At 41.8% G+C, this 66,585-nt stretch overlaps 4 protein-coding genes across 6 annotated transcripts in view; 2 read left to right on the forward strand and 2 right to left on the reverse strand.

Annotated features, from left to right (window-relative positions):
• Positions 1-4,505: 4,505 nt before the first annotated feature.
• LOC120867762 (protein FAM136A-like) lies at positions 4,506-5,524 on the forward strand. Its single transcript, XM_040246167.1, has one exon. The coding sequence runs from the start codon at positions 4,821-4,823 to the stop codon at positions 5,283-5,285; it is 465 nt and encodes a 154-aa protein (XP_040102101.1). The 5' UTR covers positions 4,506-4,820; the 3' UTR covers positions 5,286-5,524.
• Positions 5,525-12,840: 7,316 nt separating this feature from the next.
• CUNH3orf86 (chromosome unknown C3orf86 homolog) lies at positions 12,841-16,828 on the forward strand. Its single transcript, XM_040246160.1, has 2 exons — positions 12,841-13,010; positions 16,131-16,828. The coding sequence occupies exons 1-2, from the start codon at positions 12,920-12,922 to the stop codon at positions 16,643-16,645; spliced, it is 606 nt and encodes a 201-aa protein (XP_040102094.1). The 5' UTR covers positions 12,841-12,919; the 3' UTR covers positions 16,646-16,828.
• A 4,799-nt stretch (positions 16,829-21,627) lies between these two features.
• TCAIM (T cell activation inhibitor, mitochondrial) lies at positions 21,628-60,480 on the reverse strand. 3 transcript variants are annotated; one of them, XR_005721981.1, is made up of 11 exons: positions 60,286-60,453; positions 51,160-51,232; positions 45,588-45,723; positions 42,788-42,941; positions 38,836-39,012; positions 34,095-34,217; positions 32,671-32,768; positions 32,316-32,407; positions 28,646-28,878; positions 27,938-28,069; positions 21,628-23,554 (listed from the first exon to the last, which is right to left on the reverse strand). XR_005721981.1 is itself a non-coding variant. In XM_040246128.1 (11 exons), exons 2-11 carry the CDS (start codon positions 51,186-51,188, stop codon positions 23,314-23,316), a joined length of 1,491 nt encoding a protein of 496 aa, XP_040102062.1. In that variant the 5' UTR covers positions 51,189-51,232; positions 60,286-60,480; the 3' UTR covers positions 21,628-23,313. The 3 variants fall into 3 exon arrangements, 2 of the variants coding, with proteins under 2 accessions (XP_040102062.1, XP_040102061.1); XM_040246128.1 differs by having other exon boundaries at positions 38,836-39,088; positions 60,286-60,480; XM_040246127.1 differs by lacking the exon at positions 60,286-60,453 and adding an exon at positions 59,777-60,106 and having other exon boundaries at positions 38,836-39,088.
• Positions 60,481-61,782: 1,302 nt separating this feature from the next.
• TOPAZ1 (testis and ovary specific PAZ domain containing 1) overlaps positions 61,783-66,585 on the reverse strand; it is a 63,884-nt gene continuing 59,081 nt past the window's right edge. The window contains 2 exon segments of the mRNA XM_040246003.1: positions 61,783-62,831; positions 65,830-66,013. Coding sequence (XP_040101937.1) covers positions 62,612-62,831; positions 65,830-66,013 — 404 coding nt within the window. The 3' untranslated portion in view covers positions 61,783-62,611.

The following is a 66,585-nucleotide window of genomic DNA, read 5'->3' on the forward strand; positions in this document are numbered from 1 at the left end:
CTGGTAAGATTGTGTATATTCTGCCACCCAGAATTCTACTCCTGGATAAACCCTAAAGTAACTCCATTTGAAGAAGGAAATGTGTCTATGACTGTTCATTGCAGTACTGTGTAGATACCAAGATTAGGAGAAGCCTAAATTTCCATCAGCAGAAGAACAGGTTGTTTTTGGTAAGTGAATATGAAAGAGCTACAGTTACATCTTTGAACACAGATGAATCAAAAATGATGCAGAGAAAGCTGCAGAAGTTACATACACCATTTATGTAAAGTTAAACAGACTATGTATCTGTGGGCACATTATTTAAACTTACTTGTGTTTCACTTTTTCTGTAAAATGAGATAGTAGTGCCAATCTCACAGGGTGATGGGGGAGGGAGACAGTTAATGAATTAATGCATGTAAACTGCTTAGAATAGTGGCGGGCATGTAAGCATGGTTGGCATAAGGTAACCAGTGTTACTGTCTTACACAATAATATATTTCCTGTGATTCAAGTTATATGAAATGAAGAGTGTAAATCCTGTGTTAGAATGATGTGTGAAAGCCATGCTCTGCCTTCCCAGAACAGGAGTTGCTGATGGAATCAGGGAGGGTACATGGAGGTTTCAGTTGTGTTTTATTTCTTTTAAAATGTTGATGTAGTTGGGTTAGCATGTTGATTTAATGGGATATGTGATGGGTTTTTTTCTGTGTGTTTAAGATATCTCAAAATAAAAGTATTTTTAAGCATGGGCTCTGCCATTTCATGATTTTTTAGAAATCCTGGCTCTGCCATTTATGTGGTGTTTCCTAGAGCAGGCCATTCCTTCTCTCAAGGCTTCAGGTTCCTTGCCTGCAGAAATGGAGAGCAGCACAAATGGCTCTTAGTCAAGGAGTGGTTCAGCAGGTCTGAAACATCTGCAATGGTATACGAGGCAGCAGCTAGAAAGAATGGGGATGTTCTCCATGCATTGACATGTAATCTTCAAGACCTGCAGTTTAAAAGGATATTATAAGCTGTGTCTCCTTTAATTCCTCCTTGCCTAAAAATAACAAGTGATATCAGAAGCTGTAGCCTGGGATCCTGTGGATGGAAGATGGTTCATCACCCATTGCTCTGTTTTAGGGTAGTGAGTAGGTTTACACACCAAACACCCTTCTTTTTAAGTTAATGCTAAGCCAGCTAAGAAGAGCAAAGAGATTTTGTATCAGCCAGGTTCTAGTCAGGAGCCAGAAACCATGTCAGTTACTTTAACAAAAAATTTGCAGAGAATTTTTCGCTTGATGTGTCTAAGTAAAAAGGCAAAAAGAAAGCTAAGGTATCATGGAGGTAGTAACTGTGAGGAGGAGCTACCACCCATGATGGAGGAGCTGAGATAGAATCTGGCCTCACTGTGGATGTTTGTCCACCAACAGATTTCAAGCTCTGCCCACATTTTGCCTCACATCTGGACAAGCTGAAAAGAAATCCCAAGCACATCCTCTCAGCTTTCAAGATGACTTATGCAAACCCTGACCTTTTTAGTTGTACTGGAATCCTCACCCCTAACCACAATAAAACCCAGAGCCACTTACCCCTCCTTTTATCAAGGCAAACCAACTGGCTTTGGTACCTGTCCTGCTGTCCCCACAGACCCTGATTATGTGAATAATAAACTTTTTCATAACCTTTTGATATGTTGTGATGTCATAACATCTGAACCAGTTTGAGATGGTATTGTATTGATTCCACCTCCACAGAGCAAGCTACAAAGCAGAAACCAAGAGGAGTGGTTCGAATTGTTAAAGGATTAGGTAGACATTGCAAGTGAACCCTTGTGGAACTGAATTCAGACCTACGAAAAGGAGAGCACAGCTGGGCCGGACTCTACTGCTACTACCAGAAGGAATTGCTGCAGAAGGAAGAAGCATTGGGAACAGAAAGCAGTGCCCACAAAAAGCAAGAAGGAACAAGTCTCCCCTTCCTCCTATGTTAGGATTCTCCAGAGAATCAGAATCAATAGGATATGTGTGTGTGTATATATATATAAATAGAATAAAATTGGCTCATGTGGTCCAAAATTCGCTGAGTGGGCCAGCAGGTTGGAGATCCAGGAGAGCCCATATTCCAGTTCCACCCAAAGGCTGTTTACAGTAGAACCTGAAAGAGCTGATGTTGCGGGTGAAGTCAGTAGACAGTCTGCTAGAGTATTCTTGGTTGCCTGGGAAGGCCAGTCTTTGTTTTATTCCAGCATTCAACTGATTAGAACAGACCTGTCCACATTATGGAGAGTAATCTGCTTTACTCACACAGCCCACCATTTTAAATGTTAATCACATCCAAAAAAACACCCTTACAGAATAATATCTGACCAAATGTTTGTGGCCCAGACAAGCTGGCACACAAAATTAATCATCACATCCTCCCATATTGAGGCTTCTCTCCCTTACTCATTGATTGCAGAACCTAATGAAACCAGCAGGCAAAGCAGAGATGTGGATCGCGGAATTCCAATCCCATCATCACAAAGCATCTCTAGAAGGGCAGGTTTGAAGCAGGAAGATAAATACGCTAATAAATGATGCAATTTTGCTGAAGTATTTTTTAAATTCCTAGGATATTTGACTTAAATTTTGAGACTGATAATACTTTTGAGGAAATTTTGTGTTAAGTTGTAGACAGTTGGTCACTTAAAGGTGTGAATTATGTCATCGATTGGTTTGACCCATTGACGTTGTAATAGCTGTTCACTGACCTTATCTTGCTGTGATGAACTCAATGAAAGTCTCAGGAAGAGTTTCTCAAAATTAAGAACACAGTTAAGAGTATTCCTCTTCATGAACATTTATTTTGCAAGGTTCAATAAATTAATAAATTTAATAAGGCAAATCTGTGACTTTAACTGGAGAAGGCGATGGCAGCCCACTCCAGTACTCTTGTCTGGAAAATCCCATCGATGGAGGACCCTGGTGGGCTGCAGTCCATGGGGTCGCTAAGAGTTGGACATGACTGAGCGACTTCCCTTTCACTTTTCACTTTCATGCATTGGAGAAGGAAATGGCAACCCACTCCAGTGTTCTTGCCTGGAGAATCCCAGGGACGGGGGAGCCTGGTTGCTGCCATCTATGGGGTCGCACAGAGTTGGACATGACTGAAGCGACTTAGCAGCGGCAGCGGCAGCAGTCACTTTAACAAAACAGCGCAGAATCCAGATTTGCCTCAGATGGAGCAGTGACCTGGATAAGACCCCAAAAGAGCACAGGGGAAACCAGACAGTGGAGTCCTCAGTTCAGTTCAGTTCAGCCGCTCAGTCGTGTCCGACTCTTTGCGACCAAGCATGCCAGGCCTCCCTGTCCATCACCAACTCCCGGAGTTCACTCAGATTTACGTCCATCTGTCCCGTCCGTCTGTCCATCCAGCCATCTCATCCTCTGTTGTCCCCTTCTTCTGCCCCCAATCCCTCCCAGCATCAAAGTCTTTTCCAATGAATCAACACTTCACATGAGGTGGCCAAAGTACTGGAGTTTCAGCTTTAGCATCATTCCTTCCAAAGAAATCCCAGGGCTGATCTTCAGAATGGACTGGTTGGATCTCCTTGCAGTCCAAGGGACTCTCAAGAGTCTTCTCCAACACCACAGTTCAAAAGCATCCATTCTTTGGCGCTCAGCCTTCTTCACAGTCCAACTCTCACATCCATACGTGACCACAGGAAAAACCATAGCCTTGACTAGACGGACCTTAGTCAGCAAAGTAATGTCTCTGCTTTTGAATATGCTATCTGAGTTGGTCATAACTTTTCTTGCAAGGAGTAAGCGCCTTTTAATTTCATGCCTGCAATCACCATCTGCACTGATTTTGGAGCCCCCCAAAATAAAGTCTGACACTGTTTCCACTGTTCCCCCATCTATTTCCCATGAAGTGATGGGACCGGATGCCATGATCTTGGTTTTCTGAATGTTGAGCTTTAAGCCAACTTTTTCACTCTCCTTTCACTTTCATCAAGAGGCTCTTTAGTTCCTCTTCACAGTGGAGTCCTAGAGCCAATTAAAAAGGCAAAAAGGCAAAGATGCCTCCATTTACATTCATGATTATGATTGAGCCATCTTTGTTGCCCAGATGACCTGGGAGCACATCAGTTCATGCCCTTCACTATTAAATCTGTATAAGATAACTAAGGCAAGGAGGACATGTGCATCCAGGTGTACTGGTTAAGATTCATAGGATAGTAATGTGGTTTCAATAGATGGTTCCTGTTGGTGTGAATTAAAGAATCTGGTAAATATATTGAATAGAGGTAGAAAAAATTGGTCTAAGTATGGATGTTTTCCCTCTGCAACTTAAGATTTGAATGAGAGCAGAAAACAGACTGCCCTCAGATACATTATTGTGGCTTATTTAAAATGGCCATGGAAGATTCTCCCTTGGTGAGAGTCAGTCCAAGGTGTCATTATGTATATAGAACAATACTAAATACTGACATCAGCAATCCAAGAGAAATGTGCTTTTAGATTCACACAGACATTTCCACATAATAGTTGGACACATGAATCTTACTCAGACAGAAGTATAAAGTTGTTGGGAAAATCCACAGGTTTTCCTTCTTGGTCCATTTACAATTAATTATATACATTTAAATGTTCTATCATCAGATCCACAGCTGAGAAGCTTATTCTGTCAAGGTGCAGTCTAATGTGAACATAAGCGGGAACTTTTATGTCTTAAGGCTGATTCATGTGAATGTGGTGGGCAAAACCCACCACAATATTGTAATTAGCCTCCAATTAATTAAAAAGTCATATGAGAAAAAAAGAAATAGAAGTTATATATAAGGAGAAAGTCTATAGTCTGTGCAGGAGTCCATGTGGGTGCCGGTGCAGCCAGGAACCGTGCGGGTTGCCGTGGCGGAGCTGCAGCAGCTCCGGGTGCAGGAGGCAGTAGATTCTATGGTGAAGAGTCTGGAGAGGGAAAATATCCGGAAGATGCAGGGCCTCATGTTCCAGTGCAGCGCTGGCTGTTGCGCAGACAGCCAGGCGTCCATGCAGCAAGGGCACCAGTGCATTGAGCACTGCCATGCATCTCTGGCTCAAGCCCAAGCCCTGGCGACCAGCGGGCTGGAGAAGTTCCAGGACCGCCTGGCCCGGTGCACTCTGTACTGCAGTGACAAGGCCAAAGAGTCAATCGATGTGGGGAGTAAGGAGCTTCAGGTGAAGCGGCGGCTGGAGACCTGCATGACCAAGTGTGTGGATGACCACGTGAACCTCATCCCAGCCATGACCAGGAAGTTGAAGGAATCTCTCATCCATTGGGAAATAGCTGTCTGCTAGGGGCCATCAGGGATAAGAGCAGGAATCGATTTAAAAAGAGGAATGGGGGTTTGAGTCTTTTAAGGAAAGTTGATGAAGGAGGAAATTAAGGATGGCAGCAAGTCGAAGGCCTGTGTTTCTTTGCTCTGTACACTGGTTCCTTTGTGTTTCGATCCTAGAAAGTGAAATGGAAAAAAAACGGGGCTGAAATTTGGGTCACAGATAGCTCAGGAGGTTTTTTGTGAGCCTGAATTTCATGTGGCAAGTGCTTCTCTTGGCAATAGGGAGTCTCCCTTGTACCAAACCAGGGCCCAGATTCTCTTACTGTACAGATACCAAGAGGCTGGCAGGTTCATCTAACCTGCTTATGGTCTAGTGGAATATGAGAAGAGGTGTTTCTATTTGTTGCCCACCTGCTGTTTACCAGAAGGATCACTACAACTTTTCCCACAAATTAATAAAACCCATGCAGTCACTAATTTAGAAAGGAACAGGGAGCTTCTAGGGATTTTGTTTTGCTTGTTTTTTTTTTAATAGACAAGGGCATGATGTTAATCTAATATGTAAAGTTAGGAGAGGCAGTTTGGATAAAAACTTTGAAAGGGTCCCTGCAGATACTTATTTCTGACAATCAAGATGTGGCTGTGTATTTCTTAAAATTTTCACACTACATTTTTCAGCTTGGAGACCCTGCAAAAATAGAAGTGGTATCACACTGGTAAGGGAAGCAAGTGTTCCCTTTCGCTAGCAGCCGTGGTGAGCCCTGGGGCTGCCTGCAGCAAAGTCAGCCAAGCGACAAGACAATCTTTCAGTGACACTCACCCTTGAAGGGAAACGGGATTTTGACAGTGTTATATGCTCATATTCAGGAATGAACAGTGAAAGAAGAACTGTTAGCTGCTTAATTAAGAGGGTTGTGAAGTATGGGCTTTGGAAAAATCTGGTTTTCATGAAACAGAATGAGAGCCTAAACCCAGTGTTTCTTACTTTGCCCCCTGAAATAATAGAGCTTTACTGAAACAATCCCCTGGCAACACAAAAGTCAAGGGAGGAAAAGCAAGCAATTTAGGGGTGAGCTTTAGCTCCTTTAGAGTGATAAAGGGACTGCTCTATGTTACCAAATACCACTTTTGCCAGGGCCTTTGCTACATGCGTCATTCTTGTCCCAGTTCTGGCACCTTATCATTTTGATAAGGACCTTGGCTTTTTACCAGCTTATTACTTGATAATATTGTCTGTTTGCTCTTTCAAGACTGTGATATATTTTCCTAGTGGTTTGATTTTTAAAATAAGACTTAATTTTCTTCCAAAAAAAAAAGTCTAGTTGGAGTCCTGAGAGCAAGCTCGGTGGCTGCAGTATCATCAGAAGGAGCGATTTCAGGCAAGTAGAAAGTCTTATTACTATGAGTTTACCTGTATGAGTTGGATTGTAGAAGAATGTTCCAACTGGTAAGCCTTGGTCGCTAGTACTAGAGTAATCCAGTGTCCAGTAACGGTATTTTCCTGTCTTCAAATGTCTTGTTCACACACTATGAAGCTTCGGTCCTAGGATGACTTTTCACTCATCATCGGTCACAGTAGTTGGAGTAATCATTCATTTGTTCGTTCATTCATTCATGGGAACATTTTTTTTTAATTGAGTCAACATCGGTTTATAGCCTAAGATTCATGTGTACAGCACTGTAATTCTGCTTTTGTATACACTACAGCATGCTTACCACCAAAAGTCTAGTTTTGATCCACCATACAATTGATCCCTTTCACCCTTGTCACCCTTACCCTCTGATAACCACCAGCTTGTTCTCTGTATCTGTTTTTATTCTTGTTTTTTATATTCCGTGTATGAATGAAATTGTATGTTGTTTTTCTCCGTCTGACTTATTTCACTTAGTGTAATACCCTTAAAGTCCCTTCTGTCACAGATGGCAAGATTTCATCTTTTTATGACCGAATAATATTTCCATTGTGTATATACACCGCATCTTTATCCACATCTTTATATATATATATACAGAACATCCCTGTGTTGATGGGTACACTTCAGTTGTTTCCACATCTTGGTTATTGTATATGCTGTGGCAATGAACATAGGGTGTATTTTATCTTTTCAAAATTATATTTCCATATTCTTTGGATAAGTCCTCAGAAGCAGAAGAACTGGATCATATGGTAATTCTAATAATATACTGAGGAATTGCCATATTGTTTTCCATAGTGGCTGCACCAACTTACTTTCCCATGAACAATATATGAGATTCTTTCTTTCCTACATTCTCTCCAACACATTGCTTTTTCTTTTTGACTGCACCTCACAGTGTGCAGAACTTCCCTGACCAGAGAGCAAACCTGCACTCCTTGCAGTGGAAGCAAAGAGTCTTAAGCATCTGTTTTTCTGCCAATACCATGCTGTTTTGACTACTTGTAGTAAAATCTGACATCAGTGACTGTGACACCTGCGTCTTTGTTCTTTTTTCTCAGGACTGCTTTGGCTATCTGGATCTTTTGTGGTTTCCTACAGATTTTAGGATTTTTTAATTCTGCCTCTGTGAAAAATATCATTGGGGTTTTGATGGGGATTGCACTGAATCTGTAGATTTCCTTAGGTAATATGGACGTTTTAACAATGTTACTTCTTCCAGTCAATGAGCATGAAATATTTTTCCATTTCTTTGTGTCTTCAATTTCTTCCAACAGTATCTTATAGTTTTCAGTTTTTTACTCCTTGGTTAAATTTATTCCTAGGGATATTTTATTCTTTTTGTTGTGATTGTAAATGAAATTGCTTTCTTAATGTGTCTTTTTGCTGATTCATTGTTACTGTACAAAAATGCAACAGATTTTTATATGTTCATTTGTACCTTGCAACTTTACTGTATCTTTAAAAAAATGCTTTATTTATTTATTTATGGCTGCACTGGGTCTCTGTTGCTGCACATAGGCGTTTTCTAGTTGTGGCGAGTGGGGGTTACTGTCTATTGTGGTACGTGGGCTTTGCATTGTGATGGCTTCCCTTGTTGCAGATCAGGGTCTCTAGAGCTAGCAGGCTTCAGTAGTTGTGGCATACAGACTTAGTTGCCCCTCGGCATGTGAAATCTTGCCAGACCAGGAATTGAACCTGAAAGGTTGTTGTTGAGTCACGACGCCGGGATTCTTGGCCCCCGGAGGAGAAGAATTCAATCTGGGGCCAGAGACGAGGCTTGATTGCTCAGAGCTTTTGTGTAATAAAGTTTTATTAAAGTATAAAGGAGATAGAGAAAGCTTCTGACATAGGCATCAGAAGGGGGCAGAAAGAGTTCCCCCCTGCTAGTCTTCAGCTGGATGTTATATAGTCACAAGCAGCCCGTTAATGAAAGAAAGGAATGTCTCAAAACTCAGAATGGCACCAGGCCCCTCACCCATAAGATGTATTTTGGGATAATCTTGGCACCAAATGGTTTATCTTGGGCCATAAAATGATTAACTTGGATCTTGAAGAAGGGCAGATCACCATACAAATAGTTTCATTTACACAGATTAGAGGAACAATATCGGAGTATAACATACTGGTTTATCAAGTAGTTTCTGAGCCCAGAAGGCGGAACCGACTTGAAGACAGAGTTTGGGGTAAATGCATAGTATATTAGCATAGCTTAAGATAAATATTTCCATAAGAAAAAGGCTTTGGTTAACTTCACAGGTGATACCAGGTGTCACTATGGCAACACAGAATTTTAAGAGAAACCTTTTAAATTTGTATAGAGAAGGAAAAAATATCGCTAGTTTGTTTCCTCCGGCTGCTTAAGAGAGAGAAAAATGTCTGACACTTGCAGGCTATTTCCTCCATTTGGAGACCCCTGGCCTTCCTGCCTGTTACCCTCTCAAACCTGTGTCCCTTGTATTGGCAGGTGGATTCTTAACCACTGAAGTACCAGGGGAGGCCTTGTATTTGTTTATTTTTTTTAGTAGGTTTGTGTGTGTGTGTGTGTGTGTGTGTGTGTGTATGGAGTCTTTGAGGTGAGGTGAAGGTGAAGTCGCTCAGTCATGTCCAACTCTTTGCGACCCCATGGACTGTAACCTACTAGGCTTCTCCGTCCATGGGATTCTCCAGGCAAGAATACTGGAGTGGATTGCCATTTCCTTTTCCAAGGGATCTTTCCGACCCAGGGATCGAACCCAGGTCTCCCTCATTGGAGGCAGACGCTTTAACCTCTGAGCCACCAGGGAAGTCTTTAGTGTTTTCTATATACAAAAATGGTATCAGCAAATAGTGTAAGTTTTACTTGTTTCTTTTCAATTTGAGTGCCTTTTCCTTCTTTTCCTTGCCTAATTGCCCTGGCTAGGACTTCCAATGTCATGAATGAGAATGGTTAGAGTAGGCCCTGGTCTTATTCCTGATCTTAGACAGATAATTCTCAGGTTTTCACCATTGAATATGATATTTGATGTGATTTTAGTTTTCTTAAGTTTACTGAATAACTTTTTGTGTCCTAACACACGGTCTATTCTTGAGAATGTTCCATATGCACTTGAGAAGAATGTATTCTGCAGCTTTTGGATGGAATGTTTTGTATATAGTTTTAGGTCTATTTAGTTCCATGTTTCACTTAAGGCCAATGTTTCCCTGTTGATTTTCTGTCTGAAGTATCTATCCATTGATGTAAGTGAGGTGTATAAGTCCCTTACAATTACTGTGTTGCTGTCAATTTCTCCTTTCCTCCCTTTAAACAATTATATTAATTGCTTCAGATTTTTTGGTGTTTCCAGGTTATGTACCTATATGTTAATACATGTCGTGCCTTTTTGATGAATCATCCCTTTTATCATTATATTTGTCTCTTGTTAACCTTTTATGGTTTGAAGTCTATTTTGTCTCATATGAGTACGGCCACACTTTTCCTTTTGGCTGCCATTTGCTCAGAGTATCCCATCCTTTCCCACTGAGCCTACATTTGTCTCTAGAGCTGAGTTTCTTGGGAGCACCATATAATGGGATCTTGTTTTTTAATCCATCTAGCCACCCTGTCTTTTGGTTGGTGAATTTAATTCACCTAAAATTTAGGATAATTACTGATATATGAAGACTTGTGACTGCCATTTTATCTTTTGTTTTTTGGTTGCTTTATATTTCTGTTGCTTCTTCTCCCTTGTGTTTCTGTCTCCAACTCTCTGAAAGATTCCATATGCAATTGGTGTGGCAGAGACCACTAAATGTTCCCTATGTTTTGGATTCCTTTCATTTTCAATAGTAGAAGGCTTATCTTTTTATAGGACCACTGAAATGAAAGACTGTAGGTCTCAGCCTTTTTTTCAGTGTCTATCGCCATCGTTTTCCTAATAATCATATATATGTTTTGAAACAGGAAACACATAGAAGCACAAAGACTGACACCCTGGATATTATCTTTTTATTTATCTAACATAATTACATGTATATATAATGATAAAAAGAATTGAAGAAAGCCTTCAAAATTAGATTTTGAGAAGTTTTAAAGATCAAACCAGGTCATGATTTGTGTCCGGCTGGAGGCCTCTGAGGACCCTGTGGAGCATCCTGTGAGTAAGCCTAACCACCTGGAAGACGACTTTCTCGGGGCTGAAGGATGTCAGCTTCAGGGACAAATCGTGAAAGTAGGAAAGCCCCTGCGCTGGGACAGTGCCTTGTGGGGAGGGGAACGTAGCGGGCAGTGGCTGAGGGGGTGGTATGGATGGCCTGCAAAGCGGAGGAGGGCCTGTATCTGGCAGCGATGGAGGTCTGTTGAGAGTAACAGGCACCCGGTCAGCACCTGGAGAGTAGCCAGGGCTCTTTGGGCCACTTTTTCTGGGAGAGGCAGCAGCGGGGGTTGCTACTGGACCCCATGTCTGTGTAGGGACCATAGGTGGGCTGGGACAGGGGGGAACCACCTCCCCAGCCCCACATCCAGATGGGGGTTCGCATGTCAGGTTCAGCAGACAAGCAGGAGACAGTGCTGGCAAGTCTGTCTTCCACGTGGGGTAGGTGACTTGTGCTGTGACTTCATTTACCCACATAAATGTGGGTAGAGGCCTGTGCTTTGACCCCACCTGACTTCTAGACATCTACAGGAGGGGAGAGAAAACCTCAGTGAGTTCTCCGTCAGTGGGCAGTGGAGGCATCCGCCCCTCAAACAGCAAGGAACCCCATGGTCCCTGGGCTTCAGTGAACTAACCCCATACCCCATGGGGGTACAGCTTTTCAGAAGCTTTTCCAGGAACAAGAGAGGTCTCCTAAACTGTCCAAAATTCATTTTTAGGTTTGATCAGACCTTCAGTCCAATGTGTCCAAATCCATTCCTGGTCTAAATAACTGACCCCTTGTTTGCCAAAGGCTGTTTCCTATGCATCTGTAAGTTCTATTTCTTTTAGGAGGTATGAAGTGGCCATCCTTCCTGGTGAAATCTGAAAGCCCTTACCTTCTAGGTTGGAGTATGTTTCAAGATCTGAGCAGCTATTCAGCTGTTAGATGCTGGGTGAAAAAGGTGGGTCCGATTGAGGGGCAGTGAGAAGACTTCGGGCCTGGGACTGGAATGCTACGTGGGTTCCAAGGCCATGTTCAGTGGGTCTGAGGGAAGGAGGACTTCCAAGGAAAGGACCAGGAGGAGGAGTGGCTGAAGTCCGGTCATCCCCTCCCTGCCCCACGGCCATCTTCTTTTATTCTCTGGCGCCGGCAGCTGGCCTTTGTGACATCAAGGTCTTCAGTCAATCATAGTGCTTGCCATGTGCTGTCACCATGGACACTCCAGGGCAATTTGTGGAGGAAAGCTCCTTTGCTACCAGTGTAAATATGTACCTCTCTGCTTTTGCTGGTTAATGTGCCTGGGCAAGGGCAATTGTTTTAGTCCTGTGAACTTTAATTTCTGGGAAATTTAATTTTGAGGAGTGGTCTTTATTTTTAAGGGTGAATTTATTTCTGCATTTTGTAAAGATGTCTTTTTGAAAAAAAGATCTATGCAAGGGAATTGCTAACAACAGGATTTAAGTGTGTGCTGAAAGGACTGAGAGCAGAATAGTTTGGTGACAAAAAAAGGAACCTCTACTAATGTAGTCATTTGAAAAGACTATATGAGGGTTGTCCAGCGAAATGGAGGCAACATATGTGTGTACGTGTGTGTGTGTATGTAGAGAGAGAGAGTGTGTGTTATTATAAGGAATTGGCTTACATTATTTTGAAGGCTGAGAAGTCCAGACTCAGGAGAGCTGGTACTGTAGTTCCAGTCTGAGTTGGAGGCCAAAGGCACGAGAAGACTGATATTACAGGCTGAAGACAGTCATGAGAGCTTTTTTTTTTTTCCTTCAGGTCTTCAATGGATTGGATGAAGCCTACTTTCCACTAAGTTATGGCATGGGATAAAATGGATACAGATTTAACTAGTGAAACCAGCATAAGAAATATAGGAAGTTTGAATTGTGAGAAATTTAATTTTGGTCTTAGACAAACCAAAATATTGTGTTAACATGTTTTTAAATGATAAATTAATGAAGACTGAATCATACCAGATTTTCTTTTAAATTGATTTTAAATTATTGATTTTTCTTTTAAATAGATTTTCTTTTAAATTCTTATTATCTCATAATAGTTACAAAGGCTATTAGGTAAATATACTTTTTTCCCCCCCTAGATTACAGGTTTATTATAGAAGATATAACCTAGGAACAGCCAGATGGAAGAGGCTCACAGGGTAGCATCCATGCCCCGTCTGAGTAACAAGTGTGCCAGCATTTCTACGTGTCCACCAGCCCGGAAACTCCCAAGTATACTTTCTAATGTTTATAAATAGAAATACTTCAGTAACATTTCTTTCCTTTTTCTTATTTAGACAATTTTGGCTTCATCCAACCTAAATGTTCATAGAATATATCTATATAACATCCGAAAGCATTTTTTGATGAGTAAATCCTTCACATTCAGGAGAGGGAAAAGAGATAAACTGTGACAGGAAAAAATGAGAGGGAATTGACTTTAGAGAGATAGCTAATTATTCTTCTCTGTAAGGAAAGAGGAAAAGTTTAGACATGCACATATACAAAAAAGAGTGTCTGATTCTGACATAATTTAGTCCTTGAAATTTTTGTTTTTCTCCTTCATAGGGCATGTTGGATCTTTGTTTCTTGACCAGGGATCGAACCCATGCCCCCGATACTGGGAGCTCAGTGTCTTAACCACTGGACTGCCAGGAAGTCCCTGGTCCTTGAAAATTATATTCAGCCAAAAGATATTTAAAGCCAGCACTTATTAATTCCTGATGTATGGAAAGGAAGGAAGCAGTGTATCCTGCTTGAAACAAAATGATGTGTTGCTCTGGCAAACAAGACACCATGGGGAACAGGTCTAGTTCTCAGGGAGCTGAGGCCATGGAGAGAGTTTGGGTCCAAGGGTGAGCCACACCCAGCTGAGTAGGGAGTATATCTGTGAGAAATTTCTAGCCTGGCATCCACTATGCTATGAACTAACTCTGCCAGGGGAGGACATGCCCCTTGTCTATAGGCTTATATCCTTGAGAAAACAGATGCTGCTTTGAGGAGCCATGCAGCAGAGCTGGCACAAGTTGGCAACTATGGGAAAGGGAAGGGCAGGTGTCAGGGACACCTCTAGGTATCCCACCTCTCGGTTGGGATTTCTTTTTTTTAATTTCTTTTTATTTATTTATTTCTTTTTTTTAGGTTGGGATTTCAGGTGGTATGACAGAGGGGACCAGAGGAGGGGTGAGGTGTGTGTATGGCTTTGCTGGACAGACTTGAAGTTACTAGGTAGAATCTGGGCTGGCATAGGGTGGGAAGCACTTTACACAATAATCAGGTTGCTAGGAGCCCCCAGTCTTCCACAGCCCTTTCTCTCTGAAGCTCCCTCCATAGACTCCTCCCTCCAGCACCTTCTGACAGGTGAGCTTCAAATCCTTCCCACCTTTTTAGTCCCCTAGCTCTGGCCAGCCCCTCCCTGTTCAACCCACTGTGTGCCCTTGCTACAAGCAACCCTGATTCTGGGAATCCTGCCCAGTGTGGTGACTTCTCCATGGCCTTGTGGACCACGGCGGAAGGTGGAGAAACCCTCTCTGCCTGAGGACAAATCAGAGCTTCATATAGGATGTAGGTGTCAGAATCTTGAAAGCTCATTGACGTTCTAGGTAGTGTAACTTGATGTTTCTCAGGGGTGGCAGTCCCTGTCCATTCCAACGAAAGTGAAGCAATTATCAATATTGACAGAAGGAAAGTGAGAGGAGTCCCCAGACTGGCCAAGAGGCCCGCACCAAGGCAGGCTTACTCTGAGCTCAGAAAGAATCAGCTGGGAAGCCTCTCTCTTGCAGTGTTCCTGGAAAAGTGTTCCCATGGTGAGTTTGTTGCTGCAGTAACAAATGCCCACAAATGTAGCTGCTTGGAACAAGAGCCATTTACTATCTCACAGAGCCTGAGACGGGCAAGTGTTGCTTGTTCCTCTGCTTAGGGTCTCACAAGACTGCCATCAAGATTTTGTCTATCCTTGGCTCTTACCTGGAGACTCAGAGGAAAATCCACTTCTAGGCTCGTTCATTTTGTTGACAGAGTTGATTTCCTTGTCATGGTCTTCACTTGGTCCCTGCCATCATCAAGCCAGCAATGGCAGCAGAATCCTTCTCATACTTAGTCTGTCTTCTACTTCTTCTGTTCTGTCTCTCTGACCCCAGTGAGAAAAAGTTCTCTATTTTGCAGAGCCCACGTGATTAGGTTGGGGCACCCAGGTGATACAGGATAGTATGCCCTAGAGTTAGGTCCATAATTTTAATTACATCTGCAAAGTTCCCTTGGCCATATAATAAAACATATTCACAGGTTCCGATGGTTAGGGCAAGGACATCTTTAGGGGGCCTTTCCACTGACTACACATGGTCATGTGTTTTTAAAATTTGTAAAAGTGATTTTTTTTTTTTGGTCGTCTTTTGTAGAAGGTCCAGCATTCTCCATTCTCTTGTTAATCTAAGAGCGTTTTGGAAGCTATCATTTAATCATGGTTGCTTCCTTTATAAAATAAGTTTCAGGAATGGCAACGAGCATTTTCTTAAAGATTATGGGGGAACTCTATTGCATAGAAAATATCAGAGACCATGGCACACAACCATTGACATTATGAAACTGTTAGTATTCATTCACACACAAGCACATGCATTCACACAAACATACACACACACAAGTATATCTGAACTAGATAAAGATGTAAAGTATACTTAGGGAAAAAAAAAAAGATTTATTTGTACTTATTTATTTTTGACTGCACTGGGTCTTCCTTGCTGTGGGCTTTCTCTAGTTGTGGTGACGGGGGGCTTCATTGCAGTGCCTGGGCTTCTCATTGCCATGACTTCTCTTGGTACAGAGCACAAGCTCAGTAGTTGTGGCTTGCAGGTTTAGTTGCCCCGCAGCACATGGGATCTTCCAGGATCAAGGATTGAACCTCTGTCCCCTGAATTGGCAGGCGGATTCTTAACCAGTGGACCAGGAAAGCCCCCAAAGTATACTTTTTAGTATACTTCGTTAAAATTTTAAAATTTGAAAAGATAATTAAGAAAAGAACCTAGAAAAGTCCCTGTGGTCCAGTAGTTAGGGCTCTGTGCTTTCATTGCTAGGCAGGAGTTCAATCCTTGGTCTGGGGATTAAGATTCCATAAGACCCACGGGTACTACCAAAAAAAAAAAAAAAAGGTCCTAGAATTCATTGGAGCCGCCAGGTAGGTCCGTTCTTGGTCCTGGAGATTTCTGGAGCATATTGGATGACAGAGGGCTAGCACAGGTGGTTCATAGAAGCCCAGGGGCTGATGGTTCCCTTTGATGCTGTAGGGGGAGCTCTCCGTCCTCAGTGTGGAAGACTGAGGACGCTCCTGTGTTGTCTCCATTTTCTCCTTTGTAGCTATGTCAAAGAGTCAATTTGGACACGGGAAGAAAAGTCCAGATACATTTTTCTGGATAAACGAGGTAACTGGAGAAATCACCTACCCCCAGCAGAAGACAGACGCACCCGCAGCGTCACCAGCTCCTCTCCAGAAGCCAGGAGAGGGACCCAGATCTCAGCGCAGGGCCCTGCAGTGTGCGCCTCCCAGCACCCAAGGCACGGCCGGCACACTTGCACAGAAGGCCGCCCCTCCACCCCCTCCTAAAGCTGCACTGAAAGACGTTGGCTCTCGAAACTCCTTCCCAGCTCCGCCGCCCGATCTCCTGGCCAAAGATGGAGCGCTGAGCCCCTCGCCGTTCTCTTCAGTTCCTGTCACCATCTCGCCGCCAGGAGGCGCTGGGCCACCGTTCAGCCCCCTTGGGCCAGCCCTTCTGCCGCAAGCCTCTGCCTTTCCTCCCAGCCCTCCAGCCCCCTGGGGCTTCACCTGCAAGCTGAAAAACATCCTTACTGGGAATAACCGATTTTCCTTTTGAGCCTGAGCAAATACGCCTGACCACGCCGTCTAAGCACCTTGCTGAGCCATTATCGCCTGGCACCAGTACGCCTTCACGCCATGAAAGACTGGCCTGCCTCCCCTAGAAGCACTAAGGACCCTTGGCAGAGTTCTTATAAGAATATGCCCAGTGCTTTCAAACCCCATATAAATTTAACTTAGATTTTGACACTTTTTTTTTTTTTTTTAAGAACTTCCTTTACCTCTCAAGACATCTTGGTATTTTTAACTCTGGGATTCAAGAATTTGGTTCTACTGTCAGCTGCAGAGTAATATGCCTAGTTCCCAGCCAGAGCCTGAAGGATCACCAGCTTGGCTGAGATAAGAATAAGCCAGGCTGCGTGGGACTCGAAGGCCTGGTGTCTCTGGGCACAATCGAGGGCTACCGGGGCTTCGGGGCCGCATTGAGGACTAGCCTGGGCTCTGATCAGAAAGGGGTTAGAACTGGATCTGGGCGGTGGGGGGCAGCCTGGAGCCAGGGAGACTGGGCAAAGAGCCTCCCCAGTTAGAATAGGGGCTGGGCGATGCTCTGGTGGGAGAGTGGGCAGCCTCTGGGCCCTCGTAGGAGTGGGTGACTCCTGCCTACTGACGTGATCATGCTGGACAGGAGGTGCTAAGTGGAGGCTCTGAAACACCTTCTCCCAGCCTGAGGACCCCAGGAAACCCCAGTTCTCTGGGCTGGAGAAGAAAGGCCTGGGATCCAGCCTCCATCCTCTGGCCAATGACCCTCTGACACTGCCAGGACCCCACGTCTCTTGCCCTCAGTTTCCCTCCCTGCGTGAGGTGGGAGTGAGCCAGCCTGTCTGCAGGTCTGCTCAACTGCACAGTCTGTGACTGTGTCCCCAGAAGCCAGGACTGGCTGAGGCCCCCAGGACACAGAGGGCCTGGCGGTCAGGTCTCAGGTGGGGTCAGCTGGTGCCAAGGGCATGGCCGAGCGTGGCAGAGGGCAGGGGCCACGAGCTCCACAGGGTTGGGGGGAATGACCAGTGTACACTCTCCAGGATCCCTGATGGATGGCCTTGACGAAGATCTCGTTGTCATGGTTAGGGGTGCTGGCCTTTTAGGCAGAGTTGTTGTGGCCAGGCCCCTAGTCCTGACTTTGCAGGAGCTCCTTAGCCTCACTCTATGTAGCCCCCAAGAGTCTCAGCAAGTGTTCCAGGGCTGCCCAGAGAGGTTCAAGCTCAGGCTGGGACAGGGACCAGGGCTCCGTTTATACCAGCGGAGTCCCCAGGGGAACAGTGACTATTGCTCATCCTGTGGACAAACCGCCCAGAGCCCTTGGAGCATAGCATGGCTTGGTCTTTTGCCTCATGACCTGGCGGGGCCTCTTCTCCTGACCGTGTTCATGTGACAAAAGCTTGGCAGAAGTTTCTTGTCTGGGTTGGTCTGACTGTCCATAGCATTATCCCCGCACCTCTTCAAGCAAGGGCCCTGCAGTTAACAAGACCACATAGTTCACACAAGGTCTGCACCATAGGCTAGTACATGTACGTTAGGGGACATGAAATGGGGGGAGGGAAAATAGAGATCTGTGGGTGGAGCCGTTCACTGGGGGTCCAGTGGTTAGGACTCCACACTTCCACAGCAGGGGGTACAGGTGCGATCCCTGGTCAGGGAACTAAGATTCAGCAACATGACCAAAAAAAAAAAAGATCTGTGGGTGGTTTTCAAGTCGGAGTGGAGTGACGATCACACAGCTGTAAAGGCAGGGGCTTCTAGTTTCTGTTTCCTTGTTACAGTCATCTGCATTTCTACTGCTTAATTCCTTCAGTATTTTTATGACCTTTTTTATCTCTGGGCCTCTCGAGATTGGAGAGGTCTCTCTCATCATTTGGTCTTTCAGGGAGATTCTCTCATTCTTTTAATCAGTTTAGTTTTTAGTTTCTTCCTTTTCCTTCTTGTCTCTGTGAATTTAGAAATAACAGTTATCTACTCTGGTCTGGAAGGGCCATTTTTATGTGGGCCCATCCCTGCGTAGCCTGTGTGAGTCTCATATTTTTGGGGTGAGCGCTGTTTTTAGTATGTCTGCCTGTTGCATCTTTCCTCAGCGTGTGCTAGCCATTATCCCCCGGATAGGAGGTGTGGTTGTGGTTGGTGGTACAGTGACCGGAGCCTGCCCTGGATGTGGGGTGGGGCCTCCTTTTTGCTTTGTGGTTGCCACGGCCCTGTCCAGGAGCAGGATCTGCTTCCTACTTGTTAGGACAGAAGCCTCCAGGTCTGGTTCTAAGCTGCGGTGTGAGGGAGGTGGGGCTGGAATGCTCCTGCTGGGAGTGAGTGAGTCAGTCGCTCAGTCGTGTCCGACTCTTTGCGACCCTATCATGGACTGTAGCCCACCAGGCTCCTCCGGCCATGGAATTTCCCAGGCAAGAATACTGCAGTGGGTTGCCATTCCCTTCTCCACGGGTCTATCTTCCTGACCCAGGGATTGAACCTGGTCTCCTGCACTGCAGGCAGACTCTTTAACCGTCTGAGCCTGCTGAGAGAGGAGCTGCTGAATATTCCTCTGCAGGATGTGTCCCCTGGGAAGTGTCTCCACAGTGTTGCCATCATCCGTTGTGCGCGCTCACAAAGTACACTTGTTGGCACTGCCCTCAGCCCGCCTCATTCATGGAACCACCTGTTCTCACTCACGGGAACACTGACAGTTGGCCCAGGAGTTTCTCAGGCACTGTGGTTGCAAAACTGCAGGTGCAGACGTGCTGAGTCTGGCACTGGACCCGCTGTGGGAGCTGTGGAATAAACCCAGACCCTGCTCGCCTCTGGGTGTGCGCCCGCAAAGCCCGCTGCTGCTAGTGTGGGACCCGCCCCAGCCTGGGAGCACCAGGAATGCACTCAGATGTCCCACAGCCGCAACCCCTGGGAACTGGCTCAGATTTCAGCCCCGCCTCCATGTGTGGGCAGCCTGCTGGCTGGAGTGCTCCCAGAGTGGCTGGCAGCAGAGCTGTGTCCACTGAGCACACGGAGCATGAGGCTGATATGGTGGGGACGCGCCCCTCTATTTGCACGTGTGTTGAGTCTGTTCTATGGCGGACTCGGGCTCTGTCCTCTGCACCCCGAATTGTGGCCCAGACCACATTCTAGAGTCAGCAGGCAGCAAACCCCAGTCCTCTCCCCCAGTCTGTCTGCTGAAGCCGGAGTTTCTGCACCTCAGCCCCCAAGTGCAACAGTAGATGCGTGACTTGGGTTGGGGAGTGCAGTGAGGTGGCCAGGACTGCCTGCTGACCGCGCTCTCTGTCCTGCCTGCCACACGCTGGCTGTTCTGCCCTCCTCTAAGCCTCTGAAACTCCTTTGCAGTCCCAACTGATCTCCCTGCCAGTGAAGGGGCTTCCCAGAATGAGGGAACCTTTCCTCTTCCACAGCTTTCTCCTAGGGGTGCAAGTCCTGTCCTTTCTGCCCGCTTCGTCCATCCTACTTGCTCTTGGAGGTGCAGATAAAGTGAGTACCCAGGGCCGCTGTCTACATGAATGGTGTCGTGCCTCTGTCACACCTTCTGACGCCTTCCTGCTGTTCGTCCTGCTCACCCGGAAACCCTGCCTTATGCCTGCTGACACCTGGTCTAGGCCAGTGCCTGAGGTGGTGACAGAAAGAAAAACTGACCTCCTGAAGACTGAGGGTGAAATCCAATGGCTCCTTCCTGCATGGCCACGCCCTGTGCTGAGCCGGTTTCCCCAGCATGAACTGCTGTGGCGGACTTTGGGGCAGAGGTATATAGATGTTGCTTCCAGAACACTTGTAGCCACTGGTGGGACCCAGTCCACGGCCTGGCCCAGCTAGAGCAGGGACAGTGGGGGCTGCCTGAGCAGTCTGGACTGGGGGGCAAGGCCAAGGCCACTGCCAGGTCACTCAGGAGGAGCAGAGGGGCACCACCTCTCCTGGTCCTCACAATGGTCACCCAGGGCCGGGTAAAGTCAGCCGGGACCCCCCGCTGACCTGTGTGCACCACTGTGGCCAGGACTGACACGACTGACCCCAAGGCGCTCCACCCTCGTAGGACCATCGCATTGCTGGATGTGTGGGGGTCCTGCCAACGCCTGGTGCTGACCTGGGGGTGGACGCTCCCAGAGCTGGGGGTGCTCCTGCCCGCGTGGATGCCTCACAGCCCTTGGGGTGCCTGGGTTCTAATCCCATGTCTCCTGCCTGCTGCAGACAGAAGGGCCTGGCGCCAAATCTTCACCCTATAGTTTCCATATGAAACATGTCAGCTTAGAGAAAAAAATCCCTAAAGTGCTCTGTAACAGGGAAGGGTTTGGAGTGACCAGTAGAACCAGGTTGCAGCAGCTGGGATGTAGGAGGGGAAGAGGGTCCCCTGGTGTCAACTCAGGTCTGCTTTGGGCACTGACAGCTCCACTTCCTCCTCCTCTTCTAACTGCTAAGGAGCAAGAGGCACCTGGGCTGGTGGCCAAGGACCATCCAAGGGAGGGCTCTTTTCCAGGGTCAGACTCACTCAGGGTGAGGAGGAGCTCCAAGAACATGCCCTGGGCCTCCTTTCACAGATGGGGAGACTGAGGCCAAGGGTTATCAGTTTCTAAAGGTGAGCTGGCTCCTGAGGCAGCCATGGCTCCTCTTGCCCAACTGTCCACCCCTCAAGGCCCACAGCCCTCTCGTGACTCAGGGAGGCTGCCTGGAGGAGGAGGATTAGAGAGAAAGGAGGCGGGGCCTTGGGAGACCTGTCCTATGGACAGTCATGCCTCTGGACGAACACTTCCCTGATGGGATGGCCTGGGCAGAGGGTGCACCCCTGGATGAGCTCAGGGCTCAGGTTCCTATGGAGAGCTGAGGATTCAAGGTTAGCGGGGTCTGATCCTGTCCTAGCTTTCAGTGGTGGGAGAGAAAGTTTTTCCAGAACATTTTTGTTAGATTGGGAGAGGAAGTCAAATAGGCATAAACAGGCAACGATGTTTTTGTAAATTCCTTTATGTTGAAATAGTCGTAAACCATTAATGAATAGTGAGAAAGTGATGATCTGGTTAACGTATTATTTATTATGTAACAGTTCTGAGACCAAGTGCAATTCAAAACATATTACTGAGGATTCTGTATTAGTTGATCTTAGAAATGGCATAATCCAAACTTATTTTTCCAAATTTTTTTTTTTTTTTTTTGGCCATGCAGTTTGTTAGATCTTAGCTCTCCAACCAGGGATCAAACCTGTGCCCTCAGTGGTAAAAGCACTGAGTCCGAACCACTGTTCCACCACTGAAATCCCTCCAGTAAATCTTCCTGTGTAACCTCTGAAGAATGTTTCACTCCCATTATTTGGTTCTGGAAAACTTTCATAGGCAGCAACATTTTTACATTAGAAAAACAAAATAAGTACAGTTGTTAGGCACAGGTTAAAAGGGGTGGTATGCACAAACTATACTAAATACAAATCAATACTTATTCAAACACACATGTGTACTTTAACTGTTCAAATAATCAATTTTAGATAAATTTAAAACATGCTTCTAGAATTGATTTTAACATCTGCCTTTCTAATACTCTATGGAAATTTACCTTTATTTCTGCAGCAGTAAGAGCCTCAAAAATGGGTGTTACAGACCTGGATTCACCTTGTCCTTTTGAGAAATAAGCGGAAGAGGTTTGGGATCTGGTAAAAAGAAAATATTGTCCTAAGGGAAATATCTGCAGAGGAGCCCTATGTCTACAGACCTTGGGGCTGGGTTATGGGTTCAGTGAAGTCCACACAACTGTGGACAGGAGGTGACTCGGGCATTTCAATCTGTGCTCCAATCACTGGAAGACCAGGGTAGAGAGGGGTGACAGATCCTGAGTGGTCTGAATCATTTCAAACTGGACCCTAATTGGTAGAACTCTTTGAGAAACAAGGATTTTTCTGGGTAGTGTCTGTCCATGAAAACAAATCAATCACCTCATTCAATGATTCAAAAAAAATTCACTTGTCTCTTGGTTATAGGCTGCTGACAATTACAGTATCTTAACGGGTAAGAAAACTATTTTTAAGAAACTTTTTATTTTGTATTGGGGTACAGCCGATTAACAATGTTGTGATAGTTTCAGAGGAACAGAGAAGGGACTCAGTCATACATATACATGTACCTACTGAATACTTTAAATCCCCTGTCATTGGATGTGCTTTAACAAACTGTTGCAGATGGCTTATGATAACGTCAATATCGTATGTTCATTCAGTGATTTTTCCCATCTACTCTGTCTTTAGGCAAAATTCAGTTCATGAATTTGTGCCACCCATGTCACCTGTTTGGACTCAAGACAACACATAATTGGCTACAAAGTATAGGTATGTGTACTGATACCATGTGATCTAACCATAAAGTTGCATCCAAGACTTCAGAGCCATACGGAATGAGATCTGTTCATACTTACCAATGTTACCTTTCCTGGAGGTAGAATCCTCCATTTTCATACCACTACAAATACATTCTTTCTAACATCTTTTCTGCCAATCAGATAAACACTATCTGGGGAGGAATAAGAAACCATTGGCAGGTAAAACCTTTTAAAAACAAGTTTCCTAATAGAAATTAATTTAAAAAGTCTACTTCCAAAGCAGCAATTAGAAACTCTGTTCCTGTACCACGTAAATAATACTGTTATATCAAGTTGTGGATTTTAAATAAGTATAACAGTTTCTTATCTTTTTAAAAAATAATATAGATTTCTGTGTTATTTAATGGCTTCTCCATTCTTCCAATTCCAAGGAATACAAAGGTCTCCATCCTGCATGACAGAGTAGAAATGTGAAACACAAAGGTGCATCCCTTGTAGGTAAGGCAGCGATTGTTCTAGAAGTCTCTTACAGCAATCCACCATTTGTATACTAGAAACGCTGGGCTCCTTGTAAAACTTTTCCAGAGAGAATTTCTTTGTGGAAGCCTGCATCAATTCATCTTCAATGACCTTCAACCTGTTATGTCAAAAACAAAACATAACGACTGCTACAAGCTCTAACCAAATAAAAAAACATAAAATGAACATAAAAAGAACCCATTTTTCGTATATTGGGCTGTTAGTTTTTACTCTCAACACTGAAAATGGTTCTTCCATTTTTGTTTTTTTAAAATATTTACTTCTTTGACTGCACTGGGTCTCAGCTGCGGCATGTGGGATCTTGTTCCCCAACCAGGGATCAAACCTGGGCCCCCTGGATTGAGGGCACACGGTCTCAGCCAGTGGACCACCAGGGAATTCCCATTTCTTAAAAAAAATCTTTGGAGTATACTTGATTTACAACATTGTGTTTGCAGTAGCTATAGGGCAACTAAACAGTTATACATACACTTGTATCTACTCTTTTTTAGATTATTTCCCCATATAGTTTATGACAAGGAGTGTCGAGTATTGTGCTCTACATTAGGTCCATGTTGATTATATAAATTATATATATCTTAATATATATCTTAATCCTAACCACCTAATTTACCCTCTCCCTTCAGTTCAGTTGCTCAGTCGTGTCCGACTCTTTGCAACCCCATGAATCGCAGCCCGCCAGACCTCCCTGTCCATCACCAATTCCCGGAGTTCACTCAGACTCACATCCATCGAGTCGGTGATGCCATCCAGCCATCTCATCCTCTGTCATCCCCTTCTCCTCCTGCCCCCAATCACTCCCAGCATCAGGGTCTTTTCCAATGAGTCAACTCTTCGCATGAGGTGGCCAAAGTATTAGAGTTTCAGCTTTAGCATCATTCCTTCCAAAGAACACCCAGGACTGATCTCCTTCAGAATGGACTGGTTGGATCTCCTTGTAGTCCAAGGGACTCTCAAGAGTCTTCTCCAACACCACAGTTCAAAAGCATCAATTCTTCAGCGCTCAGTTTTCTTCACAGTCCAACTCGCACATCCATACATGACTACTGGAAAAACCATAGCCTTGACTAGACGGATCTTAGTTGGCAAAGTAATGTCTCTGCTTTTCAATAGGCTATCTAGGTCGGTCATAACTTTCCTTCCAAGGAGTAAGTGTCTTAATTTCTTGGCTGTAATCACCATCATCTGCAGTGATTTTGGAGCCCAAAAAATAAAGTCTGCCACTGTTTCCACTGTTTCCCCATCTATCTGCCATGAAGTGATGGGACTGGATGCCATGACCTTAGTTTTCTGAATGTTGAGCTTTAAGCCAACTTTTTCACTCTGCTCTTTCACTTTCATCAAGAGGCTTTTGAGTTCCTCTTCACTTTCTGCCATAAGGGCGGTGTCATCTACATATCTGAGGTTATTGATATTTCTTCCGGCAATCTTGATTCCAGCTTGTGCTTCTTCCAGCCCAGAGTTTCTCATGATGTACTCTGCATAGAAGTTAAATAAGCAAGGTGACAATATACAGCCTTGATGTACTCCCTTCCTTTCCCCTTTTGCTATAACTTTATATTCTAGGTCTATGAGTCTGTTTTGTAAAGTACTTTATGTGTATCAATTTTTAGATTCCACCTGTAAGTGATAGCCTATGATACGTGTCTTTGTCCTCTGACTTACTTCACTTTCTCTGATCCTCTCTAGGTCATCCACGTTGCTGCAGATGGCATTATTTCATTGTCTTTTATGCCCGAGCAGTATTCCATTGCTACATGTAGTACATCTTTATCCATTCCCCTACCGATGGGACATTTTGGTGGCCTCCATGTTTTGGCTATTGTAAACAGTGCTGCAGTGAACCCTGGGGTGCATTCATTCCTTTTCGAAGGATGGTTTTCTCTGGTTGCATAGGTTTCTCCCGGGTGATTCCAGGAGCGGCACTGTTGGATCATATGCTAGCTCTGATTTTACTTTTTAAAGAACCTCCATACTGTTCCCCACAGCGGCTGTTAGCAATTTCCATTCCCACCAATGGTGGGTGGAGGAGGTGTCCTTTTACTCCACATTCTCTCCAGCATTTATGGTTTGTAGATTTTTTTGATGATGGCCATTCTGACAGGTGCAAGGAGATACCTTGTAGTTTTGATTTGCTTTTCTCTAGTATTTTGCGATGTTCAGCATCTTTTGGTGTACTTTTTTCTTAAACACTTTGAGATTGGCTTCTTGAAAGTCTGCCTTGTTTTGACATCTCTTTCAACTACCTACTGCAGGACATTTCTTGAAGGCAGGTGTCATTTACAGCCCTGCAGGCCTTGTGAATATTAAATGTCCATCAGCACTGGTTGGAAGCTGTTGCTATGAGAAGTGGCCACAGAGGCAGCAGCATTTTTTCATGCCCAATTCTGCTTCCTCGGGCAACCAGAGCCCTAGAAGTTGTGTTTCTAGGTTGTAAATTGGAGCGGAAAGTGCCTGAACCAACACGGAAGGGCTTGTGTCCCATCACTTTTTTCCCTTACCTATCACTCTCCCAACAAGCCTTAACCCCAGCAAGTCGCTGATTCTGAGGCTGCTGTCATGTGTAGCTGGAGCGACTCTAAGGAAGGGTTTTGGAAGTGGAAACCCTACCACCAGGCAACATGGAGACAGGGTGACTTTCCAACGCTCTTCCAGCACAGAGCCGTCCAGCATTTGTGGGCAACAGTAGGCTTGGTGTGGGTGGAGGAGGGCCAGCCTGGATCTGAAGATTGAGGTCCCATGCACTAAGGACGAGGCCCTGCAGATCCAGGGGAAGGCTCATTTGCATACCCATCCTCCTACCTCCCTCAGCCAGGAATAGTCCACCCTTGGGACCCATGCCTGCTCAGGCCCATCGGATGTGACACCAGCGTAGCCCATTAGGATAGAGGGGTCGAGGATAGGCATTTGTATTTTTTCTTATCATGGAATTCGTATTTTCTACTGGAGTATAGTTTATTTACAATGTGTTTCTTTTATGTCACACAAGTTGATTCAGTTTTACATACAAAGCCAGGCATCAGCAATACGTGAACTGTGAAATTCCTGATGTTCAAGCTGGTTTTAGAAAAGGCAGAGGAACCAGAGATCAAATTGCCAACATCCGCTGGATCATGGAAAAAGCAAGAGAGTTCCAGAAAAACATCCATTTCTGCTTTATTGACTATGCCAAAGCCCTTGACTGTGTGGATCACAATAAACTGTGGAAAATTCTGAAAGAGATGGGAATACCAGACCACCTGACCTGCCTCTTGAGAAATCTGTATGCAGGTCAGGAAGCAACAGTTAGAACTGGACATGGAACAACAGACTGGTTCCAAATAGGAAAAGGAGTACGTCAAGGCTGCATATTGTCACCCTCCTTATTTAACTTCTATGCAGAGTACATCACGAGAAACGCTGGACTGGAAGAAACACAAGCTGGAATCAAGATTGCTGGGAGAAATATCAATAACCTCAGATATGCAGATGACACCACCCTTATGGCAGAAAGTGAAGAGGAACTAAAAAGCCTCTTGATGAAAGTAAAAGAGGAGAGTGAAAAAGTTGGCTTAAAGCTCAACATTCAGAAAACGAAGATCATGGCATCCGGTCCCATCACTTCATGGGAAATAGATGGGGAAACCGTGGAAACAGTGTCAGACTTTATTTGTTTGGGCTCCAAAATCACTGCAGATGGTGATTGCAGCCATGAAATTAAAAGACGCTTACTCCTTGGAAGAAAAGTTTATGAGCAACCTAGATAGCATATTCAAAAGCAGAGACATTACTTTGCCGACTAAGGTCCGTCTAGTCAAGGCTATGGTTTTTCCAGTAGTCATGTATGGATGTGAGAGTTGGACTGTGAAGAAAGCTGAGCGCTGAAGAATTGATGCTTTTGAACTGTGGTGTTGGAGAAGACTCTTGAGAGTCCCTTGGACTGCAAGGAGATCCAACCAGTCCATTCTGAAGGAGATCAACCCTGGGATTTCTTTGGAAGGAATGATGCTAAAGCTGAAACTCCAGTACTTTGGCCACCTCATGTGAAGAGTTGACTCATTGGAAAAGACTTTGATGCTGGGAGGGATTGGGGGCAGGAGAAGAAGGGGATGCCAGAGGATGAGATGGCTGGATGGCATCACTGACTTGATGGACGCGAGTCCGAGTGAACTCCGGTAGTTGGTGATGGACAGGGAGGCCTGGCGTGCTGCGATTCATGGGGTCGCAAAGAGTCGGACACAACTGAGCAACTGAACTGAACCAAACACCTTATTCTTTTTTGGGTTCTTTTCCCATATATGTTATTACTGAGTGTTGAGTAGAGTTCCCAATGCTGTACGGTAGGTGTGTGTTAATGAGCTATTTTATATGTATACTAATGTATACGTTAACTCCAGCCCCCTAATTTATCCCTCCATCCCACCTTTCTGAATACCTAAATATTTTTAAATATTAGACTAGATTAGAATGGTAAGACAGGAAGAAGGCTAAGAGTACTCACTCTTCTTTCCTCTTCATGTTCTCTCTTGCCTGTTGGGCTTTGGTGAGAATAAACCACTGGAGGTTTGCTGGATCACAAAGGACTGGGATGTTAAAATGCCCGAGTTCATGCAAGCTTGGGGCATATCTGTCACTGTAATAAAGTATACATAAAAGGAAAAATCAGCCATCGCTCCATCCCCTAAGTTCCATCCCTGAAGGAATGGTTTTATTAGTCTGATTAATGGAAAAGGAATTCATTAAGAAAATCTACCTTAAAGGTAGAGCAAAACTGCCTTGAAGTTTTGCTGTCCCCAAAGAGACACATTTTATCAGGATGACCATACCCTTCCTGTGGCCTTCCTCATCTGTAACATGGGGGCAGAAACCCACTCCATGGTGAGGTTCTGAGAGCTAAAGAGAGATAATGCATTTAAGTTCCAAGCACAGTGCCAGAAATGCACACTGCTGATTTCACATTAGTTTAATCCTATAGTTTTCCACAGGACTGACTTGCCCTGTAAGTGGCAATGTATTTACAGAATGTTCAAGAAACTCAGTCTTTGTAATCCTCTCATGTTGACTTTTCTCATGTGTAAAAAGTGTTGCCAATGTAACATTCCTTTCTTTAACTGCTAACAATCACATACGGAAATACAAAACAATTTCATGCAATACATATACAACTGGTGTGAGTAAATGAATCAAAGTAATTGTTTCAGATACTAACCTGTTAAGGATCATTTGTAAACCACGCAGACTTCGAGGGTGAAAAGGTATTCGACTTTTCAAGAGTCTATTATAGAACACGTCAAGAAGAGAGTAATATTCTTCAAGTGTCAACACTGGCTGTAATTCTTCAATATAAACAACTTGGATGCCACCGAGAAGATAGCTTATTTGGTCTTCCAAATGTGTCAGCCTCCTCTGCAGGTCAAAATAACTCGGTAATCTTTCAAAAAGCTACAGTATTTAAAAAAGGAAAAGGAAGGAATATTTAATTTTGTTACTTTAAGAGTCCAAATTTAGGACTCCAATCAATGGTATGAGAAATTCTAACAAGAAAATTTTTTTTCCTATAGGGAAAGTTCAAGTAAGTGATAAGAAAAAGATTATGGAATGCTGTAAATATTAATATTCAAAACAAACCACTGAAAATCTTAGGGACTTTTAGATAGGAACTGAAGGGATTGCAAAAGAAAAGAAATACATTCCAAATAAAAATAAGTCCTAAGTACTAATATGTAAATATTCAGGTAGAAATCTTAGTTTACACAAATTAAATGGTATAATGAAGGTATAATGAAATAAAGTCTATGTATTTCAACTCCAAGTCTATTTCTTCAGAATTTACTTTAGTTCAACTAAATTCACTTATGAAGCATCTGTAAGTGAATTAAAGCACTAAAATGGGCCCTTGGAGTGTAGAGATTAAGAGTTTGTGCCCCTGTTTGTCAGGGGCTCATGGTCAGGGTGCAGGGAAACAAAACAGGAATCAGAATTCAGCGTAACAAATGCCACATCAGGGTGAAGGGACTAGAGAGTCAAGCAAAGGTTCCTAAGACATCTGATGTGACCAATAAAAGATAAAGAGGATTTAGAGAAGGTCGGATGCATTGCTAATTACTGGAGAAATGCAAATCTTAACTATTGCAATGAGGTATCATCTTACACCGGTCAGAGTGCCACCACCAGAAAGTCTACAAATAATAAGTGCTGGAGAGGGTGTGCAGAAAAAGGAGCCCTCCTACACTGTTGGTGGGAATGTAACTTGGTGCAGCCACTACAGAAAACATCATGGAAATTCCTTCGAAAACTATAAAAAAGATACATGTACCCCAATGTTCATAGCAGCACTATTTACGACAGCCAAGATACAGAAACAACCTAAATGTCTCCTGACAGGAGAATGGATAAAGAAGATGTGGTGTATATATACACACAATGGGATATTACTTGCCCACAGTAAAGAAAGAAATAATGCCATTTGCAGCAACAAGGATGGAGCTAGAGATGATTATACTAAGTGAAGTAAGACAAAGACAAATACCATATGGTATCACTTATATATGGGATCAATAATATGATGGAAATAAACTTATTTATGAAGCAGAAACAGACCCTCAGACATAGAAGACAAACTTAAGAGTCTGTCTAAGGAAAAGGAGGTGGGGGAAGATAAATTAGCAGTTTGGGGTTAGTATGATAAACTGCTATATAAAATATCAACAAGGTCCTACTGTTTAGCACAGGGAACTAAATTCAGTAACCTGTAATAAGCCATAATGAGAAAGAATAGGAAAAAGGATACATATATGTATATATGACTGAATCACTTTCCTGTATGCCAGAAATGAACACAATGTTGTAAATCAACTGTATTTCAATTAAAAAAAAAAGGGGAGGGGCAGAGAAGGTCAGTCGCATGTGGGAAAGTTTCAGGAGAAGAAAAAAGCATGAGCAAACTTGGAAGCATCATGAGGATCCCCTCGGCTGCACTTCCATAGCTGCCAACACCTCTGCTCCCCCCACTCCTGACCCCTGGCAACCACTGATCTGTTCTTTAATTTTATTGTTTGAAGAATGTTATATAAATGGAATGTTATATAAATGGAATGCAATCTTGTGAGACTGACTTTTTTCATATCGCACAATGGCCCTGAGATCCACCCAAGATCTTGACTGTATCAGCAGTTCATTCCTTATTGCTGAATGACATTCTGTTGCACGGATGCACTGCAGTTTGTGTTTGCTATCGTAAACATTTATGTATAGTTTTTGTGTGAACACACTTTTTCATTTCTCTAGTATAAATGCCTAAGAGGAAGAGGGCAGCTGCCAAACCACATGGTAAGCATGTGTTTATTAGTATTGTAAGAAACTGCCAGACTCGTTTCCAGAGTGCCCGGGCCATTTCACATCGTCAACAGGAATGGATGAGGGATCCTGTTTCTCTGTATCCTTGCCAGCATATGGTGGTCACTGGTTTTCACTTTGGCCATTCTGACAGGTGTACAGTGGAATCTCACTGTAGTTCCAATCTGCATTTCTATATGGTGTTTTATGAGCTTATTTGTCATCTGTACGTCCTCTTCTGTGACGTGTGCATTCATGTCTTCGGCCCATTTTCTAACTGAATTATTTTTTATTTATTTAATCTATTGAGTTTTGAGAGTTCTTTATATATTTAGACACAAAGGGTTAGGGTTAGGATTAAACTTTGTCAGATAGGTGGTTTGCAAGTGTCTTCTGTCAGATATTTGATATGAACAGATATTTCACAGAAGATATATGGATGGCAGATATGTACATGAAAAGATGCTCACTGCCTTCCATCATTAGAGAAATGTAAAAACCCACAATGAAGTAAGACCACACACCTCTTAGAATGGCTAAAAATAAAAAGATGACCATAGCAGGGACTTCCCCGGTGGTCGAGGGACTGGAACTCCATGCTTCTAATGTAGGGGGCATGGGTTCAATCCCTGGTCAGAGAACTAAGATCCTATGTGCCACGAAGTGAGATTAAAATAAATAAATAAATAGATCACCAAAGGAAGTATTGGCAGTTTCTTGAAAAGTTAAAATACCCTAACATATCTGGCCATTCCACTTCTAGGTATTTACCCAATAGAAAAGGAAATATATGTTAATTTAAACTTTGTAGATAAATATTTATAGCAGCTTTATTTTTAAGTAGCCAAAAGCTGACATAACCTAATAGCCATCAATAAGTGAATGGAAAAACAAACTGGTATATATCCACAGGACAGAATACTTTGGGGAAATAAAAAAAATTAATTCTTGATACATGCAATAGCATGAATGAATCTCAAAATAATTATGGCGACTGAAAGAAATCAGATCCTCCCCAACATACACTGTGATTCTACTCAGATACAAGTCTAGAAATATAAACTAATCTATAGTGACAGAAAGCAGACCAGTGGCTGCTTTGGGAGGGCGTGGTGGGATGGAGGAGAGGGTTTACACAGGGATATGCACATAATTTTGTGGGTAATGGATGTGTTCACTCTCTTGATTATGGTAATAGTTTCACAGGTATTTACATATGTTATCTCTCATCAAATTATACCCACCAAATATGCACAGTCTATTGTGTCAATTATACACAGTAAATCTGTTAAAAAGAAAACCAAAAAACCCAATAGAATGCAGGCCTTTAGGCTGTGCTTTAGAAAAGACTGTAAAATTTTCCAAATAAAAATGGACTTAAAAATCAGTTATCTAAGAATTTAAAGCATCTGCTCTGCACACAGCTGAAACTATGATTCAAAGTTTTTTTTTAGTTTGCTGACATATTAGCAGTTTTCTGAAACAAAAGTATGTTGAAGACAAATCTCTTTTTTCATTTGTTTTGCTCTTAAGCTTTTTCTTACTTTTGTCCAGTGGTGATGGACATCCATTGTTCCTAGCATCACATGGCCCACTGCACTCATCCCGGACCGGTCTGTAAATATTATTGTACATCCTGATGATAAAACACAAACCCTTTGGTCACTGTCGAGAGAGGCTTTATTTTTTTAGCACTGTGCAAATAATTACTTACATTTCATGTATCAATTCAGGAGTAAACTTGGTAGAAGTTACTGTTTCATTCAAAGGAACAGACTTAACAATTCAGCTGAGATCAAGTCACATCTACAAAGACTTTCAACAGTTTTCCTCTAGAATTTACAGATTTGTATAGCTGTTAAGGGATATGGATTTCGGAAGTGAATGGAAATTGTTTACCTTTTGCATTTTTAAGGGTTTCCAAGTTCTGCTGGGCTAAGCGGCCTAAACTGTGTAGCTGGCTGCAGCGGTGGGCGATGCCCCAGCTCCTCTGCCACCTGGTCCAACAGAGCACATAGGCCCGTTATCACCCGTGTCCCCCCAGAGGGAGGCGCATACTCACCCCCACCTGCCTGACTCCTGTGAAAGCTCCAAGTGTAAACACTTTCCTTACAAATCTGAATTATCTTCAACAATTATAATTTAAATAAAGAAGAACATTTAAGTACTGTGTGATTCTGCAAGCACAGGATAAAGGCGCTGTTACTGTATCCAAATAGTCATTTGGTTCAATATAAGAAAACAGTCCTCATAATGAAGGTTGAAAGCAAAACGGTCATAGACGTTTAAGCACCGGGCCAGATGAAAATACCTCAGGGAGTCCCATGGATGAATCACACCACCCACTCCTTAGGGCTGTAGCTGCTAAACCTATTTTATAATAAACTTCAGCACACGATTTCTAAGTTTATGATAACTTTTTAAAAAGTCATATGGTGATTATCGTTAATAACAATACTGTAATGCATTTTGAAAATTGCTTAAAGAGTAGATCTTAAAAGTTCTCATCGCAAGAAAAAACTTTTCCTAGCTATGTATGACGAGAGCTGTCAACTAGACTTATTGTGGTGATCATTTTATAATGAATATGAATAATGAATTATTATATAAAACACTTGGAACTAGTATAATGCTATATATCAACTATATCTCAATTTAAAAAAATTTTTTTAAGTCATGCTATATACACAGAACCAAAGAATACAACGTTTTTTTTCTTTCCTTCTTTTTTTTCATTCCCTTTCTCTTTTTTTTTCAGCTGTTCAGTCAGATGTGTCCAACTCTTTGCGACCCTACAGACTGCAGCCCACCAGGCCCCTCTGTCCGTGGGATTCTCCAGGCAAAAATCCTGGAGTGGGTTGCCACGTCCTTCTCCAGGGGATCTGCCCTCCCCAGGGGCTGAACCTACGCTTCCTGCGTCTCCTACATTGCAGGTGGGTTCCTTACCTGCTGAGCCCTCAGGGAAGTCCTCCTTTTCTCTTTTTAAACTCAAATACCAAACTTATATGATGGAGAAATACTGATTTTTTTAATACATTATATGCATATGGAGAAGTATATTTTTCTTATAAGCCCATTATGTTATTATGCTAAAAAAATTATTATCCTAAAAATGTCAGTATCAAAACCTTACTTCACCTTTTTAAATAAGAAATTCATAATGGTTTTCTTAGATAAACATTTGATTAGTTTCATAAAAAGATAACTGAAAATTTAGTGAATGGAATAATTAAAGATGCAAATATTTAACTGTTAGAAACCTTTACCAATAGGTAACACACGTTTATTTTAATCTATAAATCAGGTTTTCTCTTCTTCATTACCTGATATCTGACAGCTGCAATTGATGAGACAGTTCATCTTTTAAACGATTGAGTTCTTTTCTAAGTGGCAAACTATTTTTCAGCTTTTTAACAGCACTTTTCCCATTGTTATCTAACCAGGATCTAGAAAGAAAAAAAAAAGAGAGAGAGATGTACACTTTGCAATACTAACTCTAATGCAAACATTTCTACTATTGAAAGATGTGTTCATTACCTTAAAGCAGCCCCAATGTTAAAGCGAGTTTCCCATCAAACCTTTACCAATTTATAAGCACTCCTGCCAAGCCTACTTTTAGAGTAAACTCCTACTTCTAAAACAGGCTTCTTGGAGAACCGCCAGCACCTGTTAATCTTGTTTTAGTTATGACAACTTCCCTAACCTATCAAAAAAACTAAACTTTCATTACACCAAAGCTTGTTACTAGATTTCCAGAGATGGGATGATTTTTTAAAAAATCTAAGATGCTTTGAGGACTTCTCTGGTGGTCCAGGGGTTAAGACTCCATGCTTCCAGAGCAGGGGGTGCAGGTTTGATCCCTTGTTGGGGAACCAAGATCCTGCATGTCCCAGCCTTCTTGCCCCCAAAAGGCTGAATATTTAGGAATTCCCTGGTGATCCAGTGGTTAGGACTCTGTGCTTCTGCTGCAGGGGGCATGGGTTTGATCCTGGGTTTAAGGATTAAGATACTGCATGCCCTGCAGTGTGGCCAAAAAATAAAGAAAAATAATAATTTAAAAAAGCATTAAAAATAAATAAGTTAAAAAAATTAAACCTCCATTATGTTTACTGCACTTTTCAGAAGGCCCTACTAGACCTTCACTTATATCGGTCATCTCCACGCGAGGGCAGGGCTACCCTTTCTCCAACTAGAGCAAATGATGTGGTTGTGCAACCAGATGGTGAAAAAGTCAGCTCAGAAGACGTACAGAATGGTACTGGTGTATTTAAAAGGCACTACTTCCTGATGAAGGAACTTGCGAAGGTAACTCTATGGATTCTAACTGGGTAGATCCAGCTTCTTCCTTGGTTTTCATCTTGTCCATTAGCACCCTGAGTTCTCTCCGCTCACTGCAAACCCTGCCCCTCCCGCCGCCCACCTCTCTGTCCAAAGGCTCCCACTGCTCAGACCTTACCAGTCAGTGCCCACCTCCTCCTCCCAAGTGGGTCTGCTGGCCCCTTAGTTTCTTTCTACCCAACTAAGTGGCCAGCTCTAGTTTCACATCTCCCCTCCTTGATCTTTCTCCTATAACTACATCATGGGCTCAGCAGAAAGATGTTCTCTTAAATCTGCATTTCTGAGAACGTTTACCTCAGTGAAGTCTTAAAGTCTGCCTAGGGATTAGAGGGGGACAGCTTTCAGAACAGAGCTAAAGGCAGCTGAGGTGGCCTTGTACAGAACAGCACGCTCCATCCGCTCCCCGCTTTCAGGCTGTCTCTCCCTCAGTCTTTATAATGGCCACAGCAGAGGCATGCTGGCTCTGGCGCAGGGTCTCTCTTTCCCGAGGGAAGTCTGCACAAACAAGTTCTCGGTCGTGCCTGGGAGTGCAGGCGTGGCCGTGGTAGAATAGCAAGCAGACTCTAGGACCAGAGGAACATTTTGGATGGATGTGGAGTGGGCCCTGGGTACAGCTGAGAAAGAGAAAGCTCCAGGGAGGCTGGGGGAAGATGGTCTAAAGTGCCCCACCCTCAGGACATCTGACACCCCACTGGACACCTGTCAGTGACAGTCAGGTGTTACGATAATGGTGCAGAAAGGCTCATTTGTCCATCTCAAAAATGCCTGCCAAGTAAACCTTTTTAGGGTTCTTTTTAATAGTCATTTAAAGGTTTTAGATGTTGTCATCTACAATATTTAAAAACTAATCAAGTTGAGGGAATTCCCTGGTGGTCCAGTGGTTAGAACTCCACACAGGGCACGGGTTCGATCCCTAGTTGGGGAACTAAGATCCTGAAAGACATGTGGTGTAGCCAAAAAAAGAAAGTCAAGCTGAAACTCTCAGAACCAGTCAAATATTTATTCTGAAGGCCTAACAGTATAAGGAAGACACATCTAGCAAGGAGGAGAGAGATAAGCAACTGGAAGAGAATATATGAGCTTCTATGAGGACAAAGCAAGAATGAATTACTTCTGCCTGGAAGGTTCTACAGAGCAGGTGTAAGTGACCTGGAACCTGAGAGATGGATCAGGTTTTCCCAGGCAGATTAGTGAGAGGGAAGGTCATGCCCACCGGGCTAGTACAGAGGGAACTGTGAGATGAACCAGATCACACAATGCCTGGGGGTGGGGTGGGGTGTGAGATGAGACTGGAGAGGGATGGGCGTGTGTGACAGAGAGAGAGAGAGATCATAAAACGTCTTGCACATTGCAATAAGGAACTGGGACCTTGCACTCTTAAGTAAAGGTGTCCTACGTTTGTTTTCTTTTTGGCCGCTGCAGGGATCTTAGTTCCTGGACAGAGGCGAGCTCGGCCCCCTGCAGTGGAAGTGCAGAGTCCTCATCGCTGGACCGCCAGGGGAGTCCCTACATTCCACAGTTTTTTGATTCACTAATTGTGCGCAGTTGTTAATAATTCTTCCTACTCCCCTTTTAAGAATATTGGCAAAGACTTTGTCATTTCTGCATGGTGTGTGAGAAATAAGAAAAGTAAAAATATCTTACTTTATGTCACGATTATTAGCTATTACAATTTTTCCATTTTCCCTCATTTATTAAGTAATACATATTAATTTACTTTAAATTAGGTAAGAAAAAGGATGATTTGTAGACAAATGAATTATCAAGCAAATACCATGTTTCCTTTGGGACCAAATGTCTTAAAATGTGAACTAAAATAGAATCTTATGATTATATATTCATGACCTGATTTTTGGAATTCTTACATTTAATGTATAAAACTTAAGTGGCCTAGTTTAACAATTTTTGTGTTTTGCTTCTAAACCCTGAGACAAAAATGAAGGTTCTACAGTTGGCATTTATCTATCTATGTAGATATTAGATCTATCTATGTGATAGTTTCAGGTGAACCATGAAGGGACTCAGCCATACATATACATGTAGTCATTCTTCCCCATTAAATCAGTTTTAAGAGGACTGCAAGATCTGTTATAAACAAGGCTAAAACATGAAATGCTGTATCATTAATTTCATTTGCCAAAACTAAGAAAAGCTATATAGCTAATAATGGGGTTTACTTCATTGTCAGTAAATTAGAATGTTAAATTTCCACCGACTTCAATTTCTAAAACAATGGTTTACTCAATTTATGTTATCTTCTTTGAGAGGAGACAAGTCAAAATGCCATGATTTGAGCTAGTGCTGGAAATTATTGGGCTTTCCTGGTGGAGCAGAAGGTAAAGAATCCATGAGAGCATCAGTTTTAAAAAAAGTAAACCTATGGAGAAAGTCAAGAATTCATAGTAACACAACTCATCCATACTCATCCTTTTTCCTTAAGACAATGTATCTCCTACTAAAACAGCAGATACTTTTATTAAGTCAACACTAGTGAAATTAACAGAGGCACTGTTCCAAAAAAAAAAAAAAAATCCCCCCCAAAAAACAGGCCCTTTACATTCATTGCTGAGTCACTTCTGCTGCTCTCTTCTGTATTAAGCTACTTTACATTTCCATATTAAACCCTGAGTTCTCCATACTGCGCCTACAGCACTCCACAGTCACACTTATTTAACAGTTCTTTAATTCAGTGTTAATAAAAATGCTAGACAGGTTTTATGAATCTGTGAAGCAGATTAGTATTAGAAAGAGAGATGATTAAGACATAGTCCCTACTCTTAAAAACTCACTATCTATTAATAGTATAATATAACATAAGAGAGTCTTTTATTAAAGACTCAAGAATTTTACTGGATGAACTACATACAAGGAAGGAAATTATACTTGGCTTGGACAAGGAACCAGTGAAACAGCAGTTATCTTGGGGAACTGGCTTTTCCCAGTTCCAATCTTTTTTCATTAGTTTGCCAGCTGACTAACTCTCAGTTCAGGGTCCCTGGAACAGTCTTTTCACAATGGTTACACATTTAGCACCCCACTCCAGTACTCTCGCCTGGAAAACCCCAACGACTGAGAAGCCTAGTAGGCTAGAGTCCATGGAGTCGCAGAGTCAGACACGACTGAGCGACTTCGCTTCACTTCACTAAGCCTCTTGACTTAACGGTGCAACAAATCTTATTCTTGCTCTTTTGCCCTGACTTATGCAATCCCACTTTTTTCTATACTGAAAGGTATAGGTAACCCATTCCCAAGCTTTGGTTCGTCTGGACACACTATGAGGAATACCCTCTTAACGGTGTAAAGCAGAAGCATCACGGGCTGGAATCCAGTGCCTGTGAGGCTGAGACACTTTCTTCCAGCTCATACTCAAAACAAAACAATTTTCAGTGTCTGGTATCAAGAGGCAAAAAAAAAAAAAAAAAATCAAATACCATTGGAAGTATTCTGGCCACTTTGAGTAGGAAGTATGAAATATCTTTTTTGTCATGGTTACTGGGTTAACTATATTGATTGCATTACTTTTCCTGGAAAATTAAACTTTTATTTTTTCAATTTAAATTTTTTTCTTTTGGATTCACCACACAGCATGCAGGATCTTAGTTCCCCAAGCAGGGATTGAATCTGTGCCCCCTGCAGTGAAAGCTCAGAGCCTTAACCACTGGATCACCAGGATCTCAGGCTATAATTTTAAACATAAACAACAGGTAAGTAAAAACTCCTACATACGTTAGGGTTGTTTCCGTTCTCCAGACTTGCTCGAGGTCTTCATCAGGGTCCTTGAATCCAGTAAAGGAGTAGTAAGACTTGTCCCATTTGATGGGCCTGTCAGATGTCCTTTTGGCCTCTTTGAGAGGCTGGGAATGCACATTAGTATTCAAGCTTTGGACATGTTCAATAGATAAACTGCAGGAGTTGAGAATATATAATACTGTGCTTAGCAGATCTCTGGTGTGCAAAGTAAATTTGACTGCTCGAAATCCTAGAGAATATAATTCCCCCAAACAGTTAATACAGATGATTATTTGCTTTACTTTAAAAACATTTTTTTCATATAACATTTATAGAATCAAAATCTTTTAAAACACTCTATTACCAATTAAAATTCATCCTATTGAAAAATCATCGGTAAATGGAAAATGATGTCCCTTTTCCAGAACTGTACCGTACTATCTCCATCTTTATGAAGTTCTCTGTCAGCTCCCTTTTCTAGTTTGGCACCAGTGACCCCGGCCCAAGAAGAGGATTGAGAATATTTTTCAATGCTGTTCATAAATTGTATTTCTACAGTCTAAGGAATGGGAAAGTTCTATAAGCAAGTGTCCACCAAAGAGAGTCTCCAGGGCTAAGGCCCAGGGGCAGGGCAGAGGCAGGGGAGGCTACCTGGGGACAGTGGTTTGTGGAGGGGGCCAGTCCAGTCTCAGTGGCCACAGAAACTCATCTCAAATTTTCTCAGGATTAAAAGTGACTGTGCTTATACTCCCCCGTCCCCATCTTGTGACTCAGTATTTTCAGAAGTGACTCAAAATTCCCTAATTTTTTAAAAGTCAGCACTTCACAATCTGATTTTAATACAGGTAGCCACTGTGCTCAGACTAGTAATCTAACTTGTTAAATCAGCAACAGGAAATCTACTGGGGTCCCTCGCTACTTATTGGTTATTAAACTCGGCAATAGTTGAACGTGTATCACTTTTCAATCAACATTTGCATCAGGTACCATTATTATCTCCTTTGAAATGTGAAGAAACACAGGCTCAAGGGGTTAAGAATAGTGAGTGAGGGTTTACATCTGAGCTGACACCAGGCCAAGCATTTTCCCCACTATAAATAACATGCTGACCCCTTTTTCTTTAAAAATTTTTAAAAATTGGTTTTAAAAATTACCTAAGTATTATATAAGTATATCCATATTGTAAAATGATACATATAAAGTAAAAGTCTCCTATTGACAGGCACACAATTTTACTAGATACAATCCTATTAACAGTCAAGTACACATTGACTTACATGGTACCTACTAGGCATATGTGGCTATTTAAAATTAAATTGATTAAAATGAAGTTAAATTTAAAATTCAGTTCCTGGTCACACTAGCTCCACTTCAAATGCTCAGGAGCCATATGGGGCCAGTGCTGGCTGTACCAGACATGCACACACACACACGAGTGACATCACTGCCGAAGGGTCTCTGAAATAGCACTGCTCTAGGCCTTTCCTATGTGCTCTGTATGCGTGTTATACATGACATACACACTTAGGTCTTTGCACACACACACCCCTATGGTGTGAACTGCTCCATTTAAACATATAAACTCAGCTGTGTCCGATTCTTTGCAACCCCATAGATGGTAGCCTGGAGGTTCCTCTGTCCATGGAATTCTCTAGGCAAGAATACTGCAGTGGGTTGCCATTCCCTTCTCTAGCAGATCTTCCTGAGCCAGAGATCAAACCCAGGTCTCCTGAATTGCAGCCAGATTCTTTACTGTCTAATCTACCAGGGAAGCCCCATCTAAACTACACCATTCTGGATGTATTACTTTGAACTTGCTTTTGTTATTTAACCCGGGGGACTCCTCCATATCTGTATGTATATGTCAACCGCTTTCACTTTAGTAGTGCTATGCTAATCCACATAATGAATGTAGCATAATTTATTTTACACTTCTGAAACTGATGGGCATAAAAATTGTTCTTAATTATTCACTGTTCCATTCAAGGCTGAAGTGTGCTTTTTTCGTGTCTTCGCCACTGATGACAGTCATCACAATCTAGATTGTTCTCAGAGATACCTATTCTGCCTGCCACACAGATTTACAAAGTCTAGAACATGCAAACTAAGAAAGAGTTTTTAGTAGAATCACTTATGGTAATGTGAGAGAATACTGGTAGAATTATTCTAGGTGGTGAAAGAGGAAAGGAAAAACCAAATTTCTGTAGCTGAGGTTCGGAAGAAATAGTTTATCCTCAGAAGAGATGAGTCAAGGAATAAATCTCAATTTCTCTCCTAATTTACCAACTCCATTAATCACTTAATTCAATGTAAGAGCTGCTACATAGTTTGGAATGCCTGTGCCAGACTGCACTCATCCTTTATTGGGAATATTATCTAATTTAACTCAATTTGCATTGATTACTAAGGCTAAACATTTTTACATGCTTATTGGCTACTTGTTGTTCAGTCATTTAGTTGTGTCCGACTCTTTGCAACCCCATGGACTACTGCAGCCCACAAGGCTCCTCTGTCCATGGGATTTCCCAGGCAAGAATACTGAAGTGGGTTGCCATTTCCTTCTCCAGGGGATCGTCCCAACCCAAGGATGGGACCCTCATCTCCTGCTTCTCAGGTGGATTCTTTGCCACTGAGCCACTTGGGAAGACCCATTGGCTATTTATGGGTATTATTTCTTGAAGTGGCTAGCCAATCTTTGTAACTAAGCTACTCTTCTTTCTGGCACCTAAAAACTCCTTATATACTAACATTATCTTTTTCTCACTTATGCTATGTTTTCTCTCATCTCTTAATTATTTTTCACAATCTATTTTTATTTAGTAAATGGTTCAAAGTTAACCATTAACTCAAAGTAGAGAATTTTTCTCTTTACTTAGCCAAAGCTGACTACAGCTATTTGTTTTAGCATTACTTCACAGAAAACTCTTAGTAAATCTTTAAATTGTTTTAAAGTTCATTCTAAAAACGTTATTTCCTCAAGAATGACAAAAAGGATGGATGTTTAGAGAATAATGAACCCACAATTACCCTTAGTTTTAAGTATTACTGGGACTTCCCTGGTGGTTCAGAAGGGAAAGATCCTGCCTACAGTGCAGGAGACCTGGGTTCAATCCCTGGGTGGGGAAGATCCCCTGGAGCAGGAAATGGCAAACCACGCCAGTGTTCTTTCCTGGAGAATTCCATGGACAGAGGAGCCTGGTGGGCTAGAGTCCACGGGGTCAAAAAGAGTTGGACATGCAAAGCAGTGACAAAGGACCAAACAGAAAGCTGTAAATTAAGACTGATCAGATTTTAGAAATAGTATGAGGCTGGGGTTAGAGAGTTCAAAGACCCTTATTCTGTCTCCATGATCCTGGGACATTACTAAGTTACAACTTATAGGGTACTTTGAGGACTAGATAAGAAAAGGTAAGCTGTTACTTTCAAAAATTTATAAATTGTCATATACACATTTAACACTTAAAACAGCACTGAAATAGGAAGGGGACAAACAGAAACATTTTAGTTTTCTAGTCAAAAAAGTTTAAACATTAAAAGTGGCTCATCCATATATACACTGCCATATATAAAACGGCTAGTAGGAAGCTGCGTATAGCACAGGGAGCTCAGCTCTGTGCTCAGTGATGACCTAGAGGGGTGGGATGGGGATGGGGTGGGGGGAGTTCAAGGGCAGGGGATGTATGTCTACATATAACTTATTCACTCTGTTGTACAGCAGAAAGTAATACAACACTGTAAAGCAACTATCCTTAAGGAAAAAAAAAGAGGCTCATTAAACAGAAGTAGCCAGGAATAAAACCTAACTCCAGGAAAACACTTGATTAAATGATATTACTTTCTACGACAAGACTTCACTCCAAAGGTCTTCTAGCAACTTTTAGACAGACTGAACTCATACCAAATGAAGCGTGCAAGGGTGCAAGGGACATATGAGAATTAAGAAATGTACCAGAAGTGCTGAAGTGTTCCTGGCCATCAGAGGGATTCTGATCTGTTTCTCTTACATAAAACACAAGCTGGGTTGGTTTCAAAGACTTGAAGCCTGGTTTCTGAAGGTTTTCTAAGTAGGCACTTAATCTCTTAAGGGAATTCTCATTGACTTCCTGGAAAAAAAAAATTGAGACATTTATGTACAAAATAGACAAGGAAACATCAGAAATTATATCCCAACCTTTTAAACACACTATTGAGTGTATTAAAGAATTTAGTATTAAAAAAGGTTGGGATTTCATATCTCCTTGGTATAGGATAAAATTGAATCCACGAATTGGAGAAGGAAATGGCAACCCACTCCAGTGTTCTTGCCTGGAGAATCCCAGGGACGGCGGAACCTGGTGGACTGCCGTCTATGGGGTCGCACAGAGTCGGACACGACTGAAGCGACTTAGCAGCAGACCTCACAACATGTAACTCCACAGAGAAGAGATGTAAAAAAAAAAAATGTAGCTACAAAAGTATTAGAAGAAAACATGGCTGAGTTCCTTTATAAATGAGATGTAGAAAAAGCCTAACTATGACTAAATATCTCAAGTAATAAATGATTGATAAATCCAATTACATAATAAAAACAATATAGTGCAAGGGACTATATTCGATATCTTGTGATAAACCATAATGAAAAATAATGTAAAACACATATATATGTATAACCGAATCATTGTGCTATATAGCAGAAATCAAAACACTGTAAATAAACTATGCTTCAATTTTAAAACAAGCTTAAAAGAAGAACACATAAAAAACCACACACACACACAAACAATTCTATAGACAAAAACCAACTCTCAGCTATATTGTGTTGGGGGTGTGATGATTTACTAACTAGAAGGATTTCCAGAACTCAGAAAAGCTATTATACTCATGGTTACACTTTATTACAGCAAAAGGATACATTTAAAATCAGCAAAGGGAAAATGTGTGCAGGGTGGAGTCCAGGAGGGACGAAGCTCAAGGTTCCAGTTGTTCTCTCCCAGGGACATTGTACAGACAGTGCTTAAGCTCCTGGCAAGGACATGTGACAACATCAGAAGCGCTGCCAACCACAAAAGCTCACTCAAGCCTCGGGGGCCAGGGCTTTTACTGGGGCACTAGGTGCCCATGTGACCGACCTTAGTTATTTGTCTCCAGCCTCCCCAGAGGGTCTCAGACTTGAGAAATTATGCATTTCACCATAACTCACATTGTTAGGATAAACTGTCTGGTGTGGCCCAAGGCTTTGGGCACACAGAAACATTCTTATCAGGCAAGGATATCCCGCGGCTCAGAGCTCATCTCCCAGGAGGCAGTGAGGAGCCAGGACTGAAGCCAGGCATTTCTTTGTAACAGAGCAACCCAAGCCTGCCGAGTTCACGTTTTACAGCACATAAAAGTTTTAATTAAAAAAGAAAAAAGTTATATTGGTAGAGGACAGAAATCATCACCTAGTACTAAGCTTAATTTTTCCACACACGTTGGATTTAAAAACTGTAAATTGTGAAACATTAAACTGTATTCATGTATGACATTCCCAATAATTTGTATTACTTTATTACATCTCCAAGGTAGTGGATATTTTGCTGTTGATTCAATTTACTAATTAGTTAAAACGGATCTAATTTCTAACAACCAATATAACAACCATCATAATCAGAGTATTTTCCTAAAGCAAAGAAGTAAAACTGATTTATTTTCCATGGTAAATAGAAAAAGGCAATACAGTAATGTTCTAATTTTTAAGAGTTTTAAATTCCTTTTCATGTTAAACCAGTTATCGGTATAAGGAAGATAAAAGGAACCAATGAGATAATTTCAAAGCATTTGGTTCTGTAATATATTATCTAATGTTAAAAAATACTGGTGTTCCTAATTAAGTTTATCATGAGTTATTTTTCACATCAGTTTGTATTCCTTGACCACACAGTGGACCAACAGCAGGCAACTATTCAGCCACTGAAAAACCCTCCCTATGCTGCTGCTAAGTCACTTCAGTCATGTCCGACTCTGTGTGACCCCATAGACGGCAGCCCACCAGGCTCCCCTGTCCCTGGGATTTTCCAGGCAAGAACACTGGAGTGGATTACCATTTCCTTCTCCAATGCATGAAGGTGCAAAGTGAAAGTGAAGTTGCTCAGTCGTGTCCAACTCTTCGCAACCCCATGGACTGCAGCCTACCAGGCTCCTCCATCCATGGGATTTGCCAGGCAAGAGTACTGGAGTGGGATGCTATCACCTTCTCCAAACCTTCCCTATATCAACCTTAAAAAAGGGACTGATTATAGTAACAGAGGCCAGAAGTAGTCTTTTTGACCCTTAATTTTACTTTCAAAACTGGTACAGAAAACATGATTACTCACACACAGAGTTTACACAGTACCTTTTTTTTTAAGAGGACCATTTTTAAAGGCTTTATTCAGTCTGTTACAATATTGTTTCTACTTTTATGTTTTGGTTTCTTGGTTGTGAGGCATGTGGGATCTAAGATCCCCCACCAGGGATCAAACCCACATCCTCTGCATTAGAAGGTGAAGTCTTAACCACTGGAGCACCGGGGAAGTTCCTAAACGATATCTTTATTGCCTGCCAGAAATATGAAACTTTCGTAAAAGAAAAATAGCGTTAGTTTCAGTTTCCAGTGCCTACAGTTCAAAGCATTGATTATACCACTATGACAAAACAAACCCAATTTATAGAACTTTCTGTATTACACTGTAGCAAAGGTAAATAAACAAACGCAGACTGAACTTTAAACATAAAGAAAAATAAATATTTACCCTTTCCCTGGGGTGCTGTCCAAAGAAATCTGGATGTACAGCAAAATAAAACGGCCTCAAGGCATTGACTGCTTCAGCTCCTGATAAAGCTCTTGATAACATAAAGCAGTATGGAAATATCTTTCCTGGACATAACCTTTTTAAAAGATATGGATTTATTACTCACTGGATCACTGAAACAGACACAAATCCCCCATGAAGAAAGTAACAGTATGGAAAACATCACAGAAACAATATAGAAACCAGAGTGTAAAACTTTGTGGTTTTCTGAAATCTACAGAAGAGTAGATTTCAGTAAGTGATACATGATTTCTATAAACAGTGGTTATAAATTCCTCTGATGTAATATCATAAGATAATATTTAATAATAATAATAAAACCTCCTCTCAAAAGCCTACCTTGAAATGTAAACTGGCTTCACTGCAAATGATGACAATTTTCTGTATCATTTTTCTTTTTCAGATTAAAAAAAAAAACCCCAATATCCAAAAGAATAATATTTATTTTAAAGTGAAAATAGTTTGAGAATTGTAATGCTTCATAAGAGATATAAAATATCTTTTAGTTCATTTCATCATTACCAGCATGCTAAAATTTTCCAGTTAGATACTGTGACATCTCATTCTCAAATTTTGGCATAACTCACCTGGGAGTGTTTTTTTTAAAAAAAGTTTTAAATCCAAATTAGATTATTTGCAATTTCTGGGAAGCACTTTCATGACTTCTATTTTTGAATGTAATAATTAACCCTTTTCACTCTATAATGGGCTGTGAAGTGAAGTGAAATGCAAGTCGCTCAGCTGTGTCTGACTCTTTGCAACCCCAGGGACTGTGGCCTGCCAGGCTCCTCTGTCCATGGGATTTTCCAGGCAAGAATACTGGAGTGGGTTGCCATTCTCTTCTCCAGGGGATCTTCCCAACCCAGGGACTGAACTCAGGTCTCCCGCACTGCAGACAGATTCTTTACCATCTGAGTCACTAGGGAAGTCCCAATGAGCTGTGCAGAAGTCTCTAAATATTGTGCCCATTTTGGTCTCCTACATTAGGTGCACTGAGTCTTTGGGGAAGTTTTCTACTTCTACAGTGATTGAGGGACTTCCCTGGTGGTCCAGTGGCCAGGACTTAGTGCAGACCCCAATGCAAGGGGATCAGAGTTTAGTTCCCTGATCAGGGAAGTAGATCCCACATGCACAACTAAGATTCCGTGTGCAGCAAGGAAGACCTGGCACAGCTAAATAAATATATATTTTCAAAAAATAAAACGATATTATAGAATCATTTCTGGAGAGTAAAAAACAAAACAAAACAATCTGAGCACCACCATCCTATTTTCAGATTACCTTTCTTTTTTTCAACCTGTACTTGAACCTTCTATAAAATCAACATACAGGCTGTGTATTAAGGATTATATAACAGGAGTTTCGACAGTAAAGGAAATGCTGAAAGTCCTCAATAGGAGGCAGGATAAGTAAATGTTAGTGACAGCTCCATTTCCTCTGAGTTTAAGTCCCCACTGCCAAATGTGTGATGGATACTTTAGCTATCCTGCCAGCCTCTCAAATTTTAAATGTCTTAAAAAAATGAGCCGAGGTCACTACTTTTCTTCTAAACTCAGCTTGGATACAAAAGGCAAGGAAGCAGTTGGACAGCGCCATCCAGGATACATTCTTTATTTCTGCTGCTGAGGTCCTCTTTTCTTCCTGTTGCCAGTGCAGAACCTCTCAGATCTACTGTTGCCTGAATTAGCTCACCAGCCCCACCTCATTTTCAGTCCCGAAGGCTTACTTCTTCTCACTTCACAGTGCCCTTTGAAACCATTCCTTCTTTCCAGCAATGATCACCGCAAAACTGGACTGCACTGCCTCCGAATCAGGATTCTGTTTCTTTTCCCTAACCATGCTGTATACAGGTGGGAGTGGAGTGAAGTCGCTCAGCCGTGTCTGACTCTTTGAGACCCCATGGACTGTAGCCTACCGGGCTCCACCCATGAGATTTTCCAGACAAGAATACTGGAATGGGTATACAGGTTAACTTTCCTAAAATCCCACTATCCTTGGATTCCTTACTGAAACACCTTTGATGGTGTTTCAACTCCTGCAGAGTAAAATCCACTCCTTAGTCTGGTATTTATAACTTCCAATCTATCCTTCCAACTTGATCTTCAAACACTCCCGACAGAAACCCTCAGCTTCAGCCCCACTGGCGATCTGCCTTGTCCTTCCCTTTCTTCTCATGATTTCTAAGCTCTCAGACATCCTCTCTGTTCCCCACTTCCGTCTGTCCAAATTGTACTTACTCATTCACTAATTACTGCAGTCCCAGCGATGTGCCAGGAGGCAATGTGCCCAGTCCTCCAGAACCTTCCCTCTTGTATCCTCATTATAAAGTCTTTCCCTCTTCTAAGTTTTAATAAAACAAACTGTGTGCCCCACATACGTGGAACAGAATACCTTAAAATAGAAATGATATGTATTCATCCTTCTCAACTACCATGGCATCCTTGAGGGCAGGAAAAACAGTTCACAGCTATTTACTGTTGTTTGTCATGCTAGTTTGGGTCTGCTGAAAAGCAGAAGTCAAGACAGAAGAAGATGTGCAAGAGAATGACTGGGAAAGAGAGGAAGTAGGGAGACTTTTCAGACCATGGTTCAGGCCAGACACCTACAGGAGAAAGGGAAGGGAGGAGCCTTGGGGAGGATGTCTGGGGCTGCTGTCCGGTCCCGAGAAGGGTTCAGTCCTGCCAGTGGGAAGTCTTCTAGCCAGTCACCCACTGGGGGCATCCTGTGTCCCGCTGGAGTGAGCCTGACTTGGTATTCCTCTTCCCCTCAGCCACTGATGGCCTCAGGGCAAACCCTGAAGTAGACCCAGAGGAGCAGGAGAGCTCAGAGGCTCCCACCACAGGGTCTGGCTAATGTATAGTAAATGACTGTGCAGCAGGTATTTAATGCAAGGAAATAAGAGCAAGAAAAACCAGAGAAACGCTGGGCTGTAAGAAGCACAAGTTGGAATCGAGATCGCTGGGAGAAATATCAATAACCTCAGATATGCAGATGACACCACTCTTATGGCAGAAAGTGAAGAAGAACTAAAGAGCCTCTTGATGAAAGTGAAAGAGGTGAGTGAAAAAGTTGGCTTAAAGCTCAACATTCAGAAAATGAAGATCATGGCATCTGGTTCCATCACTTCATGGCAAATAGATGACAAAACAGTGGAAACAGTGGCTGACTTTATTTTTCTGGGCTCCAAAATCACTGCAGATGGTGATTGCAGCCATGAAATTAAAAGATGCTTACTCCTTGGAAGGAAAAGTTATGACCAACCTAGATAGCATATTAAAAACCAGAGACATTACTTTACCAACAAAGGTCCATTTAGTCAAGGCTATGGTTTTTCCAGTAGTCATGTATGGATGTGCGAGTTGGACTATAAAGAAAGCTGAGCGCCAAAGAAGTGATGCCTTTGAACTGTGGTGTTGGAGAAGACTCTTGAGAATCCCTCGGACTGCAAGGAGATCCAACTAGTCCATCCTAAAGGAGATCAGTCCTGAGTGTTCATTGGAAGGACTGATGCTGAAGCTGAAACTCCAATACTCTGGCCACCTGATGTGAAGAGGTGACTCATTTGAAAAGACCCTGATGCTGGGAAAGATTGAGGGCAGGAGGAGAAGGGGACGACAGAGGATGAGATGGCTGGATGGCATCACCGACTCGATGGAGATTAGTTTGGGTGGACTCTGGGAGTTGGTGATGGTCAGGGAGGCCTGGCGTGCTGTGGTTCATGGGGTCACAAAGAGTGGGACACAACTGAGCAACTGAACTGAACTGAACTGAAAGCAATACTGTGTTGCTTTATTTTTTTTGTGTGTGTGCTGCTTTAGATTGAGCAAAACTGGCACATGAAACTTCTTTTGTAAAGGGCCAGAGAGAGGAAATATTTTAGGCTTTCAGGGCCATCTGGTTTGTGATGCAACTGTGCAACTCCACTGCTGTAGTGGGAAAGGAGCCACAGGCAAGAAATAAAGGAAGGAGGTGGCTGGGGGCGAATGAAGCTTCGATTACACACAGACTGTACAGTCAACTTAGTTGTGAAATCAATTTAGTAATCCATGACCAACACGAAAAACACAAAAAAAACCAACCCAGAAAATATATCTCAGAACAGAAAATACTCTGGGATATTATGTGTGGCAAGGTTAACTACGGTTATGAAACTTTTATCCTTATGGGTTAAAGTTAAAATATAGTGTTCTAATGACTGAGGTCAAAAAAGCCAAAAAACTGTGTCTCTATCCACAGCAACTAGTGCTCACTGACATCAGTGGCATGGGGGTGAAGGAGTGGGTATCACTGAAGGAAACAGCCCAGGAAGTGTTGTAAATCCCATCCTTCCAAGCTCCTACAGCCTCTCTTTGTATCAGAGCAAGAGGACACAGCACTTTAGCCTGGGTTTCTACAGCTGAACACTACCATCAGCTACCACAATATACAGATGTCTCAACATCTGACCAACAACTTTGGGGGATGCTGTCCAGTATCTCACAGCTTCTTTTGTTTCTCTTTCCTTCTTCTTTTAAACCATTTATGTCATAAATTCAGTGAGAGAAAGTCTCCCTTTATTGGATAATCCTCATCATAAACTCAACTGGTGGAAACAGTCTGCTCCCCCTAAAGACACTCTTTTTAACAGTGACTATTGGCTGAGACAGTCACGTATCAATGCATAATTATTTAAAAGTACTAATTAGTGCCAAATGTGTTTTAGTAATCTAAAACTTGACATGTCATTTTTTGGGGGGAGATTGTGCCCTGAGGCATGTGGGATCTTAGTTCCCTGACCAGGGACTGAACCCGTGTCTCCTGCATTCGAAATGTGGAGTCTTAACCACTGGACCACCAGAGAGGTCCCTGACATTATTTTTATGGAACAGATCAAATTTTATTTTGGTTATATACTTTGGAGCCAAATAAATTTACCTTTTTTGACTTGGCTACCAAGAAGCCAGAAATCTGACATTTGAATAATTGTCTAATCAGTTCTACTTTTTAAACAAATGATCTTTTTTCTCTAGAGGGCATCTGGTTTTCATTTTGACTAACTGTATATGTGCCTATTACTATGCCAATTAAATTTTATTGAGCTCCTTAAATTCTTTCCTGAAATAGGTAGCATTTAGACTATACATATATAAATAGGAAATATAACGATCAAATGATCTTATTACACAATTTCAATATAAAGTGGTTTTCTTTATGACAGCAACAGACTTGAGGGCAACATACTAAGATCTATGTCAAGGACAAACTATCTTCTTTTCCTCTTAAACTTTTCATACTGAACTATTTTGAAAGATGGTATCTATTCTTTTCACTTTTTTACTCTGAATAGATACTTGGGAGAAAGACATGGATGTTTACATGAATTTTCTTTTTCTTACTCCTGCCCTCCACCATAATACAGACAAAATAGTTAGAATTTGATAAATTATAATAAATTGAAATTAAACACCTAACAGCTTCCACATACTCCCTCCACCTCCCAAACACTAATAACAGATTGAACCACAAAGCTTACCTCCTCACAGGTCTCAGGTGGCAAAACATTTCTGAATATATATGTAGGTCAAGTTCCAGGCATCCATTAATCACTTAAAAAGTTAAGCAGATACCAGTAATGAACAAATGGAATTTGAAATTAAAAGCACATTACCATTTACATTAGCAACCCCAAAATGAAATACTTAAATTATAAATCTAACAAAATATGTAGAAGATCTATGAGGAAAACTAAAACTCTGATAAAAAAAAAAATCAAAGAATGAAATGGAGAGATATTCCATGTTCATGGACAGACAGCAAGACTCAATTTTGTCAAGATGTCAGTTCTTTCCAACTTGATTTAGAGATTCAATGCAATCCCAATCAAAATCTCAGCAAGTTATTATTTTGAAATAACATATAACAGTTTATATGTAGAATAAATAGAATAGCCAACTCAACACTGAAGAAGAATAAAGTTGGAAGACTGACACTAGTGGACTTCCAGACTTACTGTAAAGTTACAGTAAGTAACTGGTGAAAGGATACACAAATAGATTAATGGGATAACAAGACAGCCCAGGAATCGATCTCAAGAATAGACCCAAATGATCTTTGACAAAGGCACTACTATGGAGCAATGATAATCTTTTCAACAAATGGTGCTGGAACAACTGGACATCTACATGCAAAAATATTAATCCATTCATACAACTTACACACTACACAAAAATTAACTCAAACTGGATCAAAGACCTAAATATAAAACACAGAACTACAGAATTCATAGACAAGTACCTAGGAGGACACCTAGATGACCTTACGTACGTCAGTGACTTTTCAGATACAACACCAAAGGTTCAGTCTGTGAAGCAAAGAACTGATACGCTGAATTTCATTAAAATTAAAAATTTTGCTCTGTGAAAGACAATGTAGAGGGAAAGAAAGAACAAACCACAGACTGGGAGAAAATATTTGCAAAGGATATACATATCTGACAAAGGATTGCTATCCAACATACACCAAAAATATCTTTAAACAACAGGAAAATGGACAACCTGATTAAAACATGGGCCAAAGGTTTGAACAGATACCTCATGGAAGAAGATATACAGATGGCAAAAAAGCATATAAAAATACGTTTCAAAATGCAAATTAAAACAACGATATACTACAACACACCTATTAGAATGGCCAAATCCAAAACACTGACAACAAATGCTGGTGAGGATGTGGAGCAACAGAAACTCTCATCTGTTGCTGGCAGGAATGCAAAATGATACAGCCATTTTGGAAGGCAGTTTGGAAACTTCTTACGAAACTAAACAGACTCTTACCATATGATCTAGTAACCACACTCCTTAGTATTTATTCAAACGAACTGAAAACATGTCTACACACAAACCTGCACACAGATGTTTATTGCGTTTTTATTTGTAACTGCCAGATCCTGGAAGCAACCAAGATATCCTTCAGTAGGTGAGCAGATAAACTGTTAAGTACATCCAGCTAATTGAATATTACTCAGTACTGAAACAAATGAGCTCTCAAGCTATGAGGAGACATGGAAGAAATTTAAATGCATATAACTAAGTGAAAGAAGCAACCTGGGAAGATTATATACTGTATGATTCCAACTATATGCCATTTGGAAAAGGCAAAACTATGGTGATAGTAAAAAGATCAGTGGTTGGCGGGGAGGGAGGGATGAATAGGTGAAGCACACAGGATTTTTTGGGCAGTGGAAGTACTTCCTATACTACTACTACAACGGTAGATACATATCATTATACATTTGCCCAAACCTATGAAATGTACAACGCTAAAGAGTGAATCCTAATGTAAACTATGGACTCTGGGTGATAATCGTGTCAATACAGGTTCATCGATTGTAATCAATGTACAACTCAGGTGTGGGATGCTATGTGTGTGTAGGGAGGAAGTGGGAATCTGTACTTTGCTCACTTTTGTTGTGAACCTAATATTGCTCTAAAAAACAAAGCTTTTTTAAAAGTTTAAACAGATAAAGGGGAAACATGATTTTAATCACATGAACTTTTCCAATAATTCAGAGCTTCAGCAAGAATTTCAACTATACTATAGTTCCCATGTCAACTGATCGAGTGACTTTAAAAATTCTGAGCAAAAAAATAATAATAATAAATAAATAAATAAAATAAAAAATAAAAAAATAAAAATTCTGAGCAATCTCTTATTAACATCTTGAAATGACTTATTATTCACATGATAATTACCAGGTAAAAAAAATCCTTTCTCCTTTCTTCCCCTGGCTTATGAAGCTTGGAGCTTTCTACACTATTCCATTCTTAATAGCCATGTGGAGCAGCATATTCCCTCAAAACAAACGACCACATGGCTCAAGTCCTATTCTGTCAAAATTTTAAGCACTAAAAATGGTTTAAAAATTTTAAGTTGATGTTTGCTAGAAACCAATACAATTCTGTAAAGCAATTATCCTTCAATTAAAAAATTATAAATTAATTTAAAATAAAAAATGTTTTCATAATGCAGTTAATATATCTGAACCAAGGCAATGTAATGAAGCATAACTGCCACTAACAGAAGACGTATTTTAAAGAAAAGTCAAGAATTACCTACTTAAAAAGTGCATTTGCAAATAACAGTGGATGCTTCCATTTATTTTCTCGTTGACTGGTGTGGCAAGGCCCTCTTGGATACAGAATGTGTTTATAGGCATTCATTTAAATGTTTAAAAAGGTTTTACTTAACCATTCACCTTGCTATTTTGTTTGTAATAAATTCAGATACTAGAAATATTCCTACCATTTGGAAGATATCTGAGATTAAATGGAGACAAAATGAGGGAAGAAGAATCATTTTTATTCAAGTTTCAGTGCTGTCCATGATGGACTGAATTCTTACCAAACATCGTTAGAAAATTAACTCAACAGGAATTTGCTGGTGGTACAGTGGATAAGGATCTGCCTGCCAATGCAGGGGGCACAGGTTCAAGCCCTAGTCTGGGAAGATGCCACAAGCCTTGGAGCAACTAAGCCCGTGTGCCACAACTACTGAGCCTGCACTGCAACTACTGAGGTCTGCAGCTAGAGCTCTTACTCCACAAGAGAAGCCACTGCAATGAGAAGCCTGTGCACAGCAAAGAACAGTAGCCCTGCTCACCACAACTAGAAAGAGCCCGTGCGCAGCAATGACGACCCAGTGCAACCAAAAGTAAATAAATCAAAGTAACTGAACAATCACGACTTAGTTGAGAGAGAACAGGTACAGGCTTAAAGTTTGCAAAGAGACCAGAAGACTATACATATCCAACCCCAAACTGGCTCTCTCTAGGTGTAGGCTAGGAAGCCCTTTACTTTTTATATTTCCTAGTTTATTTACCACGAACATGCAAAGTATGTTCTTAAAATTAAAAACAAAAACAATGCTGCTGGCATACAAAATCAAGCAACAAAAATGACATGTGTGTTGTTCACTGAGTATTTAAGACAGGCCCCTGGCCCTGGGAAACCTGTCCAGTGACAGCCCTGGACTGGGGTCCCAGTGGAGTTCAAGAAGAAAAGAGTCCTTCACAGTCACACATGATGATATTTCATTTTTCATATTAAGAACATTTATGCCACTTAACTGCAAAGATGATAAAATGAGCGAAAACTGTGGATAAGAAATGAGGAATAATACTCTAGAGGCATACGGTCACCCAAGAACACGAATGGGAAACAGATGAAAATACTAAGCAGCCACACTCTAACCACTATGCTTTTTCTTGAAAAGTCCTAAGTACTGAACAATGGAAAGCACATAGGACTCCCATTGCAACAACGTGCCTGTTTTAACAGTCTGCAGCAGCAGTATAAGTTCAAGAAATCACAATGCCTCCATCTGATGTGCAACATAGGTGATCCAAGTTATGCTTTGCAGCCCACTTTCCAAAGCAAGACAACAAAACAAACAAAACAAGGACTTCCCTGGGGTCCAGTGGTTATGACTATGACTTCCGGGGTAAGGCAGGGGGCACAGAGAGAAAATGCCAAGTATCACATGAAGAATTTTAGATTCTGATGAGCTGCTGAAATGATAATTTATTGATTTCACTTGTTTCTATTTTTATTTTATTTTTATTTAAGTTTTCATTTTTACTTTATTTTACTTTACAATACTGTATTGGTTTTGCCATACATTGACATGAATCCGCCACTGGTGTACATGCGTTCCCAATCCTGAACCCTTTTCCCACCTCCCACCCCATATCATCTCTCTGGATCATCCCTGTGCACCAGCCCCAAGCATCCTGTATCCTGTATCGAACATAATTTAAAAGCAAAACACAATCTGGTTTTAACTGTGTTTTGTGATTTACCACTAGAAAAATTTTAATTACATCTGGGGCTCATACTGTATTTTTATTGGACGGCATTGATTTAGGCCAACTCAAGGCAAATTTAAGTGAACATGACGCTGTTGGGGAAGGCAGTCTGCACGATGGCTAAGGAGGCTGGAGTCTCCGAGCACGCATGCTCAGTTGTGTCCCTCTTTGCAGTCCCATGGCCTGCAGCCTGCCAGGTTCCGTCATGGAATTTTCCAGGCGAGAATACTGGATTGGGGTGCTGCTGACCTAGGAATCAAACCTGTGTCTCTTGCATTTCTCGCACTGGCAGGTGGATTCTTAACCACTAGCGCCACCTGGGAAGCCCGGAGTCTCTGCAATCCGTATTCAAATCCTGACTTCATCACTGACTAGCTGTGTGAGAACGGACAAGCTGTTTCACCTCCCTGAGTCTGCTCCTCATCTAATAAATGACACAGATGATCTAAGAGCAGTCTGTTCTGCTACCAAAAAAAAAAAAAATGTTTCTTTAATGTGAGTTAACATAGCTTATGTGCATCTGGTCAGCAGGGGTGAGAAGTTATATCACATGCATTTTCCCCACCATGTTAATGATTTGAGATCATCAGTGGTGGGCTTTCTGCTATTACAAAGAAAGTTTTAGCTGTAAACAAAACCCTGAAAAAAAAAAAAAAACAACCCTGAAAATCCTTCAGTAGTTTCTTCCTTTCGTTTAGGAAGCAGACGGTCAGTCGCTTCAAGTACCTTTGCATTTTCCACTTCATCAAGCAACCTGGGGAGCTGCAATAGCACAAATGAAACAGCTAGATTCCCACATGTCTTGTTTATTGAGAGGTGTCTGTAGATTTTTTCGATGAACCTTGATTAGTATATTATCTTAAAGAATGTCTAGGTTTCCGGGAATGCGTTTATGTCATAGCAGAAACACTTGCATAACGTGTACTGTCATGTCAAACTGAAATAGAAAAATTTTTTATTAACTGAGAGAATATTGTGAGCTAACACAATATTATAGTCTGCTAGGCAGGAGTAGTTAAGTCAGAAACTTTATCTTCATTGTAGAAAATGTCAAGTCACAGAGAAAGACAAATACCATATAATATCACCTATATGTAGAATCTTAAAAAAAAGACAAATGAACTTATTTACAAAACTGAAACAGACCCACAGACATAGAAAACAAACTTACAGTTAACCAGGGAGAAGGGGGGGTAGAGATAAATTAGGAGTTTGGGATTAACATATACACACTACCATATATAAAACAGATAAACAACAAGGACCTACTGTATGGCACAGGGAACCATACTTAGTATTTTTTTAACAACTTATAAATGAAAATAATCTGAAAAAGAATCACTTTTCTGTACATCTGAAACACAACACTGTAAATCAACTATAGTTCAATTTTAAAAAGTCTATTAAACGACTAAATATTTTACTGAAATTTGTCTCCCTTTTATAAAAAGGAAAAATTACAATTCTAATACTAATAAATAAAAAATAATTGTAATAAATTACAATTCTAATACTACCAATAATAAGTTTAATACAAATGAAACAATGACAAATATATGTAGCATTGTTGAGCTTTATCTGATGCTCACTAGGCTGAAGTTATCTGTGCTGCATATTTAAGAAAAAATGTTGAAAGACACATTTAAAATGCTGGAAAGCACCTGCTTAGTATAAAAATATAAGTTTTCATGTTAGTAGCATTTCTCTCTTCAAAATGCAAAGGAACTGATAGGGGTAAAATCAAGTGTATTGTGCTGTGGCAATTCCCTTTTCAATGAATGAACATGGCTTTTTAAGGACAGTGTTTCGCAGCTGGGAGATGGAGAGGCATTATGAGAGGGAATGTGACTTCTTTTACTTTTGCCAACAATCCTTCCCTTCCCCAAAGGTGGCCATTCACATTTCTACAGGAAAATGCCCATGTACATCAGAAAGAGTTTTACTTCATAATTCTGATAGACACTCAACCAAACTACAATTCTAAGATGTTCATTTCCTATTTAAATCACTGGAAAAAATTATTTCCCATTAGCCCTCCTTTAAGAGCAGGCTCTGACAGCTAGGTGATAGGGAAGGCATGATCAGATCGGGACCCATTTTTTTAAAAAAAAAACAGGAGGGATAAGAAGGGAAGAAGAGGCTTTCCTGGTGGCTCAGACGGTAAAGCATCTGCCCGCCATGCAGGAGACCTGGTTCTATCCCTGGGTCAGGAAGATCCCCTGGAGAAGATAACGGCAACCTACTTCAGTATTCTTGCTTGGAAAATCCCATGGACAGAGTAGTCAAAGAATCCGACACGACTGAGTGGCTAACACACACAAGGGAAGAAAGAGAAGAAAAGGAAAACAGGGAATATCCTTTAGGGCAGTGGTTCTCCAAATTCAGGTTCGAGAATCACTGCCTTAAGGCATTCCATCATTTTACAGGATTGAGGGGTCTGTTAGGAAACTTTTAAGCTTTAATTATTTAAATATACCTGTTCAGTACAATTTGAGGGAAAGATTTTTATATGGTCAATTGTATGCTCAAAATCAAATGAAGATTCTAAGTTTTGCTTGACCTTGTTCTGTTTCCTGTATGGTTAACCTACTTGAGATTAAAAAAAAAAAAAAAAAAAACTAAGCAGAAATAAGGTTATAGGCCAGCAGGTTGGTACAAGGGCTGCTTGCCTTTTTGCGTGGCATAGATCTTGGATCAGTTCTCATCTTTTCAAGACCAAACATCCAATTTTATCACTTCAGCCAGAAATAAACAGGCCCTGGGAAAATGAAACGTAAGAGGCTGACAACTTCCACAATCAACTTTTATGAGAAATATAATTGCTAAGAAGACTAGAAGATTCAGATCTACAGGACCAGCGACACAGAAAATCAAATCACTATCAGCTGACTGAAGGGCAGAGCTGGGCGCTCCCAATTGCAAGTGAGAAATAAGTCCAAAAGGCGGAGGCACCCAGGTCAGCGGCAGGATTCTGGTCTTCAAATTCATACCTGGGCCGATTCACCTGGCCCACTAGTCCTCCTTTGGAAAAGGCCTCAGGCATGCAACAAAACGACTAAAACATCCCTCTGTCTTACCACACTTGGGAGAAACTCAGGGCCTTAATTACCTAGCTCATCAACAGGTATTTACCCAAACACTTATGTACCAGGCTCTATCTACACATTGCGAATAGAAAAATACCAAGGTAACTCCACCACTCCAAAAAATTTACAGTCTAGGAGAGAGGGAGGAATTGGAAAAACAGACACAAGCAGATGATTCTAAAACACTGCAGTAAATGAAATGACATAGCAATGCACAAAGTACCAAGGGCAACTCCCAGGGGCTACACTTAGAATGGCGGGGCTCTGGAAGGCTTTTCCACTGAGCCTGCACCCTCTGCATGGTGGGAGGGAGACCAGAAAAGATGCCCTTCAATTACAAACCATAGTAAATGGCTGCTGTAATACACGTGATGGTGACAACAGGAGCTTCTATTTCTGTTTCATAAAACGAAAATTCCTGATTTTAACCCCAATTCTGTGCTCTTTAAAGTGAGGCATTAAATCTGGGCAGTTTCAAATCAAATTGGGTAGAAACAGATATCTAAATAAGTGGAAAAGTCAAATGATGGGTAGTTTAAAAACTGTTTAAAATTACTTTCGACAGAAACCATGTTTGCCACATAGAGGTCTTAGTATTGATCTTTAGTCAGGTAGCATAATTTTTATTTGAAAGTCATTTCCTTTAACAGGGTTAATATCCTTAGGTTTACTCTCATTTAAACTGTGGCTTTCCTTACTAACTATCTTCTACTGTTTTAAAAAGTAGGATGTTCTATCAAGGAGAGATAAAAGCAGGCAATTTTTCATTGCTCTTCAGTTTAATACTTCTTAGGGAAGGGAAAAAGCAAAGAAAAAGCAAAAGCAGGAAGCCTTTTAGATAAATTAATAAATTATAGCAAAATATCTAGGTTTTTAAAGCTTTCCTTTCGTATATCTTATGCTCTGAGATTTGAATCATAACATTTTTCTATGATAAGTCAAAGACTTCGGGGAAATACGATAGCGGAAACAAAATCTAAATCGTCTCAAGTTTCTCATTTCAAACAAGTTAAAACAGATGCGACGCGAGTACGCCGGCCGCTAGCATTGCCTGAGTTCAAAAGTTAGCACGTCGAGCTAAGGGGACTCTGACTGCTGCTCAGCCCGCACTCCCCCTCCGCCGCACCCCCCTCCCCCCCACCCCGCTTCTGCCCTGAGCAGCCTCAAAGCACAAACGGAGTCCCTTCGGTCCTGCCGCTTACAGTTCTAGCAGGTCTCCTCCGCGAGGGCTTGCTCTGACCTGCTCCACTTCCCACTAGGTATCAGGTGGAAGGACGGTCGCTCCTCCAGGACTGTGCGGGACGCGCTGGGCCACACGGGGGCGCATGCGCACCGGGGCGCCAGCCCGCCCAACGAGCTCGCGCCGCTCCCGCCCGCTCTCGCCCCACCTGGCGACTGGCTCTGACAGGCTCCTACCCCCGGGGCTCTGTGAGCCCCCACCCCTGAAATCTCTTCTGGGCGCGGACTGCTCTGCCAGCCCGTCAGCACCCGGCGCCGAGGCTCGCCCGAGAGGAGCCCAGGCTCGGGAACAGGCCGCAGGTCGCGCTCTCATTGGCTGAAGCGCGCCAGGCCTTCCTCCCTGGGGCGCCTGCGCGCAGCCCTGGCCGCGGGTTAAAACCCTAGCGGTTCTCAGCCCCGCGGTGACGTCGGCGACCCAGTGATCGCTTGCCTTCCCGCAGCGTAGAAGCCCCCAGTCCCTCCGTTTTCTTACCTCCTGGCCTGGAAGGGGCTGTGCGCTCTCACCGGAAAGCTTTAGGAGGCGCGAAGGAGCGCTAACGGATATGAAGGACTAGGTGGTAGGGAGTCGGAAGGTGACTGGGCGGTAGGTAGCCAGGCTTGGCCCGAGGGTCGCCGGGGAGGGCAGGGAGGGAAGGGCGACCGAGCGCGCGCATGCGCTGGCTCTGCTCTCCGCCCCGGCGCGGGTCCTCTCAACCTGGGAGGGGAGGAGGCTGCCTTGGCGGATCAGTCCGCAGAGTGCGCGGGTCTGTCGCCTTAGGACGACTCTCACATGACAGCTCCAGATTTAAAGGTCTTACTGAGTGTCCTTTGACTTCCTTTACACAAATACCAATGAAAACAATTTATTGTCTCCGATTTGCATTTTTGACTTTGGCCCCTTCCATATCTAGATGTTTTGAAACCTTGAGCATTCTCCACCGTCAGTTTGGGGTTTTTACTGTTGGCTGTATTTCGCTTCTGTGGCTTTGGTTCTTCCCATAAACTGCCACAGATGAAATAAAGCAAATACTATAACCGCTCTCCTCTTTCTCCTATCTTTTGACACTGTTGACCGATGTGGGGGAAATAACCCAAAAACCCAAGACCTCCCTTTGTTTCAGCCCTAAGGGTTCTTGACTACTCATTGGTTAGAAACAATCTGGTCAATCTGTGGTCCGTTCCATCCAATCCCATTTTCCCTAAAAGCTTAATTTACCATCTTCTGCATCTTCATCCTTTCAAATCCAACCTTGCTACGAGCATCAAACTGGCTTCATATTTCTTTCTTTTCTCTGAGTTTTAGTTACCAGCTACAGAAAAAACAAGTTTCTAACTGTCCACTTACTGTTCTTCAGTTCAGTCGCTCAATCGTGTCCGACTCTTTGCGACCCCATGAATCGCAGCACGCCAGGCCTCCCTGTCCAGCACCAACTCCCGGAGTTCACCCAGATTCACGTCCATCGAGTCAGTGATGTCATCCAGCCATCTCATCCTCTGTCGTCCCCTTCTCCTGCCCCCAATCCCTCCCAGCATGAGTCTTTTCCAATGAGTCAACTCTTCGCATGAGGTGGCCAAAGTACTGGAGTTTCAGCTTCAGGGTCATTCCTTCTAAAGAAATCCCAGGGCTGATCTCCTTCAGAATGGACTGGTTGGATCTCCTTGCAGTCCAAGGGACTCTCAAGAGTCTTCTCCAACACCACAGTTCAAAAGCATCAATTCTTCGGAGCTCAGCCTTCTTCACTTGTCCTCAAAGGTACTTCAAACTGATGGTAGTAATCTCCAAACCCAATTTATTTCCTAGGTACTGAACTTCAGTGATGGCAATTAGTCACCCAGTTTGTTCATATTGGAAAACTGGGCCTCTTTATGGACATCTGCCTCACTTCCCATATACCATTCATGAGGGTATTCATTCTACATTTTATCATAGTAAGGCATTTTGCTAAAGTGCTAGGTTTTAGCTTTTTTATTCTTTATTCTGAGGTTATAGACTTATTTCAGTAATGCTGCCATTACATATTCTGGGAACTCCTTTAAGAAATACTTTCAGTCCTCCTAGTCACCACTTAATTCTTTTTAAATCAGTCCCCTTACTCAGACATTTCTCTAAATGATTTAAATTATGGTTTGAAGTATCAAATCAAGGATTGAGGATGACTACCTTGGAGAATGACTGCTGCAGATTCTCCAGATGGCTTCAGAAAAGGAGTTTAAACTTCCTAAGGTAGTTTGAAAGGTACAATTCTTGTTTGGATATTTAAGTTCTGGCATATTTGTTTAAAATACTGTTGTCTTTAGTCATACCTAATGTACATAATTACAAATCTTCAAGAAACAGTATCTTAAGATGCACTGAAGGAAAGTTTAACAGAATAAAATTTTTGGTATAACTCAGAAGGTATTCTGGAATTTTAGTGTTTGAGTCATTTTCCAGTATTATTTTTACTACTCTAGAGTACAAATGTAGAACAGGCTTTAGACACTGGACTGAGTGTTTACCAAATTTACTTCAGACCCCTAACGGTTGTTCTGAAAGCTCCAGACACCTGCTTGCATACTTTTTCCTTTATGTCTCCCTCTTATTAAATGCTGCACCATTCCTGAGTTTACCTAAAGAGAAGTCAAGTAATTTCAAAAATCATTTGCAGTATGGCAAAACTTCTAAATTGCATACATCAATCAAAAATTTTAATCTCTGAAAACTACTGACATACTACACATCAATAAAAAGCAAAAGCTGAATATGGTGAAAACTATTTTTATTGCCTTTTATTTTCAACAATGATTACTTAAACTTAAAAAAAAAATAACCATTATAACTAATGGTTATTGAAAAGCCAAACCTTTCCGGCCCACTTCATATTCTCTTTCAACCATTTCAGGGCAGAACAATGTTCCAAACTATAAACCTGTTCCTTATTAACATTGACGGTCATGTGCTTAATGAAAAGCTTTGGATCTGATATACGAGCAGCCATAATTAATCTTTCCACTGCAGCTTGATAATCATCCTTGCTCCGAGATTTGTTTTCTTCAGATCTACAAAGTGAACACCTCACAAAGTCAGAAACTCTAAAAGGAAGCTATATAGTTTCTTTAAAAGACAGTAATTTACGTGTATTAGTTCTAAGCTATGACAATCTTTCAGTGGCTTTCATACTTGTTTGACTATGATGCACAGTAATAAAGACACTTTATATTGTGACTCAGTATGAATCTGCTACATAAAAACTGAAATAAAAGTTTCACAGAACAAGACTTACCCTTATGACCCTATATTCTACTCTGGTTTATTTTTTAAAATAAAATGGTTGCAACCCCCTAAATTGATTTCACTACCCAAACAGGCTACAACCCGCATCTGGAAACAATCATCTAGAACACAACTTATTACCTCTCTCTTTGTCATTAATAACTGTATAATTAATTATTATAATGCATAAAGTAATATTACATTTAATCAAGTTTGGAGAAACTAACATTCCATGTTTTACCTTGATACAACTATTTTTAATTGTAACTATATACTTAATATGAAGCTCACATCTGGTAACAGAAATAGTTGCTGTATGTCTTTACTCAATTTCCAGTTATTTTCTTCAGTTCTGATTTAAGGTATTTCACTAACATGCTATAATTTGCTTTTTTTTTTTTAAGGATTTACTTTTAAACTAATTTTCTACCAGTCTCCAAATTAAAAACAAACTCCTACATTATAGCTATTTCTCCTGTGGGATAGGGAGTAAGAAGTATATAAAATAGAGATGTAGCTGTTACTAGCATCACCTTTTCCTCTGTGTTCACTGCGTCCTGCCCTGGGCACACAGAGGGTCCGGCAGCAAAGCCCAAGTGTAAGTGTACCTGCATTAGCACCAAGTGTGATCCACAGAGTTGGGGGAGTGAGGACTTCCACTTGGAACAGGAATCAGTGATCACAGGGAGCAAAGATTGGTTAGGCTGCTCCTAGTACATTCTAGCTTAGGATTAGTGTCTGAAATCTGGGCATATGCCAACTACGTGCAGTTTTTGACAGTCTGAAGATGAATTAAATTCTCTCTCAGAGGTTAATGTAACAAAGCAGGGCTCAGTATGATAATAATAATAGAGAAAACAATACTGGTTTGGACAAAACAGAGGCTCTAGGCACGCCGCTAGTTATGGACTGGTGTCACAAGTACCACCTCCCCCCAACCTACATTCAATAATGAAGAGAGACTGCATATGTGTGGGGAATGGAAAGTTATGAGAAAACCAAACCCTCATTAGGGTAATGGGGAATGCAAATAACTCATGCTACTGTAGTGCACAGCCATAAATACAAGGCCCTCCAGTGTTCTTGCCTGGAGAATCCCAGGGATGGGGAAGCCTGGTGGGCTGTCGTCTATGGGGTCGCACAGAGTCGGACACGACTGAAGCGACTTAGCAGCAGCAGCAGCAGAAAAGAGCTCTAGCAAAAAAACTAATTTTAGTGAGTTTAAAATGTTTCAGGTCTCTTGCATTTCTTGAAATTTTGACAGCAGAGACTGATTATTCCTTTGTTCCAGATTTTAAGGATGTTTACTACAGTGAACAACTTTGAAAGACAAAGACAGCTTCTCCTTTAGGAGCCAAAGACAGGTTTGCTTACAGCCTTACAAGGTGGAGACGCCTTTCTACCTCAAGAGCAAAGGGGCAGGCATGCTGATAATCCATCAGAAAAGACCTGGGATCCTAAGTTCAGAATTCCTCTCCTGTAATGGAACTCACTTCATGTACTGGTATCCATCAGGGTTCGAGTGTGGGACTTGGGAGCAAGAGGGAGAGATGCAAATCTGCAGATAATCCTGCTGCTTGCTGTGCCACGGGTGATCAAGTCCTGTCTCCAACCCACAAGTCTTGTGTCTTGTGCCAGGACCTGTGAAACTGCGGCAGGCTCACTGATAGCTTGCAAATAGGTGAAATGTCAGAGCCTTCACAGATCTGGTCACAAAGGTCAAAAAGGGCACTGTAGCTTCCTCCTTGTTTTCTCCTGGACCACTCACTCTGAAAGAAGTTAGCTGTCATGCCATGAAGACACTTGAGGAACTTATGGAGGGCCCCGTGTGGTGAGGAGCTGAGGCTTCCTGCTGAGAGGCATGAGTGAGCTAGCGGGGAGATGGATCCTCTCACCTCAGTGAAATCATCAGGTGGGAGACTGCAGGTCCTGACCACATCCTGACTCCAGGATGTGAGAGACTCTGAGCCAGAACCATCTGGCTAAGGTCCCCCAACATTCCTGACCCGCAGGAACTAAGATAATTTCTGCCATTTTAAGCCACTAAGTTTTGGGATAACATGCACTGTTAAGAGATAGCTAACAGAATATTCAGTCTGAAGATCTGGTTTCTAACACCAGTAAACTGAAATAAAATTCTTGATAAAATACTCTCAAACAGGAGCCCTGTGAGACCCTTATCTTACAAGTTTCCTGGATAAAGCTGACAAGAAATTGGAATGGTGCACAACTACATCCTGGGTCTTTGAACAAAATGATTGGAAAGGATGCCACTCTGGTCCAACAGCCACAAAGTAATATTCATGCACTTCTTACAACATTTTAAAATATTGAAACTAGGGTGATGGCTTTATTTTCAACAGGATTCTTGACTGAATCTAATAAATGATCATGTATTTCCCTTTTAGACCTGGTTCTTACATCTTTTGTGTTGACCAAAAAAAAAAAAAAACTTTCAGGTACCTATTTGAAAACCACCAGTAAAGGACAAAGGCCCATATCTAAAGAAGGCCCATCTCTTTGGCTATCTAACAAGATCTTTGCAACTGTTAAAGTGTTTATTGAAAGATACTAACTTATTTAGTTTTAAATCTCAAATAGGTCAAATCCTTTCTCAACGTGTTACCAAAGTTTGCCAATACACACATGCACAAGTATATAAACACATATATATACACAAATGCTTTATATATAGACACAAATAGATAAAACATTTACATCCTAGGGCAGGTGTAGGGAGTCATGACCTACTGTCAGGATGCAGTTAGAAATATTTCAACCAACCTTTTTAAAACTATCTGCAGCATCTGTGTAGAAGTTCCAGGACTCTGAATACTACTAGCATTAGATACCAGGAAGATTTCAATAGCTAAAAGCATTTCAATTTCAGACAAATAGGATGGAATCAGTAGAAGTTTTCGGTACAAATTTCCTTCCAATGGTGGGTAGCAACCCAGTGAAAGAGCACCTGAAAATCAAGTAATAGATCAAACTTTACTAACACTCCAACAGGTGAAAACACAGGCTTCCAAAATATCTACAGGTGATAATTATTTTTGTTTCAGAATAAAAATCACATTAGAGTCAGATTTATTGCATTATATGGTAGTGAGCTTATCCTAGTACATTTGAGATCATTCTTTGTAAAATGTTTTTGAAATATTAAGTATGAAGTGAGAAATTTTCAAAACTGCCCACTTACTTTAAGCCATAGTCAATACAACATAATAAAATATTTCCACTAGATGTGATTATAAAGAATGAAAGTATTTTCAAGTGTTTGTTAACCTGTGTGTGAAGATAAATCCAAAGAGAGTTCCATCGATATTTAAAATGTCAACAGTGTTGGGAAATGTGATGCTCTGAAGACCGACCAGTGACATATTACTCATTTTATTTTATAACTCAGGTACATTAGAAAAAAAAATACTCTTTAAAACCTCACTTGTGTAAGTCCCTAAAGCTTCACTGCATATGAAAATCAGGCATAGGTGTGTTTACATAAGAGGAAAAGTACTAATAAGAAAGGTACTGAATTGT

This window comes from Oryx dammah, unplaced genomic scaffold (assembly GCF_014754425.2).
Source record: "Oryx dammah isolate SB20612 unplaced genomic scaffold, SCBI_Odam_1.1 HiC_scaffold_9, whole genome shotgun sequence".
In the NCBI taxonomy this organism is placed as follows: domain Eukaryota; kingdom Metazoa; phylum Chordata; class Mammalia; order Artiodactyla; family Bovidae; genus Oryx; species Oryx dammah.

Excerpts from the sequence above, each read along its gene's own strand:
- LOC120867762 (XM_040246167.1), top strand. The coding sequence starts at position 4,821 with ATGTGGGTGCCGGTGCAGCCAGGAACCGTGCGGGTTGCCGTGGCGGAG.
- CUNH3orf86 (XM_040246160.1), top strand. The coding sequence starts at position 12,920 with ATGGAAGAGGCTCACAGGGTAGCATCCATGCCCCGTCTGAGTAACAAG. Across the intron at positions 13,011-16,130 it reads ACCAGCCCGGAAACTCCCAA|CTATGTCAAAGAGTCAATTT; the intron begins GTATACTTTCTA and ends TCTCCTTTGTAG.
- TCAIM (XM_040246128.1), bottom strand. The coding sequence starts at position 51,188 with ATGTTTTGCCACCTGAGACCTGTGAGGAG. Across the intron at positions 28,879-32,315 it reads TCCATCACCACTGGACAAAA|CTTTTTGAAAGATTACCGAG; the intron begins GTAAGAAAAAGC and ends TAAATACTGTAG. Across the intron at positions 28,070-28,645 it reads TTACAAATGATCCTTAACAG|TGACAGATATGCCCCAAGCT; the intron begins GTTAGTATCTGA and ends ACTTTATTACAG.